We start from the raw sequence: 72,089 nt of genomic DNA on the forward strand, positions 1-72,089 counted from the left end.
CCGGCTATGGCCCGCCGAGCCGATTCTAAGCAGCTACTTCAGGCTCGTGAAGCGGCTTGTGAGTGCCTGCCCTCGACTTGATTTCATCAAGCGGTCGGTCTGTATAGAGGGTGCGCGAATGGCCTTCGCTCGCGCAAAGGTGCACTGGGGGAAGATGGATGCTGAAAAGCTGGTGACCGAAGGACCGCCCGAGGGGAAGGAGCACCGCAAGCCCGAATTATATTATGAGAGTGTCCTGAAAGGATCCTACCTTGCAGCGGAGCTATGCACCAAGGACATTATATTTCCATGAATGCAACTCATGTTCTCCTTTGTAATGTTGGAACAAGGTCATTCATATTATTTATTGCCTGTTATATAAAATTTTATCCTCCTGCGCGGCCGTTTTATATATTAATCCTGAGAGTTGGCCAGTCGTCGGCTTCTGCCCCCACGTAAGAAGTACGAGGGTGTTCGGGATAGACCTGATCACTCTTTATCCCAGTTTTGGGTCCTTCGAAGGAGGTGTTCAACACAACGAACCAGGCAATCGGACTATAGGGCTTTATCGCTCTCACTTAACCATAGGAGCTTTAGGAAGGTAGGCGCAGCCCCTGGTGTTCGGAAGACCGGGGCTCTATAAGCACCTGGTCGGAAAAAAAAACGATCCATCGCACGCTGCATTGGTTATGGCATTATGCGGGAGAAATCCTTAAAGATTTTACAACCTCTCGAACAGCTGACCAGCTCTCGCCGTATCATGACAGTCAGTTTTCGGCTTTCTCTACTGAGGTGCTCGTCCGAAAGAACTGGGACACAATCGCAGTAGTTCTCCCAGTGCTACCTTAGCCGATATAGCAGAACGTAAGGTACCAAAACATGGGAGCCGGGCAAACCCAACTATTGACCCAAGACATGATTCGGAGCTGATGCATATAATGCTAGAGGTTCGGGGTGCCGAACTTCCGTGAAGGTGTTCGGACTTTATTGTCGTATTATGGGTAAAACGAAGCCCCTGGCATATTTGAAGGCATATCGTGGTGTACGGATGCCACTTGACAAAAGAATTTTAATAAGAAATAACAGCAGATAAGCGTCATATGAATCCATATGTTGTATTTTAATAGTACGTCGATGCGTATAAGTACAGGTAATGTGATAAAAAGGGAATATGACTGTGGAACCTGCAGAGACCAGGGGGAAGAAGCTATGTGCGGATCCGGAGTATAGTCGGATAGTCATCGCGGGGAATATCTACGGATTCCCTTGCGTGTTCGAGCTGCCTCAATATCGCCCGTCCTGGTCGGCGCAAAGGTGAACCTACAAAGGAAATGTAAGAAATGTTTGCGTGCCGGAGAGCGGTTGAGCCGCTGAGCGCGGCCTGTCCTAGCCTTCGCTGGAGTGTTTAATTGAGCTCTGGACGAGCCGGGCTATCCTGCCGCGAAGTAGTTCGGAGTCCTTTGATGGTGTCCGGGAGCCTGGCCGTCGACTCGAGGTTCGGCTGCAAGGTGCTGCTCGTTGCTTCTGCTGTTAAGGCAGCGGTGTACTCGTTGGTGCCGAAGTAAAGTTTGTCCTTGCCATGAACCGTGATGACGTCGTGTGGACCGGGCATTTTGAGCTTACGGTAGGCATAATGTGGCACCGCGTTGAATCGAGCGAACGCGGTTCGTCCGAGCAGTGCCTGATAATCACTGCGGAAAGGGACGATTTCGAAGATTAACTCTTCAGTACGGTAATTGTCTGGTGATCCGAAGACTACCTCAAGGGCGATGGAGCCTGTACAGCTGGCTTCCACACCTGGTATAATGCCTCTAAAAGTGGCTTTAGTGGGTTTGATCACCGAATGATCGATGCCCATCTTGCGCACTGTGTCCTGGTAAAGCAGGTTTAGACTGCTGCCTCCGTCCATAAGGACTCGTGTGAGGTGGAACCCGTCAATTATTGGGTCGAGGACTGGTGCGGCTGGATTGCCCTGATTGGCGTTAACCGGACGATCCGTGCGGTTGAAGGTGACCGGCCTTAGTTTATATTGTGGGACGACTAGTTCCGTTAAGTCGGCATCCCTAAGGGTGCGTATTCGGTCCGGGTTGGGAATTTGAGTGGTGTTTACCACGTTCACCGTTTGGATTTGCGGGGGAAATTTCTTTTGCCCTCCTGTGTTCGGTGATCTGGGCTCTTCGTCGCCATCATCGCTTTGAGACCCCCCTTCTCTGTTTTTGGTGCCTGCCCTACCAGCTTGTTTGAAGACCCAGCATTCTCTGTTGGTATGGGTGGCTGGCATTCCTGGGGTGCCATGAATTTGGCATTGGTGATCGAGTATGCGGTCCAGACTGGATGGACCCGAATTGTTATTTTTGAGTGGCCCTTTCCGCTACCCGGACTTTGAGCCACTAAACCCGACATTAACTGCCGTATCTTCTGCGTTTTCACCATATTTGCGGCGCTTGTGTTTATTGTGCCGTAGTTTGCCGTTGCTATCCATGGCCTCTGATGTGCCAGGTTTGCTTGCTGTGTTGTTGCTACGAGCCAACCAGCTATCTTCGCCCGCGCAAAAGCGGGTCATAAGTGTCGTGAGGGCTGCCATGGATTTTGGCTTCTCTTGGCCGAGATGTCGGGTGAGCCACTCGTCACGGATGTTATGTTTAAAGGCTGCTAGGGCTTTGGCATCCGGACAGTCGACAATTTGGTTCTTTTTAGTTAGGAAACGAGTCCATAATTTCCTGGCTGACTCTCCGGGCTGTTGTGTTATGTGACTTAAATCGTCAGCATCCGGTGGTCACACATAAGTGCCCTGGAAATTGTCCAGGAATGCGTCTACCAGGTTCTCCCAACTTCCAATGGAGTTTGCCGGCAAGCTATTCAGTCAATGCCGAGCCGGCCCTTTGAGTTTCAGCGGGAGATACTTGATGGCGTGTAGATCATCCCCGCGGGCCATGTGAATGTGGAGGAAGAAGTCTTCTATCCATACCGCGGGGTCTGTAGTACCATCATATGATTCAATGTTTACGGGTTTAAACCCTTCTGGGAATTCGTGATCCATTACTTCATCAGTGAAGCATAGGGGGTGTGCGGCGCCTCTGTGTCGGGCTATGTCACGACGTAGTTCATATGAGTCTTGTCTGCTGTATTCGGCCCGGCCGGATTTTCTTTTAGTGTATTCGGCGTGACGATCATCGTCACGCGTTGGGGTGCGCCCCCGTGATCTGTAGATCAATCTTGTATGTCCTGCTTTGTTTTCCAATACGTCTCGTAGGTCCTGCGTGTTGCCCCGGGCCTTGGTGTTTTTGTTTGTCTGGCGACGGGGTGCGGGCTGGACTTCGCGCTGATATGCCCCTCTGTCTCGGCCACGAGGTGGCCGATCAGCCGCATCATATGCTGGTAATGCAGGTTTTAGTGCTTCCTCCTCGAGTTGGGGTAGCAACCTGCGCTTTGGGTAACTCTTGGTTGGGCGCTCGAGTTCGTATTCCTCGGCCACCAGGACCTCAGTCCATCTATCCGCTAGCAGATCTTGATCAGCTCGAAGCTATTGTTGCTTTTTCTTCAGGCTATTTGTTGTGGCTATAAACCGGCGCTTGAAGCGCTCCTGCTCGACGGGATCCTCAGGCACGATAAATTCTTCGTCGCCGAGGATCACCTCGTCTTCGGAGAGAGGCATGTAATTGTCATCCTCTGATTCTCCGTCTGCTGCCTGTTCCTGAGGGCTAGCTTGTTCATCCTCCTGCTCGAGGCCTGGCTGGAGGGGATTCTCTTCGTCTTCGGCACTATCCGGAGCGTTATTGTCTCTTGTGCCGGTATCGCTGCGTTTGCTATGGCGGGACTTAGAGCGGCGCCGCTGACGCCGGTGCTTGGATTGCTTCTTGGAGGGATTATCCTCCGTTGCCTTATCGCCATCGCCTTCTTTGGGGGTGTCCACCATGTATATATCATATGATGAGGTGGCAGTCCAGCGCCCTGTGGGCGGTGGTTCCTGTTCGTCTCCTGCATCGTCGTCCATACCGTTGATGTCTTCGGAGCCGAAATCGACATGTCGGTTAAATCGTCGACAGTGGCTACTAAGTGGGTGGTGGGTGGGGAGCGAATTTCTTCGTCGTCCGCATCACACTCTAGCCGGACATAGTTCGGCCAAGGGTCTCCTGACAAGGAGAGAGACCTCAATGAGTTTAGCACGTCGCCCAGTGGTGAGTGCTGAAAGATATTCGCGGAGGAAAACTCCATGATCGGTGCCCAATCTGATTCGATAGGCACGGACGCAGGCGGTTCGGAGCCCATGGCCAGGGACGAATCCAAGTGTCCGGCAACACGGGTCTCATAAGAGGTGAAGTTAGTATTCGGCTCTATCGCCGCTGCGTGCGTGGCCTCTGTGGCGGGGTCTATCCACCCGTCCTCGGACGGCACGATCTGCTCTGGATTGAGGGCCGGAGTAGTTGTAGGTGTGATCTCCCGAACTCTGTCCGACGGCAGAGCTAAGTCATGCTCGTCGTGACTGTGCGGCACACCTGACATGGGCTCGAATCCCTCGAAGATCAAGTCTCCGCGGATGTCGGCAGTATAGTTCAAGTTCCCAAACCTGACCTGATGGCCAGGGGCGTAGCTCTCGATCTGCTCCAGATGGCCAAGCGAGTTGGCCCGCAGTAGGAAGCCGCCGAATACGAAGATCTTTCCGGGGAGGAAAGCCTCGCCCTGGATCGCAACATTGTCGATGATCGAAGGAGCCATCAAGCCTTTATCACGACGGCATAGTGGAACTCTCAATGAAAGCACCAATGTTGGTGTCAAAATCGGCGGTTCTCGGGTAGGGGGTCCCGAACTGTGCGTCTAAGGCGGATGGTAACAGGAGGCGGGGGACACAATGTTTACCCAGGTTCGGGCCCTCTCGATGGAGGTAATACCCTACTTCCTGCTTGATTGATCTTGATGATATGAGTATTACAAGAGTTGATCTACCACGAGATCGTAGAGGCTAAACCCTAGAAGCTAGCCTATGATTATGTGACGCCCCCGATTTCACCGTACACTAATCATGCACGCAAATGTGTATGATCAAGGTCAGGGACTCACGGGAAGATATCACAACACAACTCTAAAACATAAATAATTCATACAAGCATCATAATAACAGCCAGGGGCCTCGAGGGCTCGAATACAAGTGCTCGATCACAGACGAGTCAGCGGAAGCAACAATATCTGAGTACAGACATAAGTTAAACAAGTTTGCCTTAAGAAGGCTAGCACAAAAGTAGCAACGATCGAAAAGGCAAGGCCTCCTGCCTGGGACCTCCTAACTACTCCTCGAAGCCGAACTCCATGTAGAACCATCCTCGGGATCTCTAGCTCCTGGACTCCAGCATCTGGTTACGACAATCAGGTATAGAAAGGGGAAAAGAGGGAGAAAAGCAACCGTGAGTACTCATCCAAAGTACTCGCAAGCAAGGAGCTACACTACATATGCATGGGTATATGTGTAAAGGGGCATATCAGTGGACTGAACTGCAGAATGCCAGAATAAGAGGGGGATAGCTAACCCTGTCGAAGACTACGCTTCTGGCAGCCTCCATCTTGCAGCATGTAGAAGAGAGTAGATTGAAGTCCTCCAAGTAGCATCGCATAGCATAATCCTACCCGGCGATCCCCTCCTCGTCGCCCTGTTAGAGAGCGATCACCGGGTTGTATCTGGCACTTGGAAGGGTGTATTTTATTCAGTATCCAGTTCAGGTTGTCATAAGGTCAAGGTACAACTCCGGGTCGTCCTTTTACCGAGGGACACGGCTATTCGAATAGATAAACTTCCCTGCAGGGGTGCACCACATAACCCAACACGCTCGATCCCATTTGGCCGGACACACTTTTCTGGGTCATGCCCGGCCTCGTAAGATCAACGCGTCGCAGCCCCACCTAAGCACAACAGAGAGGTCAACACGCCGGTCTAACCCTATGCGCGCAGGGGTCTGGGCCCATCGCCCTATGCACACCTGCACGTTGCGTACGCGGCCGGAAGCAGACCTAGCCTAGTGGCGTTCCAGTCCAATCCGGCGCGCGCCACTCAGTCGCTGACGTCAAGAAGGCTTCGGCTGATACCACGACGCTGGGATACCCATAACTACTCCTGCGTAGATGGCTAGTGCGTATAGACCAAATGGCCAGACTCAGATCAAATACCAAGATCTCGTTAAGCGTGTTAAGTATCCGCGAACGCCGACCAGGGCCAGGCCCACCTCTCACCTAGGCGGTCTCAACCTGCCCTGTCGCTCCGCCACAAAGTAACAGTCGGGGGCCGTCAGGAACCCAGGCCCACCTCTACCGGGGTGGAGCCACCTGTCCTTTCAGCCCCCTCATCAGAACCACTTGCGGGTACTCCTCGAGCCGACCCGACTTTAGTCACCACATGTGTCATGTATATAATGTATATAGTATATACCCGTGATCACCGCCCAGGTGATCACGGCCCGATAGTATAGCACAGCAGACGGACAAGAATGTAGGGCCACTGATGGAAAACTAGCATCCTATACTAAGCAGTAGGATAGCAGGTAAGGGAAACAACTGTAGCAACAATGACAGGCTATGCAACAGAATAGGATTAACTGAAAGCAGTAACATGCTACACTACTCTAATGCAAGTAGTAGAGAGTAGAGTAGGCGATATCTGGTGATCAAGGGGGGGGCTTGCCTGGTTGCTCTGGCAAGTAGGAGGGGTTGTCAACTCCGTAGTCGAACTGGGCAGCAGCAGTGTCGGTCTCGTAGTCTACCGGAGAGAAGAGGGGGGGAAGAAACAGTAAATACAATGCAAACATAAGCATGACGATGCGTGACATGACAATGAACAGTGCGAGGTGTGTCCTAACGCGACAGTAGGTGGTACCCGCGAAGGGGGGAACATCCGGGAAAGTATTCCCGATGTTTCGCGTTTTCGGACAGACGGACCGAAGGGGGAAAGTTGCTAGATCGATAGGTTAGGGAGGTGTGGTGGACGAACGGACTGCGTATTCGGATTCGTCTCGTCGTTCTGAGCAACTTTCATATAGAAAACATTTTCATCCGAGTTACGGTTTAAAAGATATGAATTTTCAAAGATTATTTGAATTTCTGGAATTATTTGAATTTAGCAAAAATGAATTATGATGTCAGCATGAGGTAATGCTGACTACAGCAGTCAACAGGTCGGCTGACCAGTCAAACCAGACAGGTGGGTCCAGTGGGACCCACATGTCAGCCTCTGTTAGTCTAATAGTAATTTAAACTAAACTAACAGTCTAATTAGAGGGGTGGGCCCCATATGTTAGTGAGTGATTAGTTAATCTAATTATTTTTATTTATAAAACAATTGTTAGACTAATTAACAGAAGGGGGGCCCGCGTGTCAGTGGCTGGGGGCCGCCCAGTCAGCTCGTTGACCGCGGTCAACAAGTCAAGGGGGGGACCTGGGTCCACCAGTCAGTGGCCCAGGCGGTGCCACGCGGGCGCCACGTCGGTGACGTCGCCGGAATCACGCCGGCGACCATTCCAGCGGCGGAAGTTCGCCGGAGTTGCTCGGATTTCCAGCACAGGGCACCATTCCGCGCGTTTTTTGTGGCGTTCGAACGAGTAGATCGTCCCGCGTCGATCTAGAGTGATCCCAGGAGCGGGGGTGGCCGGAGTGGAGCTCAACGACGACCGCGGGCGGCGCCGGACTACGGGCATCTTCGAAAACCACGCTACGGCCTGTGTTCTAGCTAACAAACGACGCTAGCGGGCTCTACGGACCTCCGGCAACTCGACGGAGGCCACCGCTTGGCTCGGAGATGGACGGGGTGAGCGCAACGAGCTCGCGGACGAGGCCGCATGCGGCAATGGCGACGGCGGCACCGCGAGCCTTCTACGGTGTATGAGGAGGAACCAGAGGAAGGAGGAGGGGGTGGAGGCTTACGGCGCGGCACACGGAGGCCCTCGAGTGAACGGGAGCGCAGAGGGGAGGCGGGATGAATCGCGGCGGGCGGCGGCGACCGAGGTTGGGGAAAAGCTTGACCCGGCCGCTGCAGGGCACCCCAGCTCGTCCTGAAGCGCGGGGTCGATGAGGACGACGTAGAGGGAGCTCGGGGACATCGGCGGCTCGACGAACGGTGGTCGGGGCCACGCCTACGAGGCTTCGGCGGCGATCTCGCTCGGGCGAGGGGAGGGCCAGAGAGAGAGCGGCCGAGATGGAGAGGGGAGTTGGTGGAGGTAGGTGGGGAGGAGGCCGAGGCGTCGAGGGGAGGGGTCAGTGGAGGCGGGGGCGCTGGCGATCTTATCCCCTCCTCGACGCCGGCGAGGGGGGGTCCGGCGGGGACGCGCGCCTGTTCCGACCCTGGTCGGGTGAACAGGGAAGGGGAGAGAGCGACCGGGGGGGAACGGGCCGGTTCGGCGGATGGGCCAGGTGGGCCGGCCTGGCTGCGAGCTGGGCCGTCTGGTCCAGGGGGGTCATTTTCTTTTCCTTTTGTTTTACTTTGTCATATTTTTCCTTTTCTGTTTTGGCTAATTGTCTGGGCACCAAATGAGTTTTGTAAAATATGATAGCTGGCCCACAAATCACAGCACAATATACCTTTCCACCAAAAACTAGTTTGGGGTAAATATCATTTCATATTTATTTTGTATTAATAAAAAGGTTATTAACTAATGTTTTCAGCCACTGTTTGAGGATGTTTAAGTCACTTATCAAATTTCAATAATGTTCTTTACTATTTTATCATAGCCTCTGATTTATCTACTATTTATTGAACATTTTAGTTTTAGTATTTGAAAACTTTTATTGTTTGCTTGATTTTGAACTTTGAATTTTGATCCGGTTTTGAACTAACGCGAGATTATCAACACTAACAGAGGTGACGTGTCATCACTAGCGTAGGTTTACTGTAGTATAATTATCCGGGCGTCACAATTCTCCTCCACTACAAGAAATCTCGTCCCGAGATATAAGAGGGAAGTAAGGGGGAAGGTTCAGGTTACGAAATTCTAGGGAGTGTTCTTGGTCTTGGTTGTCCTTCTCGAAGAGGTTGATCCATTACATTGATGTCTTCATTCTGCTGTTTCAGGTCATCATGATAAGGTGTCGTCCTTTCTTCGGGAACTCCCTCGTACTTACGACAGAGTAAGGGGGTATTCTAGAAGAATGGACCTCTGCAAGGTTTACTATCTGGTCAATATCATCGGGGAAGGTGGCGGAAAGTAACTCTCGAACTAAATCTTAAGAAAAGCCGAGAGCAAGTAAGAAAGTACCATGAGAAGTTTCAAACGGGTAGGCATTCGTTCGAAGCCTGAAACAAAGTGTGAAAGGGATTCAAAGCAATCGGAATAAGTATTATGTCTGATGCCAGTATAGATCAGTAGGACGGTGGTCCGTGAATTACATACGAGGCCACGCGCGATGAATAAATTTGGGAACAGGGGGTACACAGGAGAGTCAGGTTTCGATCCTGTGGAACTGTGGGTTATGGGCCCACCATGTGGGTTAAAAGTAGGACGGGCGGTGACATCTTGCACGATTATGATAGCAAGGCATGTCAGAGGGTAGCCTGTCAGTCATATGTCAGCAACATCGTCGGTACCAAGGGCGAGGGACGAAAAGAACCATTTTCCTGCTCGTTGAAACGAGGCGGACCATTAGGCAAAGTTCTCGTCCATCGGTGGTTACCGAAATGTCACCAACAATAGTAACAGGGTCTTACTGACAGAGTTGTACACCGAGGTGTTTACATAAGCAGGAGAATATTACTGCTTAGATCATATAGATCACCAGAAAGGTTAAACCAAACAATGGGAAGGAAAATATGATTATCAAATTAAACAGAAGAATGGAAAGGAAAATGTGTTTAAACACATATTTCAAGGGTATATCCTTCCCAAGGACAAGCAGAGCATGATATCCATGACGTGATATAATGTAGAAAACTCTTTAGGTACGGGAGAGAAATTTCATGACATTACCCATACAACGGTGTGTGGATAATTGAGCAGGAAACAATTAGCTTTGGGCTTCAAATGTTCCTGTTTAAAATCAGAGTACCATAGACATGCTTCGAGATAGCATTGACATGGTCAACAGGTGAAGATCAGACTTTGGAAACAAAAAGGATCCATCAGGAACAACTTATAGAGTAAGTCTTACAATTTCCTCATGGAAGAATAGCTAACCTTGCTAAAAAGGGAAAACTTATAACAATAGGTCCTCCGGCCAGGTGTGTTAGGCATGACATCACCTTACCGGGTCATAAATAGACCAATGTTATAACTCTTGGAAATATGTTCCAACCATCATATCTGACCGAGATTCAGATTTGATTGGTGTCAGGATAACTCAGACTCAGGATGCCTGAGAAGAAAGGTGCAACACCAATTGACGAGATGACTTTGTAAGATTCTTGGGAAACAAACTATGGAAGCGAGTTCCGAAACAAGAGTCCATCAGTATACCAACGAGAGGATGAGGAGGTGGCTGATTGTCTCAGCGACAATCCATTGAGATTTCCAAAATGTGGATTTCCACCGCTATGTGAACAAGGAGATAACATTAACTAGATCGAATGACTTAATGATGTATGCTCGAGGAAAACATACACAGTTAAACATTGGTTGAGATGTGCACCCGAAATATGGGCTAGGTAGCACAACCAATGTTCGAATGATGATTCATTAAGCCATAGACGTAGAATGAAGCTATAGACCAATAACTCCAAAGCAATAGGGCTGCTAGAAGTTTAGAATTTACACATCACAGACCATTGGTCGGTATTCCTTTTAGAAACAACACGGGGACCAAGAAAGAATGGTGATGGGGAGAAGTATCACCGTACCAAGATGTCATACGAGGTGGTGAAATTCTTACAACATACTTGACGTAAAATTTGGTAATACTCCAGGGTAGAACATATCATAAGCTAGATAGTAGGGAAATCAAGGTACAACACAAAACACGCACAAGTTTGTGTTGAATGGAAGGTAATAAAATGGTCGATGATAAAACAAATCATCGAAGGCAAGGATGGTATTTCTCATCCAGAATTTGATAGATATCTTGGAAGAGCTCAGAATGTTGATGATGTTCACGACACATTTGTAGTGAGGATTTATGAAGAGGTAAACGATCGGCGATGACATCAAGTCAAAGGAATGATGAAGCGATAGGTTAATGGAACCAAGGGGAAGGCACAAACTTGAAATCAAGCCTGTTGTTCAAGGCGAACTAATATGACGAGGAAGATCGACGTAAGCTTAGCTCATCACCGAAAGTTGTGTTCCGGGAAGGACCGGGTAGCACAGTTAAAAGTTTGCACGATAATGATATAGCCGATAAGGCTAGGAATGACTTGAAGGATTATTACACTCGTAAGCAACAAGAATTACTTAGAGTTATTGAATCGGAGTGCGGAATCGATTCGCTTATCGGTGTTCTCGAGTGACTAATAACTCAGAGCCCGTGGAAAATTGGGATCAGTGAGAATGTAGCACTTGATGAAGAATTCATAAGAAGTTATGCAGTTCCATGATAATCTCGAGATACCAGGGGGTAATACTCGACGACAGATCAAGGTAAAGGTTGGACTAGGGTATTGCCCTGCAGAAGACAAGTGCCTAACTTGTACGAGAAATGGTGTTTAAAAGAGAACATGGTCGGAACCATGATTGCAAAAGGCAAGATCCCAGATATAAGATGAACTTATACCAAGGGAATAATTAATTTAAGAGAAGCTTTTAATGATAAGATCTACATCGTGTCCATGGGCATGAACACAAAGTTCAAGGTCGACTCCCACTTCTTCAATGCATAACTTTTCATTCACTTCTCGCGTTTGATGAAGTTGCAGTGTTGAAAAATTTTATCTGGTAAAATACCAGAAGAGTATGACTCATGAAAACTTTCGAGTTCATACAGTTTTTAGGGAAGGTATAGGTTCAACCCATCGGGGCTTCGTAGAAAGATATACTACAAACTTCAGGAGTAAATAACACAAGCACAAAAGTAGAGCATGGTTGACAAAGCAGAGGATACAATTTACCAAAGGCATTATGTATCCGAGGAAAAGCTCACCAGCTTATTTAATATGGAGGACATTGTCGGATAAAATCCGACAAAAGGGGTCTGGTGGTCCACAAGGGATCTGATGTGAGCATCAGTACTCAACCAGAGGAAGAAAGAATGCAAGGAGATCTGATTAAAGAAACAACTGACTAACTCAACGTTCAAATGCAAAAGAATTATGATTTCCAAATCATGGGGTCAGAAGCAACGCTCTGATCAAGGATGGATAAGTTGAGTAGGCTTAGGGGTACAATCGATGGCAATTTGATAGGTCGAGATCCAGCTCATGTTAAAGATGTCTGAGCCGGAAGGATGAATTCTAGGATCTGATTGAGGATTGCGAGCATTCGCATCATATTGAATCAATGGACTCAAACTGATAATGACAAGAGATGCCAATAAGATTACGAGACTTAAGATTAATCATAATGCAAGTAAGCAAGAATTTCAAGAGCAAAAAGGCTCCTGAAGATTTTCGGAAGATTGAATAGTATTTTGAAGACTATTGTGGAATACTTGAATCAACTGGGGATGACCGGATACTCGGTAAGTGCGAGAATTATCAGTAGGGGTGTTCAGGTGCAAAGAACAGCAAGGCAGTAAGCTCAAGGGATTCTCGGAACAACAGAGAGAATTTCGGGGTATCTTGTAATAACAAGATCAACTGGGAAACATTGTATGAATGGCGAGTATACGTGGTTATCCATAGGAGTTTATCGATGAAAGGGAATTGCAAAAGCGATGAACACAAGTCCTCGGGTTATCAGCAGAGAGTATCTTCAGGGTCTTCACGTGCAGCAGACGATCATCAGTAAATAAGGGGCTCTCCGGGTGAAAGTGATAACGAGATCCTAATGTTAGATTTAGTAAAATCATTTAACCCGAATAGAAGAGAGATCAGAGTCCCAGAGTATAGGCAGGGAGTAAAAGATCCTAATACCACCCAATGGCGACGTGGGCCCGTAAGACACACAACCATGTTAGTAAAAGATTTGTAATGTCTAGACTCGACTTCGGTCAAGGAGTGTGGAAAGGGGGATTCCTACAGGCAGTTGGCTCTGATACCAACTTGTGACGCCCCCGATTTGACCGTACACTAATCATGCACGCAAATGTGTACGATCAAGGTCAGGGACTCACGGGAAGATATCACAACACAACTCTAAAACATAAATAAGTCATACAAGCATCATAATACAAGCCAGGGGCCTCGAGGGCTCGAATACAAGTGCTCGATCACAGACGAGTCAGCGGAAGCAACAATATCTGAGTACAGACATAAGTTAAACAAGTTTGCCTTAAGAAGGCTAGCACAAAAGTAGCAACGATCGAAAAGGCAAGGCCTCCTGCCTGGGACCTCCTAACTACTCCTCGAAGCCGAACTCCATGTAGAACCATCCTCGGGATCTCTAGCTCCTGGACTCCAGCATCTGGTTACGACAATCAGGTATAGAAAGGGGAAAAGAGGGAGAAAAGCAACCGTGAGTACTCATCCAAAGTACTCGCAAGCAAGGAGCTACACTACATATGCATGGGTATATGTGTAAAGGGGCATATCAGTGGACTGAACTGCAGAATGCCAGAATAAGAGGGGGATAGCTAACCCTGTCGAAGACTACGCTTCTGGCAGCCTCCATCTTGCAGCATGTAGAAGAGAGTAGATTGAAGTCCTCCAAGTAGCATCGCATAGCATAATCCTACCCGGCGATCCCCTCCTTGTCGCCCTGTTAGAGAGCGATCACCGGGTTGTATCTGGCACTTGGAAGGGTGTATTTTATTCAGTATCCAGTTCTAGTTGTCATAAGGTCAAGGTACAACTCCGGGTCGTCCTTTTACCGAGGGACACGGCTATTAGAATAGATAAACTTCCCTGCAGGGGTGCACCACATAACCCAACACGCTCGATCCCATTTGGCCGGACACACTTTTCTGGGTCATGCCCGGCCTCGTAAGATCAACGCGTCGCAGCCCCACCTAAGCACAACAGAGAGGTCAACACGCCGGTCTAACCCTATGCGCGCAGGGGTCTGGGCCCATCGCCCTATGCACACCTGCACGTTGCGTACGCGGCCGGAAGCAGACCTAGCCTAGTGGCGTTCCAGTCCAATCCGGCGCGCGCCACTCAGTCGCTGACGTCAAGAAGGCTTCGGCTGATACCACGACGCCGGGATACCCATAACTACTCCCGCATAGATGGCTAGTGCATATAGACCAAATGGCCAGACTCAGATCAAATACCAAGATCTCGTTAAGCGTGTTAAGTATCCGCGAACGCCGACCAGGGCCAGGCCCACCTCTCACCTAGGCGGTCTCAACCTGCCCTGTCGCTCCGCCACAAAGTAACAGTCGGGGGCCGTCAGGAACCCAGGCCCACCTCTACCGGGGTGGAGCCACCTGTCCTTTCAGCCCCCTCATCAGAACCACTTGCGGGTACTCCTCGAGCCGACCCGACTTTAGTCACCACATGTGTCATGTATATAATGTATATAGTATATACCCGTGATCACCGCCCAGGTGATCACCGCCCGATAGTATAGCACAGCAGACGGACAAGAATGTAGGGCCACTGATGGAAAACTAGCATCCTATACTAAGCAGTAGGATAGCAGGTAAGGGAAACAACTGTAGCAACAATGACAGGCTATGCAACAGAATAGGATTAATCGAAAGCAGTAACATGCTACACTACTCTAATGCAAGTAGTAGAGAGTAGAGTAGGCGATATCTGGTGATCAAGGGGGGGGCTTGCCTGGTTGCTCTGGCAAGTAGGAGGGGTTGTCAACTCCGTAGTCGAACTGGGCAGCAGCAGTGTCGGTCTCGTAGTCTACCGGAGAGAAGAGGGGGGGGAAGAAACAGTAAATACAATGCAAACATAAGCATGACGATGCGTGACATGACAATGAACAGTGCGAGGTGTGTCCTAACGCGACAGTAGGTGGTACCGGCGAAGGGGGGAACATCCGGGAAAGTATTCCCGATGTTTCGCATTTTCGGACAAACGGACCGAAGGGGGAAAGTTGCTAGATCGATAGGTTAGGGAGGTGTGGTGGACGAACGGACTGCGTATTCGGATTCGTCTCGTCGTTCTGAGCAACTTTCATATAGAAAACATTTTCATCCGAGTTACGGTTTAAAAGATATGAATTTTCAAAGATTATTTGAATTTCTGGAATTATTTGAATTTAGCAAAAATGAATTATGACGTCAGCATGAGGTAATGCTGACGTCAGCAGGTCAACAGGTCGGCTGACCAGTCAAACCAGACAGGTGGGTCCAGTGGGACCCACATGTCAGCCTCTGTTAGTCTAACAGTAATTTAAACTAAACTAACAGTCTAATTAGAGGGGTGGGCCCCATATGTCAGTGAGTGATTAGTTAATCTAATTATTTTTATTTATAAAACAATTGTTAGACTAATTAACAGAAGGGGGCCCGCGTGTCAGTGGCTGGGGGCCGCCCAGTCAGCTCGTTGACCGCGGTCAACAAGTCAAGGGGGGACCTGGGTCCACCAGTCAGTGGCCCAGGCGGTGCCACGCGGGCGCCACGTCGGTGACGTCGCCGGAATCACGCCGGCGACCATTCCAGCGGCGGAAGTTCGCCGGAGTTGCTCGGATTTCCAGCACAGGGCACCATTCCGCGCGTTTTTGGTGGCGTTCGAACGAGTAGATCGTCCTGCGTCGATCTAGAGTGATCCCAGGAGCGGGGGTGGCCGGAGTGGAGCTCAACGACGACCGCGGGCGGCGCCGGACTACGGGCATCTTCGAAAACCACTCTACGGGCTGCGTTCTAGCTAACAAACGACGCTAGCGGGCTCTACGGACCTCCGGCAACTCGACGGAGGCCACCGCTTGGCTCGGAGATGGACGGGGTGAGCGCAACGAGCTCGCGGACGAGGCCGCATGCGGCAATGGCGACGGCGGCACCGCGGGCCTTCTACGGTGTATGAGGAGGAACCAGAGGAAGGAGGAGGGGGTGGAGGCTTACGGCGCGGCACACGGAGGCCCTCGAGTGAACGGGAGCGCAGAGGGGAGGCGGGATGAATCGCGGCGGGCGGCGGCGACGGAGGTTGGGGAAAAGCTTGACCCGGCCGCTGCAGGGCACCCCAGCTCGTCCTGAAGCGCGGGGTCGACGAGGACGACGTAGAGGGAGCTCGGGGACATCGGCGGCTCGACGAACGGTGGTCGGGGCCACGCCTACGAGGCTTCGGCGGCGATCTCGCTCGGGCGAGGGGAGGGCCAGAGAGAGAGAGCGGCCGAGATGGAGAGGGGAGTTGGTGGAGGTAGGTGGGGAGGAGGCCGAGGCGTCGAGGGGAGGGGTCAGTGGAGGCGGGGGCGCTGGCGATCTTATCCCCTCCTCGACGCCGGCGAGGGGGGGTCCGGCGGGGACGCGCGCCTGTTCCGACCCTGGTCGGGTGAACAGGGAAGGGGAGAGAGCGACCGGGGGGAAACGGGCCGGTTCGGCGGATGGGCCAGGTGGGCCGGCCTGGCTGCGAGCTGGGCCGTCTGGTCCAGGGGGGTCATTTTCTTTTCCTTTTGTTTTACTTTGTCTTATTTTTCCTTTTCTGTTTTGGCTAATTGTCTGGGCACCAAGTGAGTTTTGTAAAATATGATAGCTGGCCCACAAATCACAGCACAATATACCTTACCACCAAAAACTAGTTTGGGGTAAATATCATTTCATATTTATTTTGTATTAATAAAAAGGTTATTAACTAATGTTATCAGCCAGTGTTTGAGGATGTTTAAGTCACTTATCAAATTTCAATAATGTTCTTTACTATTTTATCATAGCCTCTGATTTATCTACTATTTATTGAACATTTTAGTTTTAGTATTTGAAAACTTTTATTGTTTGCTTGATTTTGAACTTTGAATTTTGATCCGGTTTTGAACTAACGCGAGATTATCAACACTAACAGAGGTGACGTGTCATCACTAGCGTAGGTTTACTGTAGTATAATTATCCGGGCGTCACAGATTATGATTGTTCTTGTCCTGCGGACTAAACCCTCCGGTTTATATAGACACCGGAGGGGGCTAGGGTTACACAGAGTCGGTTACAAGGGAGGAGATCTACATATCCGTATTGCCAAGCTTGCCTTCCACGCAAAGGAGAGTCCCATCCGGGCACGGGACGAAGTCTTGAGTCTTGTATCTTCATAGTCCAACAGTCCGGCTAAAGTATATAATCCGGCTGTCCGAGGAGCCCCTAATCCAGGACACCCTCACCAGGAACCGAAGCGACAGCTCAACCTAGTGTGCCAGACCCGCCCCGTAGGGATCTGACCCCACCTCGACGGGTTCCAACACCTTCTCGGCATTATTCTAACCCAGTGGATAACATGATAGCAGCAGCCATGCGGCTGGCAGCTATTCCGATCGAGGGCGAGTCTCCAGCGGCGGTAGAGACCCGAAACGTTGTGGAGCTTCTTCAGACAGTTGTGGCACAGCAGGCGGCCTATTCATACAGTCGTGAGTGTGTCCATTCAATTTCCCGCCCAAGTCAAAGATACAGCTGGTGCATTGAGTCATCGGCGGTTTCCAGCAGCGAGGGGCGTCGTGACCCGCCTAGTGATGATGACCCGCCCCGTCGACCTAACCCGCCCAGAGATGACCATATGTTGAACAATGGTCAGGCCATTGTGGATCAGGCTAGAGCCCGTTGTGAGGCGGAACTGGCGGCTCAACTCGGGACTCATCAGCAGTTTCCAGTAAACCCTTCGGCATCCATGGAGGTTGGGATGACTTCCAGGACAGTTGGTGTGTCGTGTCTAGTGCCGACTCTAGGCAACGAATGTTTGTCCAGGGATTTTAAGGGTCCTTGTAAGGTGCCTAACTACACAACTGATCTTCCACCTGAGGCTTGGATTGAAAGCTATGAGCTAGCTATGGAGATGCTGGATGTTAATGATGCGGTGTGTGCCAACTACTTCACCATGATGTTAGATGGACCGGCTCATACCTGGCTGAAAGGATTACCCGCCAATTCCATCAATTCATGGGCCAAGTTGAAGGCGCGTTTCATTCGGAACTTTAAAGGAACATGTAAGAAGCCTCTTTCAATTATTGACCTGGACAACTGCGTGCAGTGGGAGGATGAATCGGCCCACCATTGGGTTCGTCGGGTCTCAGCTAATATCCACTCATCGGTTAGCATTGCAGCGGGCTTTGTTGTTCTGATTCTGGAGAAGAATTGTCACTTTACCCTCCTCAAGCGGAAGCTTGGGCGACTTAAACGTCACTGTAGTGACATGGGGGAGGTCATGGCGGCTCTCATTAAGTATGCCAACTCTGATACTACCAAAGACCCTGGATCCGATGATGAAAAGTCGAACAAGGGAAAGAAGAGTGGTAATGGCAAGGGTCAGCAGCAGAATGTGACAGGGCATACTGGTCACAACCAGGGTAATGATGGTAAGCGCAGACAACATGATGGTGGGTCAGGTCTGGTAGCTAACACAAACACTGGATATAAAAACCAGCGTCGTAAAGGGTAAGCCACAATTTGGAGGACCAAAATTTAACCTTGAGGCAATGCTTAATGACCCTTGCCCAAAGCATAGTCTGCCTGGTCAGCCGTCAACTCATGCATGGAAGGATTGTTTCATAATGTGAGAGTACCAAAATTATAATCCAGGTCACGACAATAATAATGGGCCGCCAGGCAGGTCAGGATCCGGCTCTCAAGGGCCTGGTTTTGGTGGCGGCGGTTCAAATTCTGGGCATCAAGGACAGGGCAATCAGAGTAGTTATAACCAACAGTCTTTTCAGGGTAACCAGCAGCATCACTCAGGATATACGAGAGTAATCCAAAGCAGCTTAACGGTGGTCAGTATCATGTTTTCACCACAAGTCTTTGCAAGAGAGATCAGAAGGTTCATAAGCGTGCGGTCAGTGCAATTGAGTCGGCGGTACCTCAATACTTACGATGGTCAGAGCAGCCAATCACATGGAGTCGAGAGGATCACCCTCCCCGGATTGACAATCCGGGTCAACTAGCGTTGGTGGTAGCCCCTCTGGTTGGGGGTTATAAATTCACTAAGGTGCTCACGGACGGTGGCAGTAGTACCAATATCCTTTATTATGATACTTTTCACCAGATGAATTTAACTGATAAGGAGCTTAAGCCGTCCTCTATAGTTTTTCATGGTGTGGTCCCTGGTAAGTCGGCATACCCAGTGGGAAAGATTGCCTTGGAAGTAGCTTTTGGCGATGACTATGATTACAGAGCATAGACGTTATGGTTTGAAGTGGTTAAAATCAAGATCCCTTATCATGCCTTGTTTGGACGGCCGGCTTATGCCAAGTTTATGGCGCGACCTTGTTATGTTTATTTGCGTCTTAAAATGCCAGGACATAAGGGCACGATAACAATCCATGGTGATCGAAGAATTGCATTGGAATGTGAAGAAGGAGATGATGCCTATGCTGAATCAGCCTGTGCTACTGAGGAGCTTAAGTTTTATAAGGATAATGTTGACCCGGCTAATATGACCCCTTTGAAGAAGCCCACCACGGAGCAAGACCCTCTGTTGAAGTTTAAGTCGGCTGATGATACTAAGTAGGTTGACTTTGTCCCGTGGAGATTCATCTCAGCAGTTCACAATAGGGGCTAATATGGATCCTAAATAGGAAAGTGCGCTCATCGAGTTCATCCGTGAGAATCGGGACATCTTTGCATGGAAACCTTTTGACATGCCGGGTGTACCGAGAGAATTCGCTGAGCACACTCTTAATGTGGATCCTAAATTTAAGCCGGTCAAGCAATTTCTTCGTCGTTTCAATGAAGAGTGGCGTAAGGCTATTGGAGAAGAGGTGGCCCGGCTCTTGGCGGCTGGGTTCATCATCGAAGTCTTTCACCCTGAGTGGTTGGCTAACCCGGTGTTGGTACTTAAGAAAAGTGGCACTTGGTGTATGTGTGTTGATTACACTAATCTTAACAAAGCTTGTCCGGCTGATCCATTTGCTCTCCCTCGCATTGACCGGATTATTGATGCTACGGCGGGTTGTGAGAGCTTATGTTTCCTTGACGCTTATTCTGGTTATCATCAGATCAAAATGGCAGTTAAAGACCAGGAGAAGACAACTTTCATCACACCTTTTGGAGCTTTCTGCTATGTTTCTATGCCTTTTGGGCTCAATAGTGCCCAGGCGACTTATCAACGCTGTGTTCAGAATTGTTTTCACATTCAAATTTGGCGTAATGTGCATGCTTATGTGGATGATATTGTGGTTAAATCCAGGAAAAAGGAGATGCTGTTGGATGATCTAAGGGAGACTTTTGACAATCTCCGGATCTATAATATGATGCTTAACCCGGCCAAGTGTGTTTTTGGTATGCCTGCATGCAAGCTCTTGGGTTTTCTAGTCTCGGAGGGAGGTATTGAAGATAACCCAAAGAAAATTAAGGCTATTACTTCATTGGCTAAGCCGGTGTGTGTTAATGACGTCCAGCGCGTGGTGGGTCGTATTGCAGCCTTGAGCCAGCTCATAAACCGCATGGGCGAGAAGGCGATTCCTCTATACCAGATGATGAAGAAAATATATCATTTTGTCTGGAGTGACGCTGCTGATAAGGCATTTGAGGAGCTCAAAAAGCAATTACCTGAGCCGCCCATCCTTGTGGCTCCCGTTGAGAAAGAACCTCCACTCCTTTATGTGGCGGCTAACAGTAAAGTTGTCAGTGTGGCGATTGTGGTGGAGCGCAAGGAGACGGGTAAGGAATACCCAGTCCAGAGGTCGGCTTATTATGTCAGCGAGGTGTTGATTGAGTCCAAACAACAATACCCACATTGGCAGAAATTGGTATATGGAGTGTTCATGGCGAGTCGCAAGCTGAAACACTATTTTCTTGGTCATCCCATTACTGTGGTCAGCTCTGCCCCTTTAGGAGACATCATTCAAAATAGGGAGGCCATAGGCCGGGTTGCTAAGTGGGCAATAGAACTCGGACCTCATGGTCTGAAATATGTGCCAAGAACAACTATCAAATCTCAGGCTCTGGTGGATTTCATCAATGACTCGATGGAGTTGCAGATGCTTGAGAAGCCAGATAACACATATTGGACAATTCACTTTGATGGTTCAAGGTAGCTAGAAGGCCCGGGAGCTGGGGTCATATTGACTTCCCCACGAGGTGACAAGTTTTGCTATGTTTGGAGGCTAATGTTTCCTTGTACTAATAATGCAACTGAATATGAGGCTTTACTCCACGGCCTTCGCATGGACAAAGAAATGAATTTGAGCCGGGTGAGGTGTTTTGGCGACTCAGACCTTGTGGCTCAGCAAGTTTCAGGTACATGGGATTCCAAAGACCCGCTCACGGCGGCTTATCGTCGGGCGATTGATAATGTTGCTGGTCATTTCAAGGGTTATCAGCTGGAGCACCTTGATCGAAGGAAAAATGAGACGGATGATGCCTTGAGCCGGTTGGGGTCCTAGCGCAAGCCGGTACCTCTAATGTATTTCTTAATGTATTGCATAATGCTTCAGTCAAGGTACCATCAGAGGAGGATCTTGCTATCCCTGACCCGGAGGCGCCGTTGGTAGCCGCTCTCCATGCTACTCCTGATTGGACACTTCCCTACTTGGCTTATATGACCCGGGGTGAGTTACCTGCAGATGAAATTTTGGCCAGGCAGATAACCGGCGGTCTAAGTCGAAGACTATTGTCAATGGTGAGTTACACCGATGCAGCATAACAGGTGTGTTCCAGCGTTGTGTTTCTGAAACTGCAATCATACCCTTACATCAAGTTTTGATGTTGATGACAATATACATGTAGGGGACTAACTATGTTCATCAAGTGAATCTCAGGTGTTAATCCCCAGATCATCAAAGGTGTGCGGATCATGAACATACAGAGTTGATTTTACTCAAGGAAGAAGTATCAAAAAGATTGCATATTTGATTTCTTGAGTATAGGATCCCGCACTATTAAGAGGGGATCAGTAGGGTTAGTGAAGGACTTGCTCATGCCACTAAATTCCTAACTTCAAATCTTAGGGTCTCTCAAATATTCTTGTGCTTAAAGTTCTGTCTCTGGCCAAGCCGGATGTCCGGTCTGCCTGCCGGATGTCCAGGCCGCTTGCCGGATATCCGGCCCGCATGCAGGATATCCAAGACCCTGCTGTCCAGAGAGCATCTGTGCTGGTTTTTATTTCCGGATGTCCGGCCCTCCATGAAGGATGTCCGGGCTCTCCTTGCTCCCCAGATTTCCAGGATGCCCAAGCTGGATGTCTGGCTTGTGCTATCCAGTGAGCAGATCTGTTCTCTGAACTCGCCGGATGTCCGGCCATCTTGCCGGATGTCCGGGTCTTCCAGTATCGCCGGATGTCTGGCCCCTCTATTTTGTCCTCTCCTTTCTACTTCACTTCACAAGTACTACACTAGGCCGGATGTCCGGCCCCTGTCCCGGATGTCCGGCCTACCCTGTCACTTACACTACAATGGCCATATTTTCACCCACACTATATATAGCCCTCTTCCCCCACGGGAGAGGGTTGACCATTCACTTTGAGCAAACCCTGGAACACATTTCACTCTCTCTCACACACTCATACACCAAATCTTAGATCCCAAGGGGATTTGAGAGCATTTGTGATAGATCCACTCCTTCCCCTTCTTTGCACCAAAGGAATTCGTGATTTGAGCAAGTCTTGAGCTTTTCCCCATCGTTCTTGTTACTCTCTGAGGTTGGAGATTCTTAGGCGGTAGGAGTCATTCAGAGAGGAATCGACCATTGTGATTACCCCCAGAAAGTTTGTGAGGGTTTGGAGACCACCCCAAGGTCTACCACTAGTGGTTGAGAAATGCCTTCGTGGTGTTGTCTCAAAGGGAGAATAGGGTGAGCCTTCATGGCATTGGTGTGCCTTCGTGGTAACATCCACCTCTCTAGCGGTGACATAGCTTCCCTCCAAGGAAGTGAACATCGGCATACATCCTCTTCTCTTGGAGTGCGGTTATTCCTAACCATAACTTCCTACTTGTGGTTACTTGTATCTTAGTCTTTACTTATATCATATTTGTGCTTGCTTACTCACTTACTTGTGTTACTTGTTTACCTTGCTTAGCTCTTAGCATCACACTTGCAATTGTTAGGCTTGCTTTCATATTCTGCATTATTTGGCTAAAATTGCTAAGTAACAATTAAAATTTGTAATTGTACCTATTCACCCCCCCTCTAGGTCCATATCGATCCTTTCAATTGGTATCAGAGCCTCGTGCTCTATTCTTGTGGCTTAACCACCCTAGAGCGAGATGAACCCGATGGGACTCCCCTTGTTGCAGATCTGAAGGATAAGGTCGAGGCTTCTACGGAAGTCAAGTCCTTTACTTCTGAGGATCTGGAACGGGCCCTTGCTAAGCAAAAGGAGAAGCATGATTCTTCTCTTGAGGCCTTGGTCCAAATGAGATTAGCCACATTAACCACGATGCTTGCACCACTTTCGGGTGGTGCGGCCTCGAGGCCAACAATGCCTACTCCTTCACTTGGCCAACAACCTCCTAGTAATGATCACTCTAGTGTTCCTTGGCTTTATGCAAGACCTCAAATAGAGAAACCAAAGTATAACCCTCAAGGCAAACCTCCTTTACTTGATGACACTACCGATTTTGCTTTGTGGAGAGTTGCTATGCAGGATCATCTTCGATATGTAAATGATGAGATGTTGGATATCTTGGAGTATGGCTACAAAGTTGTTGACCCGAAGAATCTTACACCAAGAGAAATATATGACAAGAATCTCAATGACACAGCAACCATGTGCATAAGGAGTGGTGTGACTGACAAGCAAAGGAGACCATACATACACATCACAAATGCCAAGGAATTGTGGGACAGCATTGTGAGGACCAAGACCGGTACCTCTACTCTCCGGCTTGCTCCATATGAAATTGCCAAGGGTCAACTGCAAAACTTTTGTATGGAGAAAAGTGAATCCCCCAAGCAGCTCCTTGAGCGTCTCATGACTCTCATCGCCGACATCGAGTCTTGTGATTGTGACAAGATACAAGATGGATTCAACTTGACTAAGCAATTTCTCGTGGGCAAATTGCTTCATGCTCTTGCTCCGTATCATCACCAAATGGTGTGGGACATAAGACAACACCATGGATTCAAGGAAATGACTCCGGATGACATCATATCCACTTTCCAACTATTTTAAGAGTCAAAGGCAAATGCTACAAAACATCTTGTCATGCATGGTACCTCAACATCAAAGATCAATCTTGCATTGAAGGCCAAGCATGTATATGAAGAGGAGCAAAGTGAAGAAGAAGATGGTGATGAGATTGACTCTGATGAGAGCCCTTCATATGAAGACATTTCCCTCTTTGTCAAGAAGTTTAGCGCGGGAAAATTCAAGGGAAGATTCCAGAACAAGAAAGTGAGAAAATGCTACAACTATGGAGAAACCAACCACTTCCTCAACGATTGCCCTTATTATGAGAAGAGAGAAGATAAACCAAGGTTTCCCAAGACCTTTCCCAAGAAGAAGTTGCCAAATCCTTTGAACTCCAAGCTCAAGAAGAGAGATGGGAAAGCAATGGTTGCTCATGAAGAATCCGATCCGGATGATGCTAGTGGTGTTGCCGGAGTAGCTCAAGATTCTCAAAACACTTTGAGGCTAGTCAACAAGAGTGCTGAAGTTGTCACCTACAACTATATGAAACACTACAAGGGCAACGCTCACAAGTGCCTAATGGCAAAGGCCATGGTAGATGATGGAGAGGACCAAAACTCTCCTGACAAGGTCAAGGTAACCCCATGATCAAACCCTCCTCTTTTCACTCCTAGTGATGAGTATCTTGATGCGGAGGATAATTATGATGATGATGATATAGATGATCCTATGCCTGCTAAACTAAATAAGTTCATGTGCTCCCTCAAAGGAAAGAAGCTCACTATGTTTTGTATGCTTATGGAGATGGTGAGTAAGCACACCATCACCATTAAGGAACTCAAAACCCTCGTCACCGAGGAAAAGGAAAAAATATGAAATCCTTGAGCGGAAAGTCCAATATGAGGAAGCATGAAATGATGAACCATGCTTGAAAATTGGTGCAAACATTGATGTTCATGCTAAAGAACTTGCCTCCTTGGAAAAGGCCAAGGACTCTTGCGAGGAGTTGATGAATGATAAAAGTAAGCTTGTGAAGTCTCATGCTTCTCCCTCTAAGGATTGTGAGCTTCTATCCGTGTCCCTCAAGACTAAGGAAGAAGAGCTCACTCTTCTTACAAAGAGTTTTGAGACGCTCAAGCTTACTTATCTTGAATACTCTGGCCAAGGCTTACTCTTCTCCTATTATCAATGTTGATGCTTGTACTGCTAACTCTAGTGGTGACCTAGCATCTATTCTTGAGGCGAATCGCTTTCTCAAGGCTCAACTCGAGAAAGGACTCATGACATGTGCTCAAGGACAAAAGAACCTTAATGAGGTATTGAGCCAACACAATGAGGTGTTTGCCAAAGAGGGGCTCGGGTTTGACCCAAGCACAAGCAAGAAGAAGACATCTTCTCAAAAGTGCACCACTCCTCTAAAAGAAACGTTTGTACGAGAAGGGCACAAGGAGAAAGGTAAGGTTGTGAGTGGGAAGGCCACAAGGGGGATGCCCACTCTCAACAAGCCAAAAGAGTTCATGGATCCATCCTATGTACTTCGTAAAACTAAGGATGGAGAAGTTTATGCAGAATTTATTGGTCCTTGAAATGCATTCCGATTTTATGTTATTTGGGTCCCTAAGACCCTTGTGACTAACTTGAGAGGTCCCATTGCAAAATGGGTGCCTCTAACCAAGTCATAATTGTGTGTAGGTTGCTTTCTCTGGTGGAGTAAAATGGGTGATCGATAGTGGATGTACCAATCATATGACCGGAGATAGCAAATTGCTCTATGATTTCACGGAAGCTATTCAACCATTTATGAGCATTATGTTTGGTGGAGGATCAAAAGGACATGTACTCGGGTTGGGCAAGGTGGCTATCACTAATGACATGTCTCTTGCAAATCTCATGCTTGTCCAATCCCTTAAATACCATTTGCTTTCCGTTCGCCAATTGGCTTGTGTTAGTTATGATACACTCTTTGGACTAATGGATGTGAAAGTCTTTAAGAGAGATACACTTGAAGTGGCCTTTGTTGGAGAGTTGCATGGCAACCTTTACACGGTTGATTTCTCGAAAGAGCACATTTCATGCAACTTGTCTAATGGCCAAGGCCGACAAGGGGTGGTTATGGCATCGCCGGCTAGGCCATGTGGGCATGAGAAATCTTCAAGATCTCTTAAAGGGTAATCACATCCTTGGACTAACCAATGTATCTTTTGAGAAAGATCGTGTGTGTAGTGCATGCATAGCCAGGAAGCAACATAAATCAAAGCACCCACCCAAGAATATCGTGTCTACTTCAAGGCCTTTGGAGCTCCTTCTGTGGATCTTTTTGGGCCCCTTTCATGGGATAGTTTTGGTGGGAAAAAGTATGGACTTGTCATTGTTGATGATTACTCAAGATATACATGGGTGTTTTTCCTCAAGTCCAAGGACGAAACGAAGATCACCTTCATTGATTTTGCCAAGCAAGCACAACACAAGTTTGACAAAGAAATCTTGGCAATAAGAAGTGATAATGGCTCCGAGTTCAAGAATTACACCTTGGAAGGATTTCTTAGTGATGAAGGGATTGAGCGTCAATATTCCGCACCATACACACCTCAACAAAATGGTGTTGCCGAAAGGAAGAACCGTACACTTGTGGAGATGGCAAGGTCCATGTTGGATGAATACAAGTCGCCACATAGTTTTTGGGCCGAGGCTGTCAACACCGCATGCCATGCATCAAATCGGCTCTTCCTCCGCACAATATTGGAAAAGACTCCATATGAGCTCCTAACTGGGAACAAGCCAAATGTTAAGTACTTTCGTGTATTTGGGTGCAAATGTTTCATCCTCAACAAAAGAGAACGGCTAGGAAAAATTTAATCCAAAACAACTAAGGGCATATTTGTTGGCTATGGATCAAACTCTCACGCCTATAGAGTCTACAACAAATCCAATGGATGTGTTGTAGAAACTTGTGACGTGGTGTTTGATGAATTTAATGGCTCCCATGGGGAGCAAGTTGATCTAAGTGATGTAGGTGAAGAAGATTCGTCTCAAGATATTTTGTCCATGGGTGTTGGTGCTCTCCTTCCCATGGAACAAGAACCTCATGATGATGAAGACGAAGATGGAAGTTTCACCCATCATCTAACCACTTCAACACCCATACCACCACAAGCTCCTATTGCTCAACCACTGCCCATAGTTCAAGTATAAGAAGATTATCAAGTCCCTCATCATGATCATTTTCAAGAACAAGATCATCACCAAGGGCAAGAACAAGAAAGTGCAATCATTGATGATGAACCTCAACAAATGCAATATGAGGAATAAGATCTTCCACCACACATTAATGATCCATATGTTGAGGATGTGGACGATGGACATGAAGTTGAACCTCGCGAGACCCTAACGTCCATCATGCCCCGAGTGGCTAGTCATGTTGATGTTGATCAAATTCTTACCGGCATATCGGAAGGTAGAGTCACTCGTAAACATTTGACAAACTTTTGTGCTCACTTCTTGTTTCTCTAGTGTTGAGCCTCTTAAGGTACAAGATGCATTCATGGACAATGATTGGCTCGTTGCTATGCAAGAAGAGTTGAACAGTTTTGAACGCAACCAAGTGTGGTCATTAGTCAACAGACCAACTACGGAACACAATGTCATTGGAACAAAATGGATTTTCAAGAACAAGCAAGATGAAAATGGTGTAATCATCCGCAACAAGGCAAGGTTAGTGGCACAAGGGTACTCACAATTTGAAGGTTTGGACTTTGGTGAGACCTCTGCTCCCGTAGCCCGTCTTGAATCTATACGCATCTTACTTGCCTATGCCGCTTTCAATGGTTTTACATTACATCAAATGCATGTAAAGAGTGCTTTCCTTAATGGTCCTCTACAAGAAGAACTATATGTATCACAACCACCTGGGTTCATTGACCCCGATCACAAAAACTATGTGTATAAACTTCACAAGGCTTTGTATGGCCTCAAACAAGCACCTCGTGCTTGGTATAATCATCTTAAGAAGTTTTTACTCGATGATGGTTTTGTGAGAGGGGTGATCGATCCCACTCCTTTTAATAAGAGGGACAAGGGTGATTTGATCTTATGCCAAATCTATGTAGCTGACATCATTTTTGGTTCTCCTAACATTCATTTGTGCAAGAAGTTTGCGGCTTCCATGACCAATAACTTTGAAATGTCACTCAATGCGGACTTGAAGTTCTTCCTCGGATTTCAAATACAACAATTTCAAGAAGGAATTTTCTTGTCTCAAACAAAATACCTCAAGGATATTCTAGAGAAGTTTGACATGACGAATGCTAGCCCGTGTAAGACTCCCATGCCAACAAAAATTGTACTCACTGAAGACACAAATGGTATCCCTTTTGACCCATCTATTTACCGCTCTATGATTGGTTCATTGCTTTATCTTTGTGCATCTAGACCAGACATCATGTTCAGTGTATGCATGTGTGCTAGATTTCAAGCTTCCCCTAGGGAAAGTCATCATAAGGCGGTTAAGCATATTCTTAGATACCTTGTTCACACCCCAAAGTTGGGTCTATGGTACCCCAAGGGTGCTAAGTTTGATCTCATTGGGTACACGGATGCGGGATTGGGCTGGAGACAAAGTGGCCACCTCCGGTGCATGTCAATTTCTTGGACGCTCCTTGCTAATTTGGTCCTCGAAGAAACAAAATTGTGTTGCCCTCTCCACCGCCGAAGCCGAATACATTGCAACCGCCAGTTGTGCAACTCAATTACTATGGATGAGGCAAACTTTAAAGGAATATGGTATCACCTACACACATGTGCCTCTTCTATGTGATAATGAAAGTGCCATCAATATTGCTGAGAATCCCAAAGAGCATACCCGCACCAAGCACATTGATATTAGGTATCATTTCTTGAGAGATCATGTGGAAAAGGGTGACATTGATATTGCTCTTGTTGGTACAGATATGCAACTTGCAGACATTTTCACCAAGCCATTGGATGAAGCAAGGTTTTGTCAACTTAAGTGTGAACTTGGTATCTTGGAGCTTGACAACATTATGTGAAATCTAGTACCCATCCATGCATTTCCTTAATGTCTTGTCTTGATGTAGGCATAAATTTAGGGGGAGACATTCAACTCATGAGTACTCTCACCCTACATAATGCATAAATAGAACAAACACTCTCAAAGTTATCATGGTTTTCGAACTATGGTGCTTTAAATGATGGACTCATGACTATGTATTCAAAGTCACAATCTTTGCGGTACTATGTCTCATATGCTCAAACATGGTGACTTCGATCACCACTTGTGCATTGCTTATATGAATCTTTCTTCCCCTAATGTTGTTGGGTTATTTTGCGCATCTTAGTATGGACATAAATTTCTTAGCTCTTCATCTCTACAAACTCTAAATCTCCTTGGCGGATTCTATATAAAAAATATCACTATATGGCCCTTACAAATATCTTCTCACTGTTAGTATCTCTGTCCAGTGGCCGGACATCCGGGCCCTGGCAGATTTCTGCTGGTCAAACTCTCTTCCGTCGCCTCCAGTGGCCGGACATCCGGGCCTTCGCCAGACATCCGGACCCTGGAATTTTGCTCTCTGACCTCTTGTCGCCGGATATCCGAGCTTGGCCCTCGGATGTCCAGCCCATCACACGCAGACACATAAACATGGGGAGGGCTCGGGATTTGGGGTAGTTCCCCCTTTTGTCTTCCCCCCACCTGTTTCTCGTCACCGCCGCCGTCGGGCTGTGCTCCAGCCCGCCCCGGCCATCTCCTCCATCCTCCGGCCCCGATCTCCTCCTCCACGCCTTCATCTCTTCCCAATCTAGAATCCCACCCAATCCATTCCCTGGGTTGTGGTGTGCATCACTCAGGAAGGGCCGATTTGGGCGTTGAATCAAGGGTCGGCCACTGGAGTTCCTTATGGCGCGCACCAAGCAATGTGGTCCTCCTTCATCCTGGGGTATGGTCGTTATCTATTCTTGCCTACTTCTTCGTTTGGCTCAACTATTCTAGGTTCTTTGTAAAACCTCATGATTATCTTGATATATATGCCCCTCCATTGTTTTGATGTCACTTGCCTAGCCCAAATTCCATCTCAATGTACTCGGCTAAACAATTAAACCACGGGCATGTCGATGTTTTGATCTACCACTAGGACTTGTTCTATGGTCATGTTCAAAAATATCCACATCCCCACAGATTAATTGCTTTATCCTTGTTCATAAATTTTTGGGGGGGCTACTTCTCATCGTATCCCTATCATGTATCCATTTCAGTCGCTCGCCAGCAAGGTTCTACTGACTCCGAGGAGCATGTCCGGCCTAAGAAGAAGAAGACCACCACCGGACCTAAGAAGTCGCGTCGGGCTCCATCACCGAGTCCGTCAGCCTCTGATCCGGATGATGAGGACTATGTTGGGGAGGAAGAGGATGACATTGACCCTAGGAGCTCTGTTGGACAGTCAAAACCGGGCACCCGGAGGGCGCCCGTGCCTCAGGTCCAGGGCTCTATGATGCCTGTTGTCCATGTTCGCCACATCTCCATGGAGATCCCTTTCAGCGGGGATCGCCCCACTCACGATTTCAAGACCGTGGGGGATGGTCCATATCTTGAGTTTCGTCGGGATACCAACCAGTATGATATGGTGGCTGATGCTGAGGATCCTCGGTTCCGTACTCGCATGCAGCAGGATCTCTACTCTAGCTTCGTCCGCGGTGGTGGACTTGCTCCTCACAAATACTTGGATCTTCAATTCATGTGTGATCATCCAGCCATGTCCCCTGACAACGCGGTCAAGATCATTGATGATATGACTCTCGGTCCAGCAATGAACTTTAGGTGTGATTGGAATGAAGCTGCCATCCTTCAGTTCTATGCCACCTGCTTCTTTGGCCCAAACAACACTCTCACCTGGATGACCGATGATACTATGCTGAGCATCACCTATGAGTGCTTTATTCAGATTTTGGGCCTCTCCAGTGTTGGACGTAAAATCCAAAGTCTGGATCCACTACATAAGCCCAAAGGGATTGATGATTGCATACCTCTTGTTAAGCCTATCACTCAGCTCACTTCGGAGGAACGTGGGTATCCACCCAATGAGGTATCCATCTTTAGGTCTCCTTACTACATTTTTTATCAGTGTGTGCTTCGCATTCTCTATCCTAAGAAGGGAGATCGCTCAAGGGCTCACAACTACTGCATTGACTTGATGGTTCGTATGCATGACAAGCCTACCGAGCCTCTTGACACAGCCCATTACATTTGGCATGAGATCCGTGTCTCCAGCTTTCTTCACACGCGCCAATTCCCTCATGCTCCATTCATGTAGGCGTTGATTGATCACACTGCTCCCTTTGAGGTTGCAAAGACTGTTGTGCATCCCATTTGGAAACCTCCTACTCATATACGCATGGCAGCTCCTGCACCATCTGCTGCACCTCGTCGGCCTAGGAAGTCTGCTGGTGGGTCTCACTCCACGGGTTCCTCCATGCCTTCTTCCTCGACCGCGCCTCGTGGATGTCTTGCCTCGTTCTTGGGCAAGGCTCAGTCTACTATTATGAAGGCTATCACTTTTAACTGTAAGCAAAACCATGATGTTCAGAAGCGCCTCATCATCTCCAAGAACCAGCTCAAGCAGCACCTTCGTGACCGTGGGAGTCCCGTGAGCGATGATGATCCTATTCCCGCGGCACCGTCCTCTTCCACCTTCGGGTTCCCGTCTCGTGACGAGTACGCCGAGTTCTATCAGGGCATCGTTGTTGATGATGACAACTACCAGGAGTGATTTCGTTGTTGTTCTTCTCATTATTCACCCCTTTTTGCATGTTGTTGTCAAAGGGGAGAAGTAGTATCTTAGTTGGCTAAAGTGTCATGCTATATGTTGCTATTTGTGATTGCTATTATTCAAACTCTCTATGTATGCTACATATGGTACTTAATCGTATGAGACTATGTTGTTATCCTTGTGGGTTGTTATCCTTGTGGCTATGGGTTGTTGTTGTGTTTGTTTCATGTGTGCTTGTCCTACTTTCCTATTTTTTGAGCTACATATGCTACCATGAGAATTTGTGCAGTACATTCTAACATAATCATCTTACGCACAAAATGAGGGGGAGCTAAAGCAAATAGGAACTGTTGGCACGCGAAATCGCCGCGCAACACCAAGATAACCGTCATACTTTCGTGACGACGAACGATTGCTTTCCGAGCAAAGCAACAAAGATCCCCTCGCTTCCATAGAGGAGAGACAACCGCTTTTCAGCGCAAAACGGCAAAGTTAAACCAAACCCTTGGGCCGCTAGGGCTCAGCAGGAAAAGAACGATAGATAAAACATACGTAAAAAAGTAGTGTTTGTATTGATAGATCGATTGTTGGGGGCTTTTCCAATCGGCCATGGCCTATATAAGGCACGCGGGACTTGGCGTACATGGTGACTTGCCGTACAGGAGTACAACTTCAAAACTAGAACCGAATTGGACTTGATTCGGTTACCATGTAGCACACACCTATAGAATCTACATGCTATCGTGCATTAGGCCATATACACGTACAAGGACTCTTGGATATACGAATAAAATATTCCGGCCATGTCGCTATCACACCAAATAATTATGATTAATAATCCTTCTTGTGTTGTTGCACCTTCATGTCCATTACTTGATTGCTCATGTCCAAGATTTGTCCTGAGTAAATATCTTTGCTAGCCTGATCTGCCTCTTCAGCATATGTACTGTACTATGATCCAAGCCTGCATTTTAAACTAAATAGCAAGTGCAAAATATTTGTGTCAGCCAATAATCTAACCATAGTCATTTAAATTAATTTGGCCCATAAAATACCTAGTAGCCAAATTATACATTCAACACATGCCCCCCTGTTTTTGTTACAATTGTATTTAGCAAAAACACCATAACAAATACCTGTGGGCGATGTTGATCAGCTCACCGGCCACATAATTTCTTAGGGGCAATGCCCAAAGTATACATCGGCCAAATGTCCCCTAGGGCGATATCTTAAACAATATATCGGCCAAATGTGCTCAAGCCTCCTGCCACATGCTAGGATAGTACTTCTTCAAATATTTTCCGTTGAGAGCTTTGGACAACTTCTCTCCCGACTTTCGGCGTCGAGCAAACGACGGCTTAAGTATGCAATGATGTATTCTTTCCCGCTGACCTCTTGCGCCAACACCGCACCGATCACCATATCTTCTGCAGCAATGTACAACCTGAACGGCGCACCGGACTTAGGCGCCCGCAATATTGGAGGATTCGACAAGCATCGTTTTATATAATTAAAAGCATCTCGTCGCTCTGCCCCCCAAGCAAATTCGGATTCATTCTTTAGCCGAAGTAAAGGAACAAATGATTCAATTTTCCCTTACTTTTCTGATCGGCTTTCAGGTTAGCTTTGATAAATGTAGGGCTCGGAATACTTCCATCACCAATATCAATTTCTTCAAGTGGATCAGCCGATGAGAATCCCTGTCCAAGCTTTTCCATGTTATCAAAGTCTTCAATAGTTTCATGCATATCGTTCTTTCCGGAACGATACTCCTCCGTGCGTCTTTGCAGCCACTTAATACTGTCGTCTTTATTCATCATTTATATAGATAAATCATTAAGCCGAGCTACATTAGCCGGCTGTGCATTTATAGGTACAAAACCATCTCTACCAATACTGACATAATCATAGTCCGATAAATCCCTACCGGTCAAACATCGCATCTCACTGCCAATCAACCGGCGCGTCCGTCAAAGCAATGCATGAAGAATTATCGGCCTCAATCACCTCCACATCATCATTAACCCACTGAATTAAGCACTGATGTAAGGTAGAAGGGATGCAACAATTTGCATGAATCCAGTCGCGTCCCAATAGAATATTATACCGGCCTTTGACATCAACAACAAAAAATGCAGTCGGCAACGTTTTGCTTCCGACTATGAGCTCCATAGAAATAACACCCTTAGCCTTGGACAATTCTCCTGAGAATCCACTAGGCCCAATATTGGTATTCATTAACTCGCTCTCTTTTCGGTTCAGTTTAGAAAATACCGAAAAGGGCATAATATTAACACCTGCACCGCCATCAACAAGCATGCGCCCAATAGGCTTACCATCAATGTGACCTCTGAGAAATAATGGCTTTAGGTGCTGCCCATGCTTCTCTGGTTTCTCAAATGTAGCATTCTTTGGACCAAGAACAAGTTCAGCAATTTCAGCCTCGAGCGCGCGAAATTCAGCAGGCAACGCGAACACCATATTAACATCCATATCAGTTGGTACATCTTTATTATTCTCTGAATTTTCTGCAATAATGGTGTCATCCGTATTTTTATTTTCCTCCGCTGCGATGCACTTCTCCTTCCAAGTCTTTGTAGGTACCATTGGTTTATCCAGATTGAGCCATCTATCGTGCTTCTTCTCAGCTATCTCTTCCTTTATTTCCAATGTCCGCAGTCGATGTACACGTCGTTTCTGAGTGTGAGTAAGTCCATTCGGGCACCACTGAGGTGCTGGTTTAGTCCCTGGCGCGACTGACTTAATTTGGCTGCCCCCCGGGTACTTTGGCCTGTACTGGCGTACTTCTGTTTTTCCGGCGAACATTTTATCTCTAGCCGAAAAACTTCCTTGTTGATCATATACGTTACTAGCATTAAACTTCTGGCCGCGTACATTGCTTGAATCCCAACGTACATATGTACTAGTATTAGACTTGATACCTTTGTACGCTCCTGGACCATAACTTCCCATGACCAGATCAACTTGTGAGCTTGCCGATTTAGACATTTGACTAGTACGTGAGGACACCACAAATGGCTTGTCTGATTGTGCATGCATGCTATGCCCAGAACCAGTTTTTTCTTCACATTGATTAGGTCGACCCATTGGCTGCACCTTCACACCATTGTTTTCCTTTGTACTAGCAATTTCCTTTGGGATCGATCCTAGTTCAACATCATTGCTTGATTCTATGCTATTGAGAACAACCTCATCTGATTGATGTTCCACCACTTTCAGCCTGGCACCAAAATCATCTGGACATTTTATTGGTTTAGGTTCAGCATGCTTCACCGGCATCCATACTCGCTTGTGGTCGCCCTTATAGTTTTTGCCCTCTGCATTGCGTACCGGTGATCGACTTCCTCGAATCTCAATGGCGTCACGTGACCTAGCTCCTTCATTAAACCGAGCTCTTTTCTCATGTACACTTGGTCTGAACATAGGCATCGGCGGGATCCATCCCGGCTGAAAATAACCTGCCGGCCCTGTAGGATATGGCGCCCAAGGATTAAACCCCCATGGAGGAAACTGCGGATACATAGGAGGTGCACAACCCCAATATGCCGGCTCCATTACAAAATACGGTTGTTGGTCATATGCACTTCCTTGCCATTGCTCATGACTGCGAGGTCCAGAAGGAGATCTAGGACGCTTATTACCTCCGAGCCGATTAAACACATTGTTAGTCTTGCGTGAGGTATATTTTTCCAACAACATGCTAACTGTCGGCTTTAGCCTTGGAGCTTGTCTCCTCCCTCCGTTGACTTTCCACACTCCTATTTCTGGATTTTTTGGTTTGATCATCCTTGGAGGAGCACTATTATCAACAACGTTTTTCTCTCTTGCAGATTCGGTCTGATCCGACCGAATAAGCATTTTTTTACTCTCAAGCTCGGCCACATTGATAGGAAAAGGGTCACTGTCGAGCTTCATCTAAGAACCTTCTGTAAATGTCAATCGTCCTTCATTGATGGCCGATTGCACCTGTCGACGAGACACGTTACAATCATTAGTAGCATGAGAAAAAGAATTGTGCCACTTACAATAAGCTCTTCTACCCAATTCTTCTGGAGGTGGAATTACATGACCCTCCCTCACTCTAATTAATTTATTTTGCAGTAACATATCAAAAATTCTATCACACTTGCTTACATCAAAAGTATATTTAATTTCGTCTCTTCTAGCAGGTGTAGGTTTCAAAGCAGAACATGCAAAAGGTTTTGACTTTGGCGCTTGAACCCATTCGGCTACACATATATTAACATCATCCTCACTAGCCGAATCACTATCATAATCTAAGGCATTAACCGCATGATTATCTCTCTCTTTATTTCTGTTATCTTTAAACCGGCTATATTGTTTAATTTCCTTAGCCCGGTTTTCTTGCGCCAAAGCCTTCTGCAAAACTTGGTTAACATCTAAAAATTCTTGCCCTTCTAGTTTATCCTTAATATGAGCGAGTAAACCCGAAAAGGCAAGATCGGCTAAGTCCTTTTCGGCAATGGTCAAGCTGAAACATCGGTTTTTGACATCCCTAAACCTCCTAATATAATCATGAACATGCTCATTATATTTCTGCCTAACCATAGCTAAATTTGAAAGCCGAAGTTCTATTTCACCGCTATAAAAATACTCATGAAATTTTTGCTCCAATTGTGCCCATGTTGAAATAGAATTAGGAGCAAGCGATGTAAACCAAGTAAATGCAGTACCGGATAGAGACAACGGAAATAATTTAATCCTATAAACATCCGATGTGCCGATATCACAACATTGGGCTAAAAATTGTCCGATATGCTCGAAAGTGGATCTACCATCTTCCCCTGTAAACCTAACAAAGTCAAGAATTCTAAAATCGCCAGGATAAGCCATCGAATCGAAGTAATCAGGGTATGGTTTTTGATATGCACATGCTTTACTCTTAGGTTCTAAACCGAATTCTCTTAGTATACTAGCAAGCTTATCCTTAAAATTATCATTCGGCTGTAGAGAACTAGTTTGTGGAGCAGATGGAACGCTAGCACGTGATGGAAACTCCGGCAAAGAAATTTGAGCTTGTGATGCTTGCAACGGACACCCATTAAAATATGAATCGGGTACCGGCCCGTACGGAATCCTGGTACTAACAGTCAACAGCGGTGGTGTACTACATTCTACAGTTGGATAAAAAATTGTTGCAAACTAGAATTAGAACTAGAACTTCGGTTATTGTTGTTGTGATTTTGTGGAACCGAAGTTGAGATAGTAGGAGCAACTACGCTAGGCACAAAATTATTAGCCGAACTGCTCACATAGTTCCGGCCACCTTGATCGCTATTTAAAGGAACATAGGGCTGCAGAATGTTATTAGCCGATGCTCTAGGTGTATGAATATTACTAGGAAAGTTAATGAAGCCACTATTCTCAATCGGTCTTTTCTCAGAATAATCATCGTTGATTTGCAGCACTAACGACCGAACATGACTAGGTAAAATATTTTGAAGATCTTTGTGAAGCTGCTCCTTAAATTCTTCAATTCTATTAGCTACTGATTGAGTAATTGTGTGTGTCGTAGTTTTCACATCAGAATCATACTTGGTAGCTACGCACACATCAATTATATGAGAAATTTCTTCGGTTGACTTTTTTACCTCGGTGTTGATCGAATCTGAAGGGTTCGGCACATGTACCTTCTTGACGATGCTGATCCTTGTCTTGCAGTATCCAGTCACCTTCAATTTTAGTCGCTCGGCCATCTCTTTCTTAAGCTCTTTTTCAAGCTCCTGGCGATCATCTTCTGATAGATCGTCGAGTGTGACGGCGATGACGTTCTCCGGGTCGATGTCGCTCCTGTTCCTGGACTCGGTACTCATCGTGTGCCTCTTCTTCTTCCCGTCCCCAGCGGAGTCACCAATTGTGTTGGCACGCGAAATCGCCGTGCAACACCAAGATAACTGTCGTACTTTCGTGACGACAAACGATTGCTTTCCGAGCAAAGCAACAAAGATCCCCTCGCTTCCGTAGAGGAGAGACGACCGCTTTTCAGCGCAAAACGGCAAAGTTGAACCAAACCCTAGGGCCGCTAGGGCTCAGCAGGAAAAGAACGATAGATAAAACATACGTAAAAAAAGTAGTGTTTGTATTGATAGATCGATTGTTGGGGGCTTTTCCAATAGGCCGTGGCCTATATAAGGCACGCGGGACTTGGCGTACACGGTGACTTGCCGTACAGGAGTACAACTCCAAAACTAGAACCGAATTGGACTTGATTCGGTTACCATGTAGCACACGCCTATAGAATCTACATGCTATCGTGCATTAGGCCATATACACGTACAAGGACTCTTGGATATACGAATAAAATATTTCGGCCATGTCGCTATCACACCAAATAATTATGATTAATAATCCTTCTTGTGTTGTTGCACCTTCACGTCCATTACTTGATTGCTCATGTCCAAGATTTGTCTTGAGTAAATATCTTTGCTAGCCTGATCTGCCTCTTCAGCATATGTATTGTACTATGATCCAAGCCCGCATTTTAAACTAAATAGCAAGTGCAAAATATTTGTGTCAGCCAATAATCTAACCATAGTCATTTAAATTAATTTGGCCCATAAAATACTTAGTAGCCAAATTATACATTCAACAGGAACACATATTGTATTATGCTCTCACGAATTACAATGCTAAATCTATTTTATTTTATCTATGATACTACATGTATGATTGTCATCAACAAACAAAAAGGGGGAGATTGAAAGTGCAATCATGCCCTTACATCAAGTTTTGATGTTGATGACAATATACATGTAGGGGACTAACTATGTTCGTCAAGTGAATCTCAGGTGTTAGTCCCCGGATCATCAAAGGTGTGCGGATCATGAACATACAGAGTTGATTTTACTCAAGGAAGAAGTATCAAAAAGATTGCATATTTGATTTCTTGAGTATAGGATCCCGCATTATTAAGAGGGGATCGGTAGGGTTAGTCAAGGACTTGCTCATGCCACTAAATTCCTAACTTGAAATCTTAGGGTCTCTCAAATATTCTTGTGCTTAAAGTTCTGTCTCTGGCCAAGCCGGATGTCCGGGTTGCGTGCCGGATGTCCGGGCCGCTTGCCGGATATCCGGCCCGCGAGCCAGATATCCGGGACCCTGCTGTCGAGAGAGGATCTATGCTAGTTTTAATTTCCAGATGTCCGGCCCTCCATGCCGGATGTCTGGGCTCTCCTTGCTCCCCAGATTTCTAGGCTGCCCAAGCTGGATGTCCGGCTTGTGCTATCCAGTGAGCAGGTCTGTTCTGTGAACTCGCCGGATGTCCCGCCATCTTGCCGGATGTTCGGGTCTTCCAGTATCGCCAGATGTCCGGGCTTTGCCCCGGATGTCCGGCCCCTCTGTTTTGTCCTCTGCTTTCTACTTCACTTCACAAGTACTACGCTAGGCCGGATGTTCGGCCCCTGTCCGGATGTCCGGCCTACCCTGTCACTTACACTACAACGTCCATATTTGCACCCACACTATATATAGCCCTCTTCCGCCACGGGAGAGGGTTGACCATTCACTTTGAGCAAACCCTAGAACACATTTCACTCTCTCTCACACACACACTCATACACCAAATCTTAGATCCCAAGGGGATTTGAGAGCATTTGTGAGAAGTTGTCCAAGCAAGTGATAGATCCACTCCTTCCCCTTCTTTGCACCAAAGGAATTCGTGATTTGAGCAAGTCTTGATCTTTTCCCCATCATTCTTGTTACTCTTGGGGGTTGGAGACTCCTAGGCGGTAGGAGTCATTTGGAGAGGAATCGACCATTGTGATTACCCCCGGAAAGTTTGTGAGGGTTTGGAGACCACCCCAAGGTCTACCACTAGTGGTTGAGAAACACCTTTGTGGTGTTGTCTCAAAGGGAGAATAGGGTGAGCCTTCGTGGAGTTGGTGTGCCTTCGTGGTAACATACACCTCTCTAACGGTGACATACCTTCTCTCCAAGGAAGTGAACATCAGCATACATCCTCTTCTCTCGGAGTGCGGTTATTCCTAACCATAACTTCCTACTTGCGGTTACTTGTCTCTTAGTCTTTACTTATATCATATTTGTGCTTGCTTACTCACTTACTTGTGTTACTTGTTTACCTTGCTTAGCTCTTAGCACCACACTTGCAATTGTTAGGAATAAAACCCCGGCTCATGGTTCCTTTGAAGCGAACGTCGGGTTGTTGGGTTGAGGAGTTGCCTTCAATACTCTGGAGTATCAATACCACCCCCAACAGGTCAACAGGTTATACGCCTTTCTTCATGGTTTATGGTGCAGAGGCAGTTCTTCCAAGTGATATCCGTCATGACTCGCCTCGTGTGGAGGCTTATGTTGAAGCTAATAATGAAATAGCACATCAAAACGCACTCGATGCTTTGGATGAGAAGCATGACCTGGCGTTCGGCGATATATCAACAAGACCTGTGTCGCTATCATAGCCGCAGAGTTAAGACTCGGGCGTTTCAAGAAGGCGACTTGGTACTTCGGCTGATCCAGGATCAAACAAATATGACAAGTTATCCCCACCTTGGGAAGGACCTTTGTGGTTAGCGAGAACCTGAATAACCGGTCGTATTACCTCATTGATGTGCGTGAGCACAAGGATTCCTACAAGTCGGAGGAGGAGACCCGCCGTCCGTGGAATATTGCACATCTTTGGCCTTACTACACTTGAGCCACCGGCTCTTATCTTTGTACACACTTTTGTCAATGTATATAACTTTTTATGATCAATATAATAAAGTCGGCATCCCCGAATTACGGGGCCTCTATCGTTTCATTTCTGAGTATCTGAGCCTTTATTGATTGATCATAAGGTCACTTGGGGCTTCCAACCACTTGGTTTAGCTTTCATACCCTCTTGACCGGCTTGAATGCCACTTTTTATAGGTTTTTCTTGCCTGTTTCAACTTGCTCCTCCACCAGGTGACCCGCCGAACTCTTCACAGTCAATCTTTTTAAAAAGGCCCTGAACTCGTTAAGGTTAAAACGGCGGCTTGTGTCATGTGAGAGCTAGCTTAGAGTGATCTAGGTAAAACCATGGCTGTTGCGGCCTTGAAAGCAATCATGTGGCCTGAGCGCCAAACGACTGTTGCGGCCTTGAAAGAAATCATGTGGCCTGAGCGCCAAAAGGCTGTTGTGGCCTTGAAAGCAATCATGTGGCCTGAGCGCCAAATAGTTGTTGCGGCCTTGAAAGCAAACATGAGGCCTGAGCGCCAAACGGCTATTGCGGCCTTGAAAGCAAATATGAGGCTTGTAAGCCACCTTTTTCGGCCATACCTTAGAAGCTGGCCTAGTGAACTTTGAGATTTGCATATTTTCTATTTGGATTTTCAGATGCTTTTATGTCTTCAAGTCACGATTTGGAGATCTCTGAGTCGCCTGGTTCCGGGTTATGACAGTCATGATTGACTATTTCAGGTTACAATCCCCCCTGGCTATGGACTTTAAGTCGCCAGTACGCTTTGATTTGAGCAATTGGGTCATGGGACTACAGGTTTTGGGTTGTTACCCGCATTGGATATTGATTTTTAAGCCATCGGTATGATCCAAATCTCCAGGCTATATATCTTTGGGTTGTCACCCACCCTGGCTTTTGACTTTAAGTTGCCATTATGTTTTGGCTTGATTTTAGCCTTTTCTGTAATTGTACAAGACTATATTATGTTTGGGTTGTTACCCGCCCTGTCTTTTGACGTTAAGTCGTCGGGGCATATGTTGTTTAACTTTTGTGCAGGACATGCAAAACTTTGAATAGAAATACAAGTACTGGTACAACCCATATAAGTGATTACATCAGGCAAGTCATAAAGATCAAAGTGGCGGTTCACAGATCAAAATTTAACATGCGCGAAGGCATGGCATGGCGGATCATTGTTTTAACCTAGCCTATTACAAGGCTATCATGAGCCCACAAGTGTGAAGCAAAGTGTTTTCTGAAAGGGCACTCTTATACCCCGGCTTGAGAGCCGCCTGGTTCATCATTGGTTTCCTTCCTGGCGAGTTGACGACTCTGGGTCATCCTGCGCCGGCTCTTCTTTGGCCATCTGGAGGTCAGGCGAGGTCCAGTCGATGCCGGTCAAGGCCTCAAAAGTAGCTTCATCATTGAGTATAATAGAATAATCAACGTCAGGAGCAAAGATATGCTTACGCCAAGGAGGAATGAGATTGACAACGTCTTGGGCCGGCGGCTTAATCTTCTGATTGTTGTTATTGTAAGCCGTCGTGTAGTTGTTCAAGTTTAATTCTTCCACAAGCTTACAGGCCACAGGCTGCATCTCCCGGATGCAGTAGTTGAAGTCCTTCTCTTCAAACGGTGACCGGCCATCTTTGAATTCTGGACACCCAGTAGCTATCTCCTCCGGGTCAAGCTCCAATTGCTAGGCTTTGGCCTGGCCAAGAGCGATGATGGCTCCAGCTCGGGTAGCTGATAGTTTTTGCTCTTCAATCTGGCTTGGGAAGGTTGACAAGTGATCCAACACAGACTTGATTTGACTTGGCGGCTTTCTGTTATCACCTAAGGTCACTAGACTTCGGAGAGTCCCACTGTATAATTGTTTCCGTTAAAGCCTAAATGGCCTTCAGCTTCAGTAGCATGTCTTGACCAAGGTTGGCACTCCTGGGACCTGTCAGGAGGACATATAAGAATCGCCAGGCGAGTTAGCACTTCATATATAAAGCCAGGTGGGTTATCAGATTTACATGCATATTATCTCTACTCCTAATGTCTGAGTTGGTAGTCTCGCCTCACTCCCACCTCATCCCACCAGTCCTATCTTTCACCCACCTTTGACATCATCACGTCACAGCGTTGGGCCGGCCCATTAACGTGTACATGAACGCAATCCTCACATTGCCTGCCCTCCTCGCGATCCTCCCGACGTCCTCGCACCGCCGTCCTCGTCTCCCCGATCTCCTCTACCAGGCGCCCTCCTCGCGATCCTCCCGCCGTGTCCTCGCGCCACAGCCACTTCTCCCTGATCTCCTCTATCAGGAGGACTCCTCTGTAACCCAGGCGCTGGCCAACACCGGCGACTCCTCCGTACTCTAGCCGTGAGGTCGCATCCGACGTTGTCTGCTCCTCCACGGCCTCGTGCCCTGCCGCCGACGAGGATACGGCTTGAGAAAGATCCCTTGGAGACAGCTTGGACCAGCCCGTGATCCCCTAATTCTTCTCTTACTACAGGGCGATATCCAGGTGAATACACAAGTCCAGAAGTCCTGCAATGCATGCACAGATTACACAAGTCCATGAATGTATGCACACATTACAAAACGAATCCATTACCAACGCATGCACAAATTACAAATGCATAAAATGGAACCACAAATTACAAATGCTCCAGCAACTGATGCATCAATTGAGCCCTTGTTTCTTAGCTATCCCTATTCCTAGGAGTAGAGATTACAAATGCATAAAATGGAGCCACATATTACAAATGCTCCAGGGACTGATCCTCCAGCAACTGACGCATCGATGGAGCCCTTGTCTCTTAGTTGTCACTATTCCTAGGAGTACTCCCTGCTCAAGCGATTTGTCAGCCCAATGCTCGCAAAAGTTGTGATGCACCAATGAGTTCTGCATACATATTTTGTTAAATGAAAATGCTCCACAAACATTTGGTGCATACAAGCTTATACATGTAAGTTTAACATGGTTGGAAATGATAGTCTACCGAGATTATACCGTCGTATATTTGCTCCAACATCAATTTGTCTTGGCCATTTTGGTTCAGGAACTTGGTACCAACCAGAGAGAAATGTCCAGAGCATCTCCAATACAGATCATCTCCACTTGTTTGAATGTATAAAGCAGTTTAACTTCTTTCAGGTATAAATGGTAAATGCAAGTAGTAAGAGAAACAAACAGGGTGAGGCGACAAGCGTGCCTCAACAATATTTGGATGTGCAGATAGATAGACAAAGTAGTGCAGATACATGTACTTTCCCAAAACCTTACATGAATGTTCAAGTGTATTATATGTGTCTTACGATTCTCGAAATTAATCAAGTCTATTTCATGGAAACACACAGGCAACCACAAAGGAACAACAAAACCTCACTTAGGAAATTTCCATGAAACCCACCCACACCCTGAAGTTCATGTCTCGAAAGTTGATCATCTTGATGCGATTAGTGGAAGTATGGCTACACCTCAATTAAAAATACAACTTGTGTATGCTTGAATGGCGTCCAAACTTGCTTTGTTTTGCTTCCATTCTTTATTTCATCAAGTATGTGTATTTGCTACCAAACAGTGCTCCCAACAAGTGGCAAATCAGAAGGACCTAACAATGTAAATTCAAAAAGCATCACAGCCGCAGTGGGGAATGCGACCAATTTGCAACGACCCCCTCTTGGCGATATCTCTAACGTTGACATGCATTCCAAATGTGGCTCAGGTATGTTGCTTCGTATCATATGTGCCTTGTTTTGGTTCCGTTTTTAATTTGATCAAACATGTGTATTTGCTTCCAAGCAGTGGTCTCAGGAAGCACCAAATCAAAAGGACCTCACAATGTAAATCCAAAAACATCACACCCGCACTGGGGAATGCGACTAATTTGCAACGGCACCCTCTTGGTGATATCTCTAACATTGACATGCATTCCCAAAGGGTCACAGGTATGGAGCTATGTATCATATGTGCCTTGCGATTCGCCACCTTATCATGTATAGGCTTGCATTATTTTGGTTCTTTTTTTAATTTGATCAAACATGCATTTGCTTTCAAACAGTGGTCGCAACAAGCAGCAAATCAAAAGGACCTCACAATGATAATTCAAAAAACATCACACCCGCACTGGGGAATGCGACAAATTTGCAACGACACCCTCTTGGTGATGTCTCTAACGTTGACATGCATTCCCAAATGGGTTCATGTATGTTACCCCATATCATATGTGCCTTGCGAATCACCACCTTATCATATATGTTCCCGTTTTTTATCAAACATGTGTATTTGCTTATCATATGTGCACAGGCTTGCTCAACAAGCCCAATGGACCCCGCATGGAAACGATGTTGCGTGGACAGACAAACACCCACCCACCCCCTCCTGGTCGTGTCCTCGATGTTGATCCGCCGACCCAGATGAGTGGAGGTACTGCTCCATACTTACCATGCAAATACACAGTATAGGCTTGCAGATCTGGTCTGTGTTCTACATTAACGAAGCTCCATACTTGCCTTGTTTTGATTCCCTTTTTAGTTGTAGATGAACCAGCCATCTCAGATGATGATGCTTCATTACCTACTCCTATTGCTATCACAACTGCTAATGGTGCAGATCTAGCAGAGAGTTCTAACGATATGGCCAGCTATGTCTTTCATATTAATGTTCTACATGCAGAATTTTGCATTGTGTGTTGTAATGTTGCTGGTGTAGATGGAGATACGACAACAAAATCTATTGTCATTACTGACAGTAAACAAGCTAAGAGGTCACACGATAGAGAACGCAAAAGGGCATATGATAGAGAGCGCAGAGAGAAATTGACCAGTGAACAAAGAGAGCAGATAAATGCACGGAGACGAGAAACTTATCGCAGGAAAAAGGAGGAGGGACCCAAATTCCTAGAAGAACAAAATCGGAAGACACGGGAACAACAAAAGCAAAGACTAGATAGCTTAATTGCTGAGGAGAGAGCAGATATGAGTGCTGAAAGAAAGACAAGATACGTGTCTAGGAAAAACACCCCAAGCCCTGAATCCATTACAATGCCACGTCCAGATTTACCTACTACATCTGCGGCCAATCAGTCTTTGCAAAGTGGTGCATCACCTGTGTCAACGAACATGGCTAGACACACCTTCAAATCTGACGGTAATTCACTCCATCTGCAATTCACTTCACTTCTTATATCCGCCCAGATTGGATTTGAGTGCATCACCACGCCTGCAACCTTTGCAGATTTGTTGTCCGCCGAAAATGTGTCAGCGCTTGTTGCCCTTCAACGAGCGTGCCTCCTTACACTATTGGGACCAATGGTAAGACTTGACTATACTCATAGTCTTCTGATCAAGGTTATGGAACTTGTGCTTACCTTTGTCGGTGTCAAAACCGGCAGATCTTGGGTAGGGAGTCCCGAACTGTGCGTCTAAGGATCGAGGGTAACAGGAGACAGGGGACACAATGTTTACCCAGGTTCGGGCCCTCGTAATGGAGGTAATACCCTACTTCCTGCTTGATTGACTTTGATGAGTATAGGGGTTACAAGAGTTGATCTACCTCGATATCGTAATGGCTAAACCCTAGATGCCTAGCCTGTATGATTTGTGATTATGATTGCCTCTACGGACTAAACCCTCTGGTTAATATAGACACCGGGAGGCCTAGGGTTGTACAGAGTCGGTTTACAGAGAAAGGAAACTTCATATCCGAACACCAAGCTTGCCATCCACGCAAAGGAGAGTCCCATCCGGACACGGGGGGAGGCCTTCTATCTTGTATCTTCACGGCCCACCAGTCCGGCCCATGTCACATAGCCCGGACGCCCAGGGACCCCCTAATCCAGGACTCCCTCAGTGGCCCCCTGAACCAAGCTTCAATGACGATGTGTCTGGCGCGCAGATTGTCTTCAGCATTGCAAGGCGGCTTCCTCCTCCGAATACTTCAAAGTTGTTGAACAAGAGAACTATATCCGGCTCTGTATAACAGTTACAACCCGGAACCACAAGGGCAAAATACTTTAACAAAATAAGGCATGTCCACTGACAGCTTTTTCGGCAAGACGTCACGTCTGGCCTTATTATTATCTTGAACCATTTTGTGGCCTCCCGCTGCGTGTTTCGAGGCGCGGCCTCCATTGACACGTCTTGTCAAAGCAGAGATCGTGTGCCCTTATTGCGGGATTCTCATCAATACGGGTTTGGGTAATCCAATTGTGCCGTTCGCATGACCCCTTGGGAATAGGCGAGTTTTAAGGCTTGCGAGGGGGCGCTTGATATTCACTGCCTTTATAAGGGGACAAGGACCCATCTTTTTACCCCACGCCTTCTTCTTCCTCAGCCCTTCCGCCCTTGAGCTCCAGCGCCCAAGTTTCAATCCTCTCCGCTCCCACCAAACACTCCAGCCATGTCCGGATCCGGCTCTCAAGGCAAGTGGGTGGCATCCTCTGTGACAGAGAAGGACAATAAGGAGCTCCGAGAGGCGAGGTACTTGACAACGGAGATCACACACCGGCTCCCTGCCAAAGAGCAAATTATCTCCACTCTAGAGCCTAGCGAGAGGGTTGTGTTCATCCCTCACTTCCTCCGCGTACTAAGGTTTCCCCTCCACCCCTTTTTTTGAGGTCTCATGTTCAATTACAGGCTAGATTTTCACGATCTAGCCCCAAACTCCTTTCTCCACATCTCAGCATTCATCGTCATGTGTGAGGCATTCCTCCGCATCCCCTCACACTTCGGCCTGTGGCTCAAAGATTTTAACGTGAAGCCGAAGGTGGTCGACGGAGAGCACGCAGACTGCGGCGGCGCCATGGTGAGCAAACTCCCCAACATCACCTAGCCCAGAGGGGCCTTCGTGGAGACCGTCAAAACATGGTAGCAGGAGTGGTTCTACATCACCGAACTTCGCGGCACCAAGTGGGCGGCCGCTCCTGCTTTCAGACCCGGACCCCCACTACGGCTTGCGTCGTGGACCAACAAGGGCCGGGACTGGGGATCATCCAATGAGGTGATGATGCTGCAAAAGCGCATCAAAAGTATCATAGATAAGGACACCAGCCTCACTGACACGATCCAGGTGATGCTCATCCGCCGAACCCTTCCTTGTCAACGCTGGCCTCTCCACATGTGGGAGTTCAATTTGGAAGGACCACGGACCCTGCAGCGATTCTTCGGCACGACGCACGAAGCAATCTAGAAACTGCTCTTCAAAACTCAAAAGTCGTGGCCACAGACGTCCGAGGACATCAGCCTTGACTGCAATCATCCGGCTTCCCCGGTAAGTGCTATATTTCCGAACATAGCTTAGTTCATCAATTGAAAAGGGTGTACTGATAATTCCGTCCTATAACAGGGCTGTATAAAGAAGGCGGAGCAGATCAGGTGTCCGGATCCACTCCCCGAAAACCCAGCTGATCCTCTGTTAATGAGGATGCTGGTCCCGGCACCCTATCAGGCACCGGAGAAAAAGGCCAAGAAGAAGGGCAAGGAGGCCAAGGGTGGCCTCCGCCTTAAGGGTACTTCGGACGCAGTGTCCAGGGAGACTGAAACTCACTCCTCCCACGAGGACGATGAAGATGAAGAGGAGGAGGAGGAAGAAAGCAATTCTCCCCCTAAAGGGAGGAGGAAGAAAAGGGCGGCCTCTGCAAATCCATAGGCGGAGGCGCCCAAGAGGGGGAAAATATCCCTCCCAGATGGCTCGGATTCGGATGCTGAAGCCATCCCCGAGTGGCGCCCCAGGCCAAAGCCCCTTGTCGCATTGTAAGTACACGAGGGTGCCCTTTATATGCCCACTTTTTATGATTGTAATCTAACACATTGTATGGTGTAGTCCGGCCCGCGACCTCCCCCAACAATCATCGGAAGGGAATTCTTTGGATCCGAAGATGATGGAGAGCGAGTCGCATCCGCGAGCCTCCCCGCCTATCACCACGGACGACACCGAAGTGCTGTCCCGAAGGGCCTCTCCGGGTCACGGAGCAGTATGGGAAGCCGTCAAAACGGCGCCAGAGGGCAACGCCTTGGCCGCCGAAAACACGGGGGGAACAATCCCCATGGAGACTGATGGCAGGGGCCTTGAGCAGTCCGGCCCCCAGCCGAACGCTATTCCGAAGACCCAAGTGGCTCCGGAATCGAATAAGCGACCCCCTTCAAGAGAGGGGGGGTGCCAACTCCCGCGGCGACCTCCACTTATCCGGAGGCGCCGAACACACTGATGGAGGCACTACAACATGCTTCCGTCGTGGAGGAGCACCACACCCTGATGGGTGTGGTGGTTGAAAAGATTCAGTCTGCCAAGAGCGGACTGAACGAGGCCTTCACTAGCCTGCTAACAGGCTTTGAGGTATGTGATGTAATATTCTGACCGCTTTTCATATGAAAGATATGCCTGTATATAGACAGTAGCCCCTGAGACTCTGTTCGTCTTTGAAAAAAAGGCAAACGGAGGATCGATAATATTCGCAGGAGATAATGTATTTTTATGTGTGGAAGGACACGCTTCGCTGTTAGGGGCAATCGCCTAGGCCGCCGAAGTATCTGAGCTTAAGTGTAAGCTAAGGCTGGCCGATGAGGATCTCGTCCACATTAACAAGAGAATTGATGAAGCCCAAGGTATGTTTTAGAATATGTAGTTCATGCCTGTTTCAATATGCAGATTCTGAGTCAAAGCTCATGCGCTGCTATGTGCATGATTGTAGGCAACACTACTGCGGTCGAGGCCCTTAGGGGTGAACTTGCCCAGGCCAAGGAGCAGGCAAGGGTGAACAAAGCAGCCGCTGATAAAGCGGCCAAGGACTTGAAGTCAGAGCAGGTCGTCCGACGCCGATGTGAGGAACAGGTGACCGAAGTGGAGCGAGCACTCAGGGACGCTGCCAACAAGTGCGAGTCCCTAGAGGAGAAGAATAAGACCCAGGCGGCCAACCTTGCCAAGGCCCTCCAAGAGGCCGAGGAGGCGCGGCCGTATCCCGAGTGGCGCGCGAGGAGATCAAGCGGGCCAGACAGATAGCAGCTGGTAAGCCTTTTATCTTATAGAGTAAATTTGGAAATCAGAAGTATGTCTTGCTCACTCGATTGTGGAGTACTCCAGATGCCTTTGTGGTTCTTCAAAGGAGTGCCGCTGACGCTGCGCTGTTCTTTCGGGCCCAGGAGGGGCACACGACGGAGAAGCTATTCTGGTCACAGTTTGCAGCGCAGGAGCGCCCAGCGTTGTTGAATGATCAGATGGCGCAGTGGGCCGAGCTGCATAGGATGTCCGGACTAGCCATGAGGGACGTCATAGTCCGGTTGTGGCCGCTGAACCTGTCTCAAGCAGCTATTTTGGCCTGGTGCGGTGACTGGTTGACGCGCTGCCTCGAATTGACGCTGTCAAGCGGTCATCATGTATAGAAGGTGCGCGGCTGGCCTTTGCCAGTGTCAAAATGCACTGGGCAAAGATGAAGGTCGTCGTTGTGGCGGTTGAGGGTCCGCCAGGAGGCAAGGACCACCGCAAGCCAGAGCGCTATTTTGAAGATGTGTTGGAGGGTGCCCACTTGATAGAGGGCCAGTGCTCGAAGGACATCATGTTCGAGTAAATGTATCCGAATTGCCGCGACGATGTATTATAAACCAAGGCTTTTGTAATGTATGGTATGCTTTTATCTGAACTATTTTCCTCGTGTGCGGCGGTATGTTATTAGTCTGAAAGTTTGCCAGTCGTCGGCTTCAGCCCCCACGTAGATGCTACGGGGGTGTTTGGGATAACGTGTAGTCACTCTTTACCCAACGTCTTGGTCCGTAAAGGAGGTGACTTGCGTAGCAAACCAGGCAATCGGACTTATACGACTTTAACACTTTCACTTAGCCTTAGGAGTTTGACGGTGGGGCTAAGGATTAGCCCCCGGTGCGCATGCGGCTGTCCAAACTAGGACGCCTTAGGCGCGTGACCAAACCAAAGCCGGTCCTTCGTATAATACGGAAAAAATCGCTGACCAGCTCTCGCCTTATCATGACAGTCAGTTTTCTACTTTCTCTACTAAGGTGCTTGACCGGACGAACCAGAAACACAATTGCAGTAGTTCTCCCTTTACTACCTTAACCGAACAAGCGGAACGTAAGGTGGTAATCACAGGAGCCGGGCAACCAAACTATTGACCAAAGACATGATTCCGAGCCGATGCATATAATGCCATATTCGAGATGCCGAAGTGTACTATAAAAGTGTTCAGACTTCTTGTGTTTGAAAAATATATGTGGCCAGATGCAGCCCCTGGCGACTTGAATCGCGCAGAGGTATATGCGATAATCTGACGTAAAGAGGGGATACAGATTAGGAAATAAGCCAATACCGCACGGGATTGGGCAAAAATGTTTCCATTATAGTCTGATTGATACGTCAAAACGTATTTTTACAGAGGATGCGATAAGCGTCAAGGCTATTTTACATGCCAAATACAAGTGAAAGCTTGTGTACAGGTCCTAAAAAAGGATGATCTTGAAGATCCTTTGGACACTCTGCCGCACGTCTGTGCCGCTTTTCACCTTGGTGTATGATCCTTTGAGAGGGTCTCAAGATCGGGTATACATAGGGAGCATGGAAAAGGATACGAGGGTCCGTATAGGGTCGAGCCGCATTGTGGACCTTGCTTTTGGTGTGCCTCCGTCCTTGCCCATGGTATTTTCACTGCGTAGTTATGTACGCGCGGTACGTATGCCGCTATGAAGTTCGGGTTTTGACAGAGGCTGGATTGCTAATCTAGCTCTGGATGAGCCGGACTGTCAGTCTGCAGGGTAGACCGGACTCGTTTGACAGTGTCCGGGGGCTTGACTGCCGATGTAGTATTTGGCTTAATAAGGCCACCCTGTACTTCGGCTGCAAGGGCCACGGTATGCTCCTCAGTACAGAGGGAGCGCTCCGTGTTTCCATTGACTGTTATGACGCCACGTGGTCCAGGCATCTTAAGCTTTAGATAAGCGTAGTGCGGGGCCGCATTGAAGCGGGAGAATGCGGTTCGTCCAAGCAGTGCGTGATAGCCACTGTGGAAAGGGACGATGTCGAAAATCAAGTCTTTGATTCAGAAGTTATCCGGTGAGCCGAAGACTACTTCCAGCGTTATGGACCCTATACAGGAGGCCTCTACGCCGGGTATCACTCCTTTAAAGGTGATTTTAGTGGGCTTGATCCTTGATGGATCAATGCCCATTTTTGGGACAGTGTCCTGATAAAGCAGGTTAAGACTGCTACCGCCGTCCATGAGGACTCGCGTGAGATGGAATCCGTCAATAATTGGATCGAGGACCAATGCTGTCGAACCTCCATGCCGGATACTGGTCGTATGGTCTCTACGATCAAAGGTGATTGGGCAAGCCGACCATGGGTTGAATTTCGGGGCGACTGGCTCTATGGCGTAGACATCCCTGAGTGCGTGCTTGCGCTCTCGCTTGGGGATATGAGTGACATAGATCATATTCACTGTTTTTACCTCGAGGGGGAATTTCTTCTGTCCCCCTGTGTTCGGTGGACGAGGCTCTTCATCGTCGTCCTTGCTGGGCGGCACTTTCCCCTTGTGTTCGGTGTTTAGCTTACTAGCCTATTTAAAGACCCAACAATTTCTATTGGTATGATTAGCAGGCTTATCTGGGGTGCCATGGATCTGGCAAGGCCGATCTAGTATTCGGTCCAAACTGGGTGGACCATCTTTGTTTCCTTTGAATGGCTTCTTCCGCTGACCGGGTTTAGAGCCACTGAATCCGGCGTTAATCGCCGTGTCTTCGCTATCTTCATTGTTGCTTCGACGCTTGTGTTTATTGCGTCGTGGCCTGCCGTTGTTGTCTCTGGCCTCGGAGGTGCCAGGGTCGCTGGTGATGATGCTTCTACGAGCTAGCCAGCTATCTTCTCCCACGCAAAAGCGGGTCATGAGTGCGGTGAGAGCTGCCATGGACTTTGGTTTTTCTTGGCCGAGGTATCGGGCGAGCCACTCGTCCTGAACACCGTGTTTAAAGGCCGCGAGGGCTTCGGCGTCCGGAAAATCCACAATTTGGTTCTTTTTAATTAAGAACCTGGTCTAGAGCTTCCGGGTGACTCTCCGGGTTGCTGGACTATGTGGCTAAGGTCATCGGCATCTGGAGGTCGGACATGGGTACCTTGGAAGTTGTCTCTAAAGGCATCTTCCAAATCTTCCCAGCTACCAATAGAATTTTCTGGGAGGCTGTTTAACTACTGCTGTGCTGGTCCCTTTAGTTTTAGGGGGAGGTACTTGATGGCGTGGAGATCGTCACCGCGAGCCATGTGGATGTGGAGAAGAAAATCCTCAATCCATACTGCGGGATCTGTCGTTCCATCATATGATTCAATGTTCACAGGTTTAAACCCTTCTAGGAAGTGGTGCTCCGTTACCTCATCGGTGAAACATAAGGGGTGTGTGGCGCCTCTGTATCGGGCGATGTCGTGACGCAGTTCGGATGATTTCCGTATGCGGTTTTCGGCCCGGGTGTGGTTATGCCTGTCGTGCAGGCCCTGATGGTCGTCGTCTCGCGTTGGGGCACGCCACCTTGATCCATAGATTGATCTGGCTTGGCCTGCTCTATTGTCCAGGTCCTGTCGTAAGTCGTAGGTGTATCCTGGAGCCGCTGTCTCCTTGCCTTTACGGCGAGGTGGTGCGGGTTGGTTTTCGGCATGAGTAGCCGCTCTGTCCCGTCTGCGCGGTGGTCGGTCAGGCTCGTCAGCAGGTTTATACTTTGGCAGTATTGGCTCAAGGGCCTCATCGTCAAATTGTGGTAGTAGCTTCCGCTTCAGGTAGCTCTTTGCGTGTTCGAGGCCGTATTCTTCGGCTGCCAGGACTTTAGTCCGTCTGTCATTGAGCGTATCCTGTTCGGCTTGAAGCTGTTGTTGTTTCTTTTTTAGGCTTCTCGCTATTGCGATTAGCTGGTGCTTAAAGCGCTCTTGCTCAAGGGGTTCCTCGGGCACGATGAAGTCTTCATCGCCAAGGCTCACATCATCCTAGGAGATTGGTAGATAGTTACTATCCTCCGAGTCCTCGTTCCTGACTGGATCGTCGGGGTTAATTTGCCCATCCTCCCAATCATCCTATTCGGATGTTGGCTCGACCGGGGCTTCGGGGTCTTCGGCGTTCTACGGGGTGTTATTATCTCCGGTGCCGGTATTGCTGTCTTTTTCGCGACGCAATTTTGAGCGGCACCTGCTGACGTCGACGCTTTGGAGGCGCCTCAGCAGGCTTGTCCTCAATCGGATCCTTCCTGTTGTCTCCGTCATCTTCTTTGGGTGTGTCCACCATATACACGTCATATGTGGAGGTGCTCGTCCATCGTACGGTGAATGGAGGGTCTTGGCCTTGTTCGTCTCCGGCATCATCGTCCATGCCGTCGATGTCATCGGAGGCATAATCCAGCATGTCGGTTAAGTCTTCGACAGTGGCTATGAAGTGGGTGGTGGGTGGGACGTAAAATTCCCCGCTCTCAGCCCCTAGTCCAGGCTGGGTGTAGTTCGGAAGTGATTCCTCTGTAATAGCGAGGGATTGCATTAAGTTCAGGGCCTTGTTTAAGCACGAGGTTTGGATGTGGAAATGAGAGTCCGCGGTGTTGGTCAGGGTGAAAGCCTCCTGGCCTTGCCTGCTTGGTGCGGACTTCGAGAGTTCGGATCTGGAGTCCGGGGGCGAGTCCGGCCTTTCAATGATAGGGGGAACCTGGATTGATTTTGAGTTCGTCGTGGACACAATCGCCTCCGGATCCGCGATAATGCGGTCTGCAACACAGAGTCCGATGGGTTCCGCACTCCCATCTTCGGACCTGATGGTTTGCTCCGGATCTAAGGCCAGAGCGATGGTCGGGGCCGCGAACCCTTCGAAGATCAAGTCTCCTCGGATATTAGCAACATAGTTTAGATTCCCGAAACTGATCTGGTGACCAGGGGCGTAGCTGTCGATCTGTTCAAGGTGGCCAATCAAGTTGGCACACAGTGCGAAGCCACTGAATACAAAAATTTCGCCGGGGAGGAAAGTCTCCCCCGAAACAGCATCAGTGTAGATGATCGATCGAGCCATCGAACCTTCTGTCGACAGCACAGTGGAACTCTCAATGCAAGCACCAATGTCGGTGTCAAAACTGGCAGATCTCGGGTAGGGGGTCCCGAACTCTGCGTCTGAGGATCGAGGGTAACAGGAGACAGGGGACACAATGTTTACCAAGGTTTGGGCCCTCGTAATGGAGGTAATACCCTACTTCCTGCTTGCTTGACTTTGATGAGTATAGGGGTTACAAGAGTTGATCTACCTCGAGATCGTAATGGCTAAACCCTAGATGCCTAGCCTGTATGATTTGTGATTATGATTGCCTCTACGGACTAAACCCCCCGGTTTATATAGACACCGGGGGGCCTAGGGTTGTACAGAGTCGGTTTACAGAGAAAGGAAACTTCATATCCGAACGCCAAGCTTGCCATCCACGCAAAGGAGAGTCCCATCCGGACACGGGGGAAGGCCTTCTATCTTGTATCTTCACGGCCCACCAGTCCGGCCCATGTCACATAGCCCGGACGCCCGGGGAACCCCTAATCCAGGACTCCCTCAACCTTCCCAACATGTGTCACAGATGACATTGAGGCCTTCCTTAGCAAGATCATGGACAATGATCCGCTACCCGACAACTTCACGGATAAGGAGTACTATCTATTTCGTGGCAAAGGTATGGTCGAACTGTTAACACCCGCTTTCTGTACCTTTATTTTGATTAAAATAAAAGTAAACACTTTTTGATTAAAAATATTAGTAAACAATGATGACACTGCAATGTTGCAATGAATGCCCTTAGGGTCCGATGTCGATAGCATGGATGGAGACGAAGATGCAAACTTGCCTGATGTTGAGCGTATCGACATTGATCGACTATGTCTACTCAAACCTCCGGACATGCACACACATCGTCAAGCTCGCCACGAACTGCGAGCACTGCAAGCACTGCAAGGCCAAGAGGTTTGAGTCTGAGGCCCCGGGATTCTACTGTCGCAATGGGCAAATCGAGCTGAAGGAACCGGAGCCCATCCCGAAGCTAATGAGGCTTTGGTCCAGCACGGATGCGGAATTTAGGCATTTTCGGGAGAACATACGGTTCTTCAACGGCCACTCTTCGTTCACAACCCTCGGCGTCAACCTTGATGAAAACTATGAAGGAAATATGCCCTAGAGGCAATAACAAAGTATTATATATTTCCTTATATCATGATAAATGTTTATTATTCATGCTAGAATTGTATTAACCGGAAACATAATACATGTGTGAATACATAGACAAACAGAGTGTCACTAGTATGCCTCTACTTGACTAGCTCATTAATCAAAGATGGTTATGTTTCCTAGCCATAGACATAAGTTGTCATTTGATTAACGAGATCACCTCATTAGGAGAATGACGTGATTGACTTGACCCATTCCGTTAGCTTAGCACTCGATCGTTTAGTATGTTGCTATTGCTTTCTTCATGACTTATACATGTTCCTATGACTATGAGATTATGCAACTCCCGTTTATCGGAGGAACACTTTGTGTGCTACCAAACGTCACAACGTAAATGGGTGATTATAAAGGTGCTCTACAGGTGTCTCCAAAGGTACTTGTTGGGTTGGCGTATTTCGAGATTAGGATTTGTCACTCCAATTGTCGGAGAGGTATCTCTGGGCCCACTCGGTAATGCACATCACTATAAGCCTTGCAAGCATTGTGACTAATGAGTTAGTTGCGGGATGATGTGTTACGGAACGAGTAAAGAGACTTGCCGGTAACGAGATTGAACTAGGTATCGAGATACCGACGATCAAATCTCGGGCAAGTAAAACATACCGGTGACAAAGGGAACAACGTATGTTGTTATGCGGTCTGACCGATAAAGATCTTCGTAGAATATGTGGGAGCCAATATGGCCATCCAGGTCCCGCTATTGGTTATTGACCGGAGACGTGTCTCGATCATGTCTACATAGTTCTCGAACCCGTAGGGTCCGCACGCTTAACGTTACGATGACAGTTTTATTGAGTTTTGATGTACCGAAGGAGTTCGGAGTCCCGGATGAGATCGGGGATATGACGAGGAGTCTCGAAATGGTCGAGACGTAAAAATCGATATATTGAACGACTATATTCGGACTTCGGAAAGGTTCCGAGTGATTCGGGTATTTTCGGAGTACCGGAGAGTTACGGGAATTCGTATTGGGCCTTAATGGGCCATACGGGAAAGGAGAGAAAGGCCTCAAAAGGTGGCCGCACCCCTCCCCATGGTCTGGTCCGAATTGGACAAGGGAAGGGGGGCGCACCCTTCCTTCTTTCTCCTTCTCCCTTCCCTTCTCCTACTCCCACAAGGAAAGGAGGAGTCCTACTCCCGGTGGGAGTAGGACTCCCCCCTATGGCGCGCCTCTCCCCTTGGCCGGCTGCCTTCCCCTTGCTCCTTTATATACAGGGGCAGGGGGGCACCCCAGAGACACAACAATTGATCCTTGAGATCTCTTAGCCGTGTGCGGTGCCCCCCTCCACCCAATTACACCTCGATAATACCGTTGCGGAGTTTAGGCGAAGCCCTGCATCGGTGAAACATCATCATCGTCACCATGCCGTCGTGCTGACGAAACTCTCCCTCAACACTCGGCTGGATCGGAGTTCGAGGGACGTCATCGAGCTGAACGTGTGTAGAACTCGGAGGTGTCGTACGTTCGGTACTTGATCGGTCGGATCGTGAAGACGTACGACTACATCAACCGCGTTGTGATAACGCTTCCGCTGTCGGTCTACGAGGGTACGTGGACAACACTCTCCCCTCTCGTTGCTATGCATCACCATGATCTTGCGTGTGCGTAGGAATTTTTTTGAAATTACTACGTTCCCCAACAGTGGTATCAGAGCCTGGTTTTATGCGTTGATGCTATGCACGAGTAGAACACAAGTGAGTTGTGGGCGATATAAGTCATACTGTTTACCAGCATGTCATACTTTGGTTCAGCGGTATTGTGAGATGAAGCGGCCCGGACCGACATTACGCGTACGCTTACGCGAGACTGGTTTCACCGTTGCGAGCACTCGTTGCTTAAAGGTAACCGGCGGGTGTCTGTCTCTATCACTTTAGTTGAACCGAGTGTGGCTACGCCCGGTCCTTGCGAAGGTTAAAATAGCACCAACTTGACAAACTATCGTTGTGGTTTTGATACGTAGGTAAGAACGGTTCTTGCTAAGCCCGTAGCAGCCACGTAAAATATGCAACAACAAAGTAGAGGATGTCTAACTTGTTTTTGCAGGGCATGTTGTGATGTGATATGGTCAAGACATGATGTGATATAATGTGTTGTATGAGATGATCATGTTTTGTAACCGAGTTATCGGCAACTGGCAGGAGCCATATGGTTGTCGCTTTATTGTATGAGATGCAATCGCCATGCAATAGTTTTACTTTATCACTAAGCGGTAGCGATAGTCGTAAAAGCAATAAGTTGGCGAGACGACAACGATGCTACGATGGAGATCAAGGTGTCGCGCCGGTGACGATGGTGATCATGACGGTGCTTCGGAGATGGAGATCACAAGCACAAGATGATGATGGCCATATCATATCACTTATATTGATTGCATGTGATGTTAATCCTTTATGCATCTTATCTTGCTTTGTTTGACGGTAGCATTATAAGATAAACCTTCACTAAATTATCAAAGTATAAGTGTTCTCCCTGAGTATGCACCGTTGCAAAAGTTCTTCGTGCTGAGACACCACGTGATGATCGGGTGTGATAGGCTCTACGTTCAAATACAACGGGTGCAAAACAGTTGCACACGCGGAATACTCAGGTTAAACTTGACGAGCCTAGCATATAACAGATATGGCCTCGGAACACGGAGACCGAAAGGTCGAGCATGAATCATATAGTAGATATGATCAACATAGTGATGTTCACCGTTGAAACTACTCCATCTCACGTGATGATCGGACATGGTTTAGTTGATATGGATCATGGTGACAGACCTATTGCAGGAGCAAATGCAGACGTTATGAACATTTGGCTAGCTCAATATGATGACTACTTGATAGTTTAGTGCACCATGCTTAACGGCTTAGAATCGGGACTTCAAAGACATTTTGAACGTCATGGACCATATGAGATGTTCCAGGAGTTGAAGTTAATATTTCAAGCAAATACCCGAGTTGAGAGATATGAAGTCTCCAACAAGTTCTATAGCTAAAAGATGGAGGAGAATCGCTCAAGCAGTGAGCATGTGCTCAGATTGTCTGGGTACTACAATCGCTTGAATCAAGTGGGAGTTTATCTTCCAGATAAAATAGTGATTGACATAATTCTCTAGTCACCATCACCAAGTTAGTAGAACTTCGTGATGAACTATAGTATGCAAGGGATGACGAAATTAATTCCCGAGCTCTTCGTGATGCTGAAATCGACGAAGGTAGAAATCAAGAAAAACATCAAGTGTTGATGGTTGACGAGACCACTAGTTTCAAGAAAAAGAGCAAAGGGAAGAAGGGGAACTTCAAGAAGAACGGCAAGCAAGTTGCTGCTCAAGTGAAGAAGCCCAAGTCTGGACCTAAGCCTGAGACTAAGTGCTTCTACTACAAAGAGACTGGTCACTGGAAGCGGAACTGCCCCAAGTATTTGGTGGATAAGAAGGATGGCAAAGTGAACAAAGGTATATTGGATATACATGTTATTGATGTGTACTTACTAGTGTTTATAGCAACCCCTCAGTATTTCATACTGGTTCAGTTGCTAAAGAGTAGTAACTTGAAACGGGAGTTGCAGAATAAACAGAGACTAATAAAAGGCGAGGTGACGATGTATGTTGGAAGTAGTTCCAAGATTGATATGATCATCATCGCACACTCCCTATACTTTCGAGATTAGTGTTGAAACTAAATAAGTGTTATTTGGTGTTTGCGTTGAGCATGAATATGATTTGATCATGTTTTTTGCAATTCAGTTATTCATTTAAGTTAGAGAACAATTGTTGTTCTGTTTACATGAATAAAAACCTTCTATGGTCATACACACCAACGAAAATGGTTTGTTGGATCTCGATCGTAGTGATACACATATTCATAATAATGAAGCCAAAAGATGCAAAGTTAATAATGATAGTGCAACTTATTTGTGGCACTGCCGTTTAGGTCATATTGGTGTAAAGCGCATGAAGAAACTCCATACTAATGGGATTTTGGAATCACTTGATTATGAATCACTTGATGCTTGCGAACCGTGCCTCATGGGCAAGATGACTAAAACGCCGTTCTCCGGAACTATGGAGAGAGCAACAGATTTGTTGGAAATCATACATACAGATGTGTGTGGTCCGATGAATATTGAGGCTCGTGGCGGATATCGTAATTTTCTCACCTTCACAGATGATTTGAGCAGATATGGGTATATCTACTTAATGAAACATAAGTCTGAAACATTTGAAAAGTTCAAAGAATTTCAGAGTGAAGTTGAAAATCATCGTAACAAGAAAATAAAATTCCTACGATCTGATCGTGGAGGAGAATATTTGAGTTACGAGTTTGGACTACATTTGAAACAAGGCGGAATAGTTTCGCAACTCACGCCACCCGGAACACCACAGCATAATGGTGTGTCCGAACGTCATAACCGTACTATATTGGATATAGTGCAATCTATGATCTCTCTTACCAATTTTCCACTATCGTTTTGGGGTTATGCATTAGAGACAACTACATTCACGTTAAATAGGGCACCATCAAAATCCGTTGAGACGACGCCTTATGAACTGTGGTTTGGCAAGAAACCAAAGTTGTCGTTTCTTAAAGTTTGGGGTTGTGATGCTTATGTGAAAAAGTTTCATCCTGATAAGCTCAAACCCAAATCGTAGAAATGTGTCTTCATAGGATACCCAAAGGAGACAGTTGGGTACACCTTCTATCACAGATCCGAAGGCAAGACATTCGTTGCTTAGTATGGATCCTTTCTAGAGAAGGAGTTTCTCTCGAAAGAAGTGAGTGGGAGGAAAGTAGAACTTGATGAGGTAACTGTACCTGCTCCCTTATTGGAAAGTAGTTCATCACAGAAATCTGTTCCTGTGACTCCTACACCAATTAGTGAGGAAGTTAATGATGATGATCATGTAACTTCAGATCAAGTTAGTACCAAACCTCGTAGGTAAACCAGAGTGAGATCCACACCAGAGTGGTACGGTAATCCTGTTCTGGAGGTCATGTTATTTGACCATGACGAACCTACGAACTATGAGGAAGCGATGATGAGCCCAGATTCCGGGAAATGGCTTGAGGCCATGAAATCTGAGATGAGATCCATGTATGAAGAACAAAGTATGGACTTTGGTTGACTTGCCCAATGATCGGCGAGCCATTGAGATTAAATGGATCTTCAAGAGGAAGACAGACAGTGATAGTAGTGTTACTGTCTACAAAGCTAGAATTGTCGCAAAAAGGTTTTCGACAAGTTCAAGGTGTTGACTACGATGAGAGTTTCTCACTCGTATCTATGCTTAAGTCTGTCCGAATCATGTTAGCAATTGCCGCATTTTATGAAATCTGGCAAATGGATAAACAAAACTGCATTCCTTAATGGATTTATTAAAGAAGAGTTGTATATGATGCAACCAGAAGGTTTTGTCAATCCTAAAGGTGCTCACAAAATATGCAAGCTCCAGCGATCCATCTATGGACTGGTGCAAGCATCTCAGGAGTTGGAATATACACTTTGATAAGTTGATCAAAGGATATAGTTTTATACAGACTTGCGGTGAAGCCTGTATTTACAAGAAAGTGAGTGGGAGCACTACAGCATTTTTGATAAGTATATGTGAATGACATATTGTTGATCGGAAATAATGTAGAATTATTCTGCAAAGCATAAAGGAGTGTTTGAAAGGAGTTTTTCAAAGAAAGACCTCGGTGAAGCTGCTTACATATTGAGCATCAAGATCTATAGAGATAGATCAAGACGCTTGATAAGTTTTTTCAATGAGTACATACCTTAACAAGATTTTGAAGTAGTTCAAAATACAACAGTCAAAGAAAGAGTTCTTGCCTGTGTTACAAGGTATGAAACTGAGTAAGACTCAAAGCCCGACCACGGCAGAAGATAGAAAGAGAATGAAAGTCATTCCCTATGCCTTGGCCATAGGTTCTATAAATTATGCCATGCTGTGTACCAAATCTATTGTATACCCTACACTGATTTTGGCAAGGGAGTACAATAGTGATCTAGGAGTAGATCACTGGACAGCGGTCAAAATTATCCTTAGTGGAATAAGGAAATGTTTCTCGATTATGGAAGTGACAAAAGGTTCGTCGTAAAGGGTTACGTCGATGCAAGTTTTGACACTAATCTAGATGACTCTAAAGTCTCGGTCTAGATACATATTGAAAGTGGGAGCAATTAGCTAGAGTAGCTCCGTGCAGAGCATTGTAGACATAGAGATTTACAAAATACTTACGGATCTGAATGTGACAGACCCGTTGACTAAAATTATCCCACAATCAAAACATGATCACACCTTAGTACTCTTTGGGTGTTAATCACATAGCGATGTGAACTAGATTATTGACTCTAGTAAACCCTTTGAGTGTTAGTCACATAGAGATGTGAACTATGGGTGTTAATCACATGGTGATGTGAATTATTGATGTTAAATCACATGGCGATGTGAACTAGATTATTGACTCTAGTGCAAGTGGGAGACTGAAGGAAATATGCCCTAGAGGCAATAACAAAGTATTATATATTTCCTTATATCATGATAAATGTTTATTATTCATGCTAGAATTGTATTGACCGGAAACATAATACATGTGTGAATACATAGACAAATAGAGTGTCACTAGTATGCCTCTACTTGACTAGCTCGTTAATCAAAGATGGTTATGTTTCCTAGCCATAGACATAAGTTGTCATTTGATTAACGAGATCACCTCATTAGGAGAATGACGTGATTGACTTGACCCATTCCGTTAGCTTAGCACTCGATCGTTTAGTATGTTGCTATTGCTTTCTTCATGACTTATACATGTTCCTATGACTATGAGATTATGCAACTCCCGTTTACCGGAGGAACACTTTGTGTGCTACCAAACGTCACAACGTAAATGGGTGATTATAAAGGTGCTCTACAGGTGTCTCCAAAGGTACTTGTTGGGTTGGCGTATTTCGAGATTAGGATTTGTCACTCCAATTGTCGGAGAGGTATCTCTGGGCCCACTCGGTAATGCACATCACTATAAGCCTTGCAAGCATTGTGACTAATGAGTTAGTTGCGGGATGATGTGTTACGGAACGAGTAAAGAGACTTGCCGGTAACGAGATTGAACTAGGTATCGAGATACCGACGATCAAATCTCGGGCAAGTAAAACATACCGGTGACAAAGGGAACAACGTATGTTGTTATGCGGTCTGACCGATAAAGATCTTCGTAGAATATGTGGGAGCCAATATGGGCATCCAGGTCCCGCTATTGGTTATTGACCGGAGACGTGTCTCGGTCATGTCTACATAGTTCTCGAACCCGTAGGGTCCGCACGCTTAACGTTACGATGACAGTTTATTGAGTTTTGATGTACCGAAGGAGTTCGGAGTCCCGGATGAGATCGGGGATATGACGGGGAGTCTCGAAATGGTCGAGACGTAAAAATCGATATATTGGACGACTATATTCGGACTTCGGAAAGGTTCCGAGTGATTCGGGTATTTTTCGGAGTACCGGAGAGTTACGGGAATTCGTATTGGGCCTTAATGGGCCATACGGGAAAGGAGAGAAAGGCCTCAAAAGGTGGCCGCACCCCTCCCCATGGTCTGGTCCGAATTGGACTAGGGAAGGGGGGCGCACCCTTCCTTCTTTCTTCTTCCCCCTTCCCTTCTCCTACTCCCACAAGGAAAGGAGGAGTCCTACTCCCGGTGGGAGTAGGACTCCCCCCTATGGCGCGCCTCTCCCCTTGGCCGGCTGCCTTCCCCTTGCTCCTTTATATACGGGGGCAGGGGGGCACCCCAGAGACACAACAATTGATCCTTGAGATCTCTTAGCCGTGTGCGGTGCCCCCCTCCACCCAATTACACCTCGATAATACCGTTGCGGAGTTTAGGCGAAGCCCTGCGTCTGTGAAACATCATCATCGTCACCACGCCGTCGTGCTGACGAAACTCTCCCTCAACACTCAGCTGGATCGGAGTTCGAGGGACGTCATCGAGCTGAACGTGTGTAGAACTCGGAGGTGCCGTACGTTCGGTACTTGATCGGTCGGATCGTGAAGACGTACGACTACATCAACCGCGTTGTGATAACGCTTCCGCTGTCGGTCTACGAGGGTACGTGGACAACACTCTCCCCTCTCGTTGCTATGCATCACCATGATCTTGCGTGTGCGTAGGAATTTTTTTGAAATTACTATGTTCCCCAACAAACTACACAAACATGAAGTCTGGGGTGTACACGCTCCGTGCGCACGGCACCATCTACCACAACGTTCATTCCTTCGGGCCAACATCCCGTCCAGAGCATCTCCAGTTGTACTTCTACCTGTAAAATTTAGCATGCATTATCTTTATATAACTTTAGAAAAATATTTCAGAAGCCCGTGGCAACGCACGGGCATTCTACTAGTACTTACCGAAGATGGCGGATGTCATTTGACTGATATGTTGTTTTAAACCGGACAACTCGTTCGCCACCGGCCTAAGAGAATTCTCCGCCTCTTCGGCCCTTTTTGTTAGAGCAGCCTTCTCAGTTTCCCAGGCGGTTCTCTCTTTAGCAAAGCCCGCCTTCAGCTTTTCAATCTCTTCTAGAGAGGTTTTCAATTCTGACTTGGCTCTGGAAGTTTCTGCTTGCTGGGTCTTGATGTTTTTCTTGAAGTCGCCAACTAGCGACTCCTTCATACTCAATTCTGCCTGAAAGACAAAAGTGGGATAGTGGTTACAACATACAACGACAAGTTTTTTGTTATGGAGATTAATTGAAGTCCCAAGCACATTGCAAGAAGTATACTCGACACTTGGGGGCTAATGCAGGTCGTTTCAAAAAAAATTCATGACCTGGTTCAACTTGTTAGATTAAAACAGCCCGTGGGGGTTACAAATTGGAATTTTTTTGAAAGTACAGTGACTATCAGTCCCGGCTCAGCTTGTTAAGTTAAGCCGGCCCTTGGGGGCTACATGTTTGAATCTTAAGAGTTAATTATCAATCTGGTTTATTGGGTCATGAGTGAAAAACTGTATAAGGTTCATTCAAACATTAATATATGAAAGATCCGGCTCATATTGATCAGATAAGCCGGCCCTAAAAGGCTGCAGTTTGAGGATTATTATGAATTCTACAACATACTCAACCTTTTTCCTATCCTCTAGAATTGGCGGCTATATGAATATATATGGAAAGGGGTTAGAAACATACATCATAGCATTCCTTCATCAGGTTTACTAAGCCGGTCTCCATTTCATGGCTAGTGTGAAGGTGGTTCAGATAACCCGTATGGATGTCACTAGCAGTGAGGGCGGCATAACTCTCCAGATCCAGCTTCAATTTGCCGTTGTCTTCTGCTGGCGGCTCTTCTTCGGCGTTATTCTTGGCCAAGACAGAAGGATTCCCCGGCTCTGTATACCCTGTGCCAATGATAATGACATCCTCGGCGGCTTGGTCAGAGGGGACTTCTTCAGCAAGCTTGGCAGGGCTGAGGGGTATAAGAGTTGGCGGGTTATGCGTGATGGTCGGATCAATTTCAGTGTTCATTGGATCAAAGACTATGGTGTCAGTTTGTGGCGGCTGGTCATTAGCAAGTTCTTCAGGATTTTGAATTGGAGCCCCCGAACTGTTGGCACTTGCTTCTCTGGTTCAATAACTTTGGGGTCCTTTGATGAACCACCCATTTTCAATTTCTTGCCCGCTTTGGCTATGCCTCTGTGATGAAGATATAAGAGTATGAGCATATCATTATAACATATTAGCCAACAAATCAAAGTTTTTACCACTGGGCAATCTTGAAGGCAGGCATTTGGGTCCCGGTAGAGTCGCCAGACGATGAATGTGATGTTCCCTGATAGTTTGAGTCGAAAGAGTTAAGTGGTTGACGAATGAGACTCGCCTTTGCAAAGGAGAAAGACGGCTTTTGAGGCACCTCTTTACGGCTTTTGCGAGGGACAGGTGTGTTGGGTAAGCCGGTTGCAAGGTCTCCACCATCGCTGCTCCGGGTTGTACGCTTGGCTTCGTGCTGCTGTTTTTTCAAAAGAAAATTGGGGTCCAGATAAGCAAGAGGATGGGAAAATCTTACTTTTCGGGAGACCCGCCGAGTTTTTTGTCTTGGCAAAGGTTCTGAGACGGAGGAGATTATGGTTACCTCTGCTGCCTCTGCTTGACTGGTCTCTGCATCGTACTGAGGGGAGTCAGCGTCAATAAGTTGCATAAAAAGAAAGCCATGAGAATCGAGTTCTACCTCCGACTCATTGTCCAGAGCAAATATGTCTTCAACAACCTGTTTATTTCCTTTGGTCTTTTTTGGAGCTCGAGACTTTACTTTGGTCTTTTTGGACAGCTTATCTTGCAGTTTCTTGTTCCAGAAGGAAGAGCTGGCCTGAGAATATAAATGACAATGAGAAGATGTGCAATTTATGAGAATGATGAATGAGTTAGATAGTGACTTAAAATACTTACATCAAGAGCCGGATTAAGAGTGCAGAAAGGGTTCAGACCCGCTTTACTGCAGCTTTCGAAGGTTTCCCCAAGCAATGACTTGGTCATCTCATTGATTTGCTGATCATCAAGGCGCACTTGACTGTATCGCTACGGGTCCTTTACGTCACATGTATATTGGTACATTAAGCCGGGGCGGCGGCTCAAAGGCAAAATCCTCCAACCGACCCAGCAGCGGACCAGGTCAACTCCAGTTAAGCCGTTGGCTAATAAAGCCCTTATTTTCGAAAAGGTGGGCGCATACTTGGCCTATTCTGCAGCACTCATCCGATCAGGAAGTTCATGCCTGGGGCTAAGCCGGAAGGAGCGGTAGCCCCGCAGAGGATTCTCGTCAGCTGGAGAGGTATCTTAGCAATAGAACCAAGTCTGGTTCTAGTCTTTGGGGTGACTGGGTAGTAAGGCAGCAGGAAAAACGACGTCTCTCCGCCTCTGGATAGAAATCCCGCCGAGTTCAAGACTAGGCCCGTCTGTCATCTCGGTCTGGCGGTTCAGATAATAGTACTCTCTGAACAAGTCAACACTGGGCTCCTCTTGAAGGTATACCTCACAGAAGACTTGAAAATTGCATATATTGGAAACAGAGTTGGGGCCAATGTCTTGGGGTGTAGCTTGTAGAAGTTCAGAACATCTCGAAAGAATTTTGACCCAGGTGGTGAGAACCTACGGAGAAGATGATCTGAAAAGACTATAACCTCACTTTCTTTGGGTTGAGGTTTAGCTTCAGCCCCAGCAACTCGCCAATGAATGATGTCATTTGTTGGTAAAATACCCATCTCAACATACTCATTGAGAGATTGTTCGGTGACAGTAGAAACAACCCAATCGCAAGAGGTGGTGGTCTTAGTCATTTTTGACAATGGATGCCTAAGAATAAAGTGTGGCGGATTAATATTATGATGAAGAACCGCCTAGTGATTGGAGGATTTATGCTTGAGCCGACCATTGGTTACAAATTCATGATTAAACCGGTCAGAAGTTGGCAGGTTACAAAGTTAATATTAAGTCGCCAGAGGTTGGCGGATTATGAGTTTCATTACTGAGCCGCTAAATGACGCGTGTGTAAACGGCGGGTCACGTAAGCAAGGATGTGCCGAAGATATTGCTAAGTATGGGCAAACCAGTTTCACTAGTTGCGGTTATATTCATGGATCTACGGACAATTCAAAAACGAAAATAATGATGAAACCTAAAAGTAACAGTGGAAGAACTGCTGGGATGTTTATCGATCCTAGAGAGGAAGAGATATGTTTGAGATTCAATATGGATGCTAAACTGGCTACCGCGTTATTTCTACAGTGTTTTTGGATTGAAAGATAGGTTCTATTCAAAGCTATCAAGAACTGCGACGAACGCCGACGAACTTATGAGAAGTCGGTGACCTAATGCAGATATAAAAAGGCTAGGAAGTGGTATGTGACGGCGGTGACGATGAGCGGGTGTGTGTCGCAGCTCTCTGGTTCGTTCAAGTTGATGCAGCGGCCTTTGTTGAAGTCGCCGGCGAGGGACGACCGGAGTGGCAGAGCTCTGGCGGCGGAGGTCGCAAGGAGGAAGAAGAAGTGGAAGCAGAAGGGGGTAAAAGTGAAAAGGAAACCCCTCGAGCCTATTTATAAGGGAAAAGGTGAAACAGTGAAATGGCAGGTGCGGGAATCGAGGAGATGTCATGATTATCCAAACACTGGAAGGCGCCTCGATTCTCGGATGACCAATTAATGAGAAAAGATCTGTTGTGATGTCACAGATTTTCCCCATATTTACTTGGTGTGACGTCACAGCAGGTTACACGGTTCGTTCAGTATTTGAGAGGAAGAATTGCCAATTTGAAGCAGTGAAGATTGACATGAACAAGTTCAAATCAATCTGGGGCCTAATGTTGGAGATATAACCCCGTGGTGTGACCCGCCCAGGAGGGGTCGGGTTACACCGTTGGCGACTTAATATGAAGAAGGCCTAAGGAGGCCCAAGAAGATGAAGTGTGAAGATGGCGGCTCATAGAGGCGGGCCTGGCGGTGGCCCAAGACCCGGATGTGTGAACCGCCATATGGTGGCTTGCCTGTCAGGGCAAGGTGACTTAGAAACCAGGCCGGTCACGTTGTGTGATCCGGCTCGGACTCTTGTAAGCCTCGGGCCTCGACATGTGTATACAAAGGTGAGACCCGGCGGTGGGTTAACTCAAGAAAAAATTGATTGATAGCTAGGTCAAGCGTAATCGCTCCCTTGTAATCGAAACTCAAGCAATACAACTAGAAGAAGGACGTAGGCTTTTACCTCGTTTTGAGGGGCCGAACCTGGGTAAACTCTTGTGTCCTTTGTCCCTCTCAACCCCTTCGAGCTAACCTACGTCGCGATGGCTCCACACCTAAGTCGTTTCACAAGGGCATCTACCATGACAAAACCACGACACAAGATGATATTGGGGTAATCTTAGCATAAAGGTTGGACAATACATATATCATATAGTGTTGTCATAGTACTATCTCTAGGGCTATCCATGACACTTTAGGTGTGGTCCAATAGATTGATTGGAAACACAACTTTGAGGTGGTTTGCTACCTACGCGATTTCATCATTCTTTCTCCGATAGAAATAGAAACTTTGGAGTGATTCTTTGCTGCACTTTGAAGGATTATCATGTGGTTTAGTTATGTTAACGATGCTGAGAGTTAGCACTAGCGAAAGTATGAACCCCGGACCTTGTTTCCAATCATTGAGACGCCGCTTTTATTCACTTTTGTTACTTGTTACCTTGATGTTTTTATTTGTTCAGGTTACAGAAAGTTATTTCTACCATCCATATTACACATCTATCATCATCTCTTAGTCGAACTAGTGCACCTATACAACCGACAATTGTATTGAGTGTGTTGGAAACCCAAGAGACTCTTTGCATTTTGATTGCAAGGTTGTTTGAGAGAGAATCACCTTCATCCTACACCTCTTGCAGATTGATAAAGCTTAGGTCATCCACTTGAGAGAAATTTGTTGATGTCCTAAAAAATTCTGCGCTTGGAGGCACAACAAAGTCTACAAGAATAAATTTGCGCATACAAGAGTCTACAATTCATGGCAGACATGCCATGAACAAGATGGTGGTTATAAGAACAATTGCTATAAAAGGGTTTAAAAGTAGGGATGAGGCAGAGGATGATTACTCCAGGTTCGTACTCAAAGAGAAGAGCAATCATGAAGTACACAAGGGTGTAGGTCAGATGGGATTGAGTAGGCTAAAGAACTTGATAATTTTCACCAAGCTCATTGTCATTGTAGTATTATTGTTGTTTCATGTCAGGTTAGTATGCCGAGTTGAATGGTAGGTCTTTTTCAACATCATTATGTCCCACTTCTCTGCTTTATTTTCTACTTCCTATGTTCGAAAATAGTTGATGTGGTTTTAGTTTAAAGGGAGTAGGTACTATTTTCACTTTTGTGCAGACTACTAGCTTAATTTTACTTGTATTGCGTGAGATAACCTACTGCGACTTCCAGTGCCTAGCACATGGGTATGATCTTTCGAAATACATTGCATTACGGCTTAAGAAGATATACGGTTGACCTCAAAGAAGGCCTCAAAGTATCCCCGAGCAGCTGCGAAGATTGTGCCACCTGGCTGAAACAACGCACATATAGAACATAGGATGACAGACTTGTACAACATTTGTACCATTTCAATGTTGTTGTATCATGTGAACTTGTAAAAACTTCTGTACTATGAGAACTGCAATGAAAGATATGTTTTCTTGTACCTTTGTATTGTTCCCTCTGACTATCATTAGCAATTAGTGGGGCTAGGTACCTAATAGGAAAATAATTAGATCCCTGGCATAACAAATGGAAGCGGTTATTCGTATGAAACAACCTGCGGCATATAAAAAATCATTGGAAGCGGTTAGACATTGGAAACCGCCTGTGACACGCGCTGTCAACGACATTGGAGGTTGTTTCTATAACCGCCGTCACCATGCAGAGTATTAGCGACACATGCTTTGAGGCGGGTTTGAAAACCGTCGCCGGTCCATATAACGAAACCACCTCCAAAGCCTAAATTGTACCAGTGTTTTAAGGCATCTCCGAAGCTCCTGATCCCTTCTCTCTAGGTAGCGAGCAATGTTGCCGGTGGCGGTCAAGTTTGTGTGATGGCGACCCTATTTGTTTTATGTTTCTTTTTTCCTTTTGTGTTTGTAGTTTGTTGTTTTTTGCTTGATTGTCCCTTAATAGCAAGTAAAGAAACTTGAAATATAGAGCAACATAAAACGCCCCGGTCTCGCCTATGCCGCCAGCAGACTCGTCTCTCGAAGACAGAAAAGGTGATCTCGCCTCCACTGCCAGCAGACTCGCCTCTTGAAGAAAGAAAAAGCGATCTTGCCTCCACCGCCAACAAACTCGTCTCTTGAAGACAGAAAAAGCAATCTTGCCTCCGTCGTCAACAAACTCGTCTCTTGAAGATAGAAAAGGTGATCTCGCCTCAGCCACCAACAGACTTGCCTCTCGAAGACAGAAAAAGCGATCTTGCCTCCGCCGCCAACAAACTCGTCTCTTGAAGACAGAAAAAGCGATCTTGCCTCCGCTGTCAACAAACTCGTCTCTCGAAGACAGAAAAGGTGATCTCGCCTCAGCCACCAACAGACTTGCCTCTCGAAGACAGAAAAGGCGATCTCACCTTCGCCACCAGTAGACTCGCCCCTGCCGCCAGCCTCCGCCGCTCCATAGGTATACCTCGCAAGAAAAGAAACTTGAGACTTGGGGGTTAAGCTAAAGTAAAAGACATGGGAAGTCCCAACCATTCCAAGAAAATACTCCTAGTACGTCGGAGCTCATCAACCTCGGTGTAATTAGCTTTGTTCATGACAAAAAAACAATCCGAAATCCACTGTGCTTCAGGAGCACAGCACCACATCAGGTTGACCGGCCCCACGGACGAACGAACGCCGGCGCCACCACATCTCACGGCACACCAAACAGTGCTTCGGCAGCAGAGACGTTGGCGTCAGATCCAGAACGGCGCACCATGCAATCAATCAAAACTACACATACGCCCGATAGCTAATCGCCAACGACGCTAGATCGATGGATGGATGGATGGATGGATCGGCGAACCAATCGGTAGGCAGACAGATCATACTACATACACGGCCACCGATCCCATCCCCCCACGGTCTCATCTCATGCGCGCACCCAGCGCGCTGCGCTTTCGCGAGCCGGGCACGTGACGGCGCCCCCGGGACAGCGATGCGCGCATGTGACGAGCTAACTAAACCCGGCCAGCGCCAGCCGATCTTCCTTTCACCGAAAAGAAAAGGAGAGCGGAGCTAGCAGCCAACCGATCCGCCCATCTGTTCACGCATCGCCCGTCGTGATCGAGATCCAGTCCGCGGCGCAAAGTATAATCGTCTCTATAGCATCAGGTACATGGCACTGGCAGTATGTGTGCACAGTGTGTGTGTGTGTACGTACTGGCGTGACAGGGTGTATCGCCAATTATGGGTGGTTAGAGTGGAGGTTACGTTATTAGTACTAGTGAAGAAGGGGCCAGTGGAACCCAAGTTTAATACGGGTCCGACCTACTGGTGCTGTTGGTTGATGGTATTGCTCCAATCCATTTTTAATCACTCATTTATTTTGTATGATGATCGTTCTGCTGCATGATGGTCGATTTTTCCCGTTCATGGATTGGAACGGAAGCTTCTGATCCAGTTCAAGCCGACTGCAACCACCGGGATGCGGTTGTTGGGGCGACGCCGTCGAAAGCGAGGTGCCATCTGCTGATACCTGCCTGTCTTCTCGTTGGCCAAGTTTCAGCTG

Source organism: Triticum aestivum, chromosome 6D (genome assembly GCF_018294505.1).
Source record: "Triticum aestivum cultivar Chinese Spring chromosome 6D, IWGSC CS RefSeq v2.1, whole genome shotgun sequence".
Lineage (NCBI taxonomy): Eukaryota > Viridiplantae > Streptophyta > Magnoliopsida > Poales > Poaceae > Triticum > Triticum aestivum.